General features: G+C 39.0%; 1 protein-coding gene across 1 annotated transcript; it reads right to left on the minus strand.

Annotated features, from left to right (window-relative positions):
* Positions 1–33,480: 33,480 nt before the first annotated feature.
* LOC139816914 (uncharacterized) lies at positions 33,481–34,281 on the minus strand. The gene is made up of 2 exons (XM_071784743.1): positions 34,225–34,281; positions 33,481–34,173 (listed from the first exon to the last, which is right to left on the minus strand). Exons 1-2 carry the CDS (start codon positions 34,279–34,281, stop codon positions 33,481–33,483), a joined length of 750 nt encoding a protein of 249 aa, XP_071640844.1.
* Between the last annotated feature and the right edge of the window lie 37,808 nt (positions 34,282–72,089).

The raw sequence follows: 72,089 nt of genomic DNA on the forward strand, positions 1-72,089 counted from the left end.
TCTTCAATATGCAATTGTTTAACTTACGTTCTCGATGCAAATGTTTGACGAATCGAATCTTCACGTATAATTGCTATTATCTTAACGAATATTGCGATTTATCCTGTGGCTATTTACCAATTATTAAAGTGTACGAAGCACTATATTACTTATGAAAAGTTACTTATCGTTTAATTTAGTTCGTTCTTCAATTATTAACATATCTATATATTATTACTCGAAATACTTATAACCTGAATTACCATATAAGTTATTGTGTCAATTGATAGCAAGAAAGAACAATATATTGCATTTACCGAATCTCACTCAATATTTATAAGAGCCTAAACCTTCTCTCGAATGCTTTACTTTGCATATGTTCATTTGCTTATACTTTAAGTGAGATATATAGATACGAATTATGATCGACGACTTCTCAATTGACACAGTACTTCAATTTATATATGTTTTGTATAATATTGCTATAATTATGTAACATGCGTTTTGAATCATATGTTTGACTTACATGATCCTTTCTTGAAACAGAAGCACAGATTGAAATCATTTGATTGTTTTCTCTGATTGAGATGCAAAAATAACAGACTTTTGTGTTCTTAAACTTAATCTTTATGAGAGATTAAATTCTTGTCGTGACATATGAGAAAGGATTATGCAAGAATAATTCAACAATATCTGATTTTGTGTTTATGCTATATGTTCTTGGTAAAACATTTATTCCGATAAATTTGCTGATTATAATCTAACTGCTACGAAAATACACAATCTCTTTACCGACATAACCACGAGAAAAGTATCGTTCCCTTTTTTATAATTTCTAGAGCTCAGGTTCCTGCGCGAACTTGTACATTTCAAACAAACGGTGTTGGAGACATACAAACGCGGATCGCCCGCAAAACACATATCGGACAAATCAATTGGTGCGTCCGGTAACGCGCCAATCGATCGATCTCGAGAGCCCGCGAGATGCAATGCGGGCTACATCTCACGGGCCTCTCATCGATCTGCATCGCGAATGTGTTTGCAAGGCGAACCGCAAAACAGGTCATCATTCCGACCTGTAACACACAAGGACGGATCATCGGTCCGATCCGAAAACATCCGAAACGGCATCCCCGAGACTCACACCATGCGAAGCATGGGAGTCCTGACTACGCCATGCTCGAAGAGCATCCAAATACACCGTAGAAAGATCCCTAGGCGTCGTCCTCCGATGCAGCGTCCTCCAGCAGGACTTGGGAGGCAAGATTTCGTACCTCCGCTTCCTCGGCTTTCCGGCGCCTCTCAGCATCCTTCTTCTGGAGCATAACTCGGACTAATCCGGAACAAGTAAGATCCAAAACATCCATGACCCGTAAGCAACTGGGTCATGTGAAATGTGAGGCCGCCATGCACGCGGTCGATCCACAGGTCCAAGTGGGGCCAGATCGCCAAACGTATTCTCTTGCCAAAGACGCCTACATCCCTGAGCCGACGCCTCCAACGGCGTCGCAGACGTATACCTTCGTCGCTCCTGTTGTCGTTGACATTCTTCAAGGTCCATGCAAGTTGCCGCTTTAAAGCGCGTATCCTCTCGAAAGTCTTTATAGGACGCAGCTAGCAGGTCGAGCGGTGGGACTCGAGCCAGCAATATAGCCGCATCCATAGACACGGTTCTATATGCCGTGATTACGCGTAATGCCGTTTTCTGCGCTTGTAAAAGAGGGCGCTTCTCTCGAAAGACCGAGAACTCGTCGGTCGCTCCAAACCGGAGCCTCGTAAGTCATAACGGAGAGTAACACACTATAATAAAGTCGACGCTTGTTTTCGACTGGGTCCCGCAAGTTGGGCAGCAAGCAACCAAGCGCACGCGAAACCTTGCCCACCTTGTCAGCCACGTACCGAAAATGATACCTGAATAACCATTGATTGCACAGGCACACAAAAAATAAAAAGTGTCTTGGCCGAGACACTACACTAGTGTATTCCCATGTATTTTGACCCGCTGAATCCGAATCCGAAGTCAGAATTGTCAGATTGGCTCTCAGTTCCGAGCAAACTTAAAAAAAAAGTGTTCGTTTCGTGGACCCGCGAAAACGATCTAATATGAATCTAACTAAAATCATATTAAATCATATTTAATTTGGGTAAAATTCAAATTAAATCCAGATTTTATATTAAAATTATATTTGTTTAAATACAGTTTTAATTTGCACTTATTAAAATCAGTTATGTAGATTAAATATGATCCACAATAAAATAGGGCTTTAATTAAAATTTAATTAGATCACTTATGTGGATCATATAACACTTCGAATCAAATATGGTTTTAATTTGTATTTAATAAGATAACTTATGTGGATTATAATGATCCAGAACCATACATGATGCAGAATATTTATATATAAGACTTTAATAAAAAGTTAATGTGTTCTGTATGCGACTTTTACTCGATTCAATTGCGGCTTTAACCCAAATTTGGTTTTAATTTGATTCTTATTAAAACGTATTTTTGTTTAAATAATGTTTAAATAATATTTGCGGAACTTGTCGAACTTAACATGTAAAATATTTGATTCAAAGTAAAAAAAAATAATATAGTCATATAAGATTATATATATGATCAGATCAGAATATCGCATCTCAAAGTATCCGATAGATGGCATTCGATGTGATCTGTTTCTCGTAATTAAAATTTGACAAAGAGTGTTATAAGATAACGGTATCAAGAAGACACGACACTGTCTCGCGTTATTCTCGCGCGATGCTGTCTCGGAACGACACAATTTTTGTATCAGTTATATCGTGAAGTCCACTCTTATAATAAAGTAGCACGCTTAAAAAATAAAATTTTATATAATCTTGTTTAAATTTAAATTGGTATAAATTTAAATTTAAAACAAAATTATATAAAATTCTAATAAGATCAAATAACATTTATATATGAAAAATTTGACTTATATGATTATATTTGACTTATATGATTATATTTGACTTATTTGATTTATATTTAACAAATTAATTTTGAATTTATTACCATATTTAATCCACATTTGGCAAATTAAAGCCATATTAACTCTGCATTTCCTTAGGTCTGTGCGGCTGATTTTGCATATTTTAACAAAGCAAGGTCCAGTTTAATCCATATATAGATTAAATAAGATGGGGTACTTTAATTTGATTTAAATATGACATATTTAAATTATAATTGATTTGCATATTCGATTCTAATAAGATTCTTAATAAATTCATATAAGCTTTTAATACGGTTTTAATACAATCGTCTTTCGCGGGCGAGTTTTGAACTTTTTTTGAGGTTTGCTCGGAATTGAGAGCCAATCTGACAATTCTGACTTCGGGTTCGGATTCAGCGGGTCAAAATACATAGGAATATATTAGTCTGGTATACAGGCCAACCCACTTTTTTTTAAAGCCTGTATACCTAACCTGTATACCAGACTAGTATATTCCTATGTATTTTGACCCGCTGAATCCAAATCCGAAGTCAGAATTGTCAGTTTGGTTCTCAGTTCCGAGCAAACCTCAAAAAACATGTTCGTTTCGTTGAGTTTTGAGGTTTGCTCGGAACTAAGAGCCAATCTGACAATTCTGACTTCGGATTCGGATTCAGCGGGTCAAAATACATGGAAATACATTAGTGTAGTGTCTCGGCCAAGACATTTTTTATTTTTTGTGTGCCTGTGTTGTCAATAATGACACCCAAACACTTCATACGGTCCTTCGGAGCAATGTCCGACCGACCCACTCTGACAGTGCGGCCAAGTTCACCACCGGCACCAGCACCAAAAAGTACTACCTCCGTCTTGGATTCGGATATCTTCAAACCCAAAGCGCGAATTCGCTCGACAACCCGCCGCACAAACTTACTGGCCTTCTCAAAGACCCGGACTACACCGTTGGCCGTGACGATGATCATAGTATTGTCCGCGTAGCAAATAATTGTGCATCCCTCGAGAACGAGAATACGAAAGATGCTGTCAAACGCTAGGTTCCACAATAGTGGGCCTCATTCGGAACCCTGAGGAACCCCAGAGGTCACCCTACGGCTCTTAAACTTGCCGTCCTTCGTAACATATTCGATCCTACGATCCAAAAGATAGGCCTTAAGGTCTGACAATATCTGGCCATGTTTAACTATAATAAATTAAATGTTTGATTAAATGTTTGATTAAATATTCGTTTAATATAATATTTAAATATATAAATATAAATTTATTTATACATAGCAATTTACAGATATTTAATTAAAAATCTTTGATATAATTATATAAAAATAATTTATGATAAAGATATAATTTGCAGAAAACAAGTATTTTTTATAAATAAAATAATGTTAGTTAAATTTGTTATAAAAGTATTTTCATCAATTTGCCTTATATCTAAAATACAAAAGACAATCACAGAAAACAAATAAGGAAACCTTTTCTTCGCCAGTAAATATGATAAAAAGGAGTAGTAATAATTGACACTGACTGGCAATATAGAAATTCTTTAATTATCTCACGACGTTTCGACCGTCACTTTCGGTCCTTATCAAGTGTTCAAATTACATCGCTTGCAAACAATTCAGTCCTGGCCTTGTGCCAACAATCCAAAAGTCAAGAACTAAAATGATAAAAAAATATAACAAGAAAAATATAAAATAAAAATTGACAGAACTAAAATGATGAAACAATATAAAAAGAAAAAAATAAAATTTAAATTGACAAGTTTAAGTAACTTACAAGTTTGCGCGTCATATGTAAAAACTGTGGTAAACGTGGGAAAAGCATGTCAGCAGTCCACGGGTGACAAAGGCACACTGATCACGATCGGCGTTAAATGTTTTTTATTATTACATCATATGCCCCGGTCAAATTATCCTTGTCTTTCTGTAGGTTGATTGTGTTGTTATTTTGTTTTTTGAAAAACATTTTTGCGATCTCGCGTTTTCTAATTTGTTTTTCGCAATGTAATATCTTTGTTTTATGCCATTCGAATTCGTGATCAAAAGAGGTACGATGATTACTGACAACGGAATGGTTGCTGACATGCTTCTTGATATCCGCTCTATGCTCTTTAATGCGTGTTTCGAGATGTCTTTTGGTTTGGCCAATGTACGTGGCATCGCAATTTCCGCAGTTAATTTTATAAATTAAGTTAGTCTGCTTGAAACAATCAAGTCTATCTTTCCCCCTCCTTATGACGCAATCAAGGGACTTAGGAACTGTATAAAGTTTACGATGTAGACGGTATGATGTCCTGCCTCAACATATCTTTAACATGCGTTTTAACATCCGCTTCCACAGCAACAACGTGAACAGCAGCTTTAGTAAATCTAAGAGACGGTAGGGTCAGTGCACCATTAGTGGCCACTTTAAGGATTTTTGACGAAATAAATGCGTTTTAATTAAATTCTTTTTATTATGTAACGCTTTTAACTACTTTAAGATATTCTTAAGAATCTTTTAGATAAGAAACTTAAGATCGGCAAACAAATAAACTTAAATAAATGTTTCAAAAATAAAAATTATATTATAAGTTCCGATTTCACCGTTTTTGGCCACCAAAACACCAGTTTTCGCCACAATAAGTACTAGTTTCGGCCACATAATGAAACTACGGTTAATTTCTAATTAAACAATTAATAAATAGATATATATTGGGACGTGACAAATGTCACGTCCCTCACCCCAGATGGGAGCTCGGCCGAGGGAGGCGTCAGGGATGGTGCCTCCGCCCGGGGCGGGCGGAGAGCGAGCGTTTTAGGTTAGGATTAAGATCTTTTGGCGAGAATTACAGGTATCGAGGGAGCGCGGAGCAGATGGCCAGGGTCACGGAGCTTTGTAACGGCGTATGCCGCACCGAGGAACTTGCAGGTGGACAGCCGGAAGCTTCCGAGGGCGGACGGTCGACGGGCGGGTCACGCTGGAGCCCACAGCCAACATCAGCTGGCCTGTCAAGGCACATCATCAGCCACACTAGAGCACTGCAGCCCGAATACGGAGGACCCGAAAAGGGGGACGCCCCGATGAAGGTCCCCGTCAAGAAATGGGGCCACCACCGGTATACCGCCACCGGTCGACGAGCCATGGCCCGGCCAGCCTGGCCGTCGAGAAACCGGGCGATGAGTCGCGGCCTGGACAGCCGGTCTCACGTAGGCGGGTTTTGAATCTACCGCCGGCGGATGGGAGCAGCGACAAGGGGCGCCCTAGTAAGGCGCGACGATCGCCTAGGAGGATCGGTAGCGTGCCAGGTCGCAGCACCTGATAGGGCTAGGGACACCGGCGCGCGCGCGCGCGGGCTCAGCGTGGTCCCGCCGGGCCGAAGGAACGCCACTGTCGTGCGAGCCGCCATCGAGGTACCATCCAGCCCTGCGAGCCGAACGACGAACTGCCAGAACAAGCGCTAAATTGTAAGGCCACTGCTCAGCCTCCCCCAAAGTAAAGTCGTTGTAATACTAAGGCCTTCCCGGGAGTCGCGCTGTGCCGCGAAAATAGATGAAATCCGCCGTAGCTGAAATAATACCGAGTACCATACCGCGGGAGGGCCTGTACGGGAAAGTGATTGCGAGTGCCCGTCTCGGGGATTCGAACGTGCGGTCGCCGACAGTCAGCGTGCGTGTAAGTTCGTTGCGTGTAATCTCGTTGCGTGTAATTTTGTTGCGTGTAATTTCGTAATCGTCGTTTGTTTAACCGTGCCATATTGTAGCGAATCGCGTGAGGAAAACGGGTTGATGATGGTGCGTGGTGAGGTGAGCTCTTCGTGAGCATCACGTGATCGCACCGTGGCGCCGGGCGCCTCCGAGTTTTGCGCCTTTTGGGACTCGCGTAACCAGGAGATTCGTTGGTCATCTCGGGGGGTTGCTCTCGCGCGTGCGAGAGTCTCGTGATTGCCGTTTCTGGTTAAGTTCGCATGTATGTTGCATGTATTAGCTATGTTTTGCATGTATTAGCTCTAGAATTACCACAGTTATCCAAGTAAATGTGGGTACAATCTAATGAACCATAACTGATTTAATGAGCCAATCGCGGTTTCACCTTAATTCGGCATGCACTGAGACATGCATGGCTTAATCTTTGAGACAAGCATATGACTACTGGCAGGATCAACCAGGGACCGCCTGGTCTTGGTTAATTGTAAGTGGATGTTATCGTTTCTGGTTAAGTTTGCGCTAATTATAAGTGGATGTTCATGCGTTTCATCGGGATTAATGGCTCACGGTTGTGCCGCGTTTACGGGTGAGTCCATAGACTTAGGATAAGATAGACGGAGCGTAAGCTTGCGGGGTAGGTGATAGCGCGGGAGGGGAAATAGACCCAAATTTCGGCAAAGTTCGGTTAGACTCGGAAACATTCGGACGCTCGACCGACTCGACAGCACACGGATGTGCCTTTGCGCTTTGGTGTGCGTTGGCAGCATGTGGAGGGGATGCGCTGGCATGCGCTGTTTGTTCGATTACACATTTGACACATTTCTCCGGACGGTGGATACCATAACCTAGAATACAGAAGCGTATCATGGAAATGAAGTGCTTAATTGGCATTTAGTGTACAGATTTCGTATTAATTACGACGGATATGAATAACTATACACAATCTACTATAGTTATGAAAAGCGGTAAGATGTTTATTTGCACGTTTTACATTACCACGAAACCCTCATCATTGGAGTTGCCGTCGTAACAATTAATTAATAATCACAATAATTCTGACAAATTATGCAGATATAGAATTATTTATTATGCAAATAATTACGAATTATTATATTATTAAAGTGAAACTTCTTTAGGCACGGTAGTGAGTTCGATTCGCGACACGAAAAAGTGTAACGGAAGTGAAACTTCTTTGGTACGGTAGTAAGTTCGATTGTGCGACACAAAAAGTGTAACGAAAATTTGACCAATAGGCATACGGCTTTGGCGAGACAGTTCTTCTTCTGGCATGGTAGTAAGTTCAATTATGCGACACAAAAAGTGTAACGAAAATTCGACCAATAGGCGTACGAAATGAAACTTCTTTGGTACGGTAGTAAGTTCGATTGTGCAACACAAAAAGTGTAACGAAAATTCGACCAATAGGCGTACGAAATGAAACTTCTTTGGTACGGTAGTAAGTTCGATTGTGCAACACAAAAAGTGTAACGAAAATTTGACCAATAGGCGTACGGCGTTGGCGAGACGGTTCTTCTTCTGGCACGGTAGTAAGTTCGATTATGCGACACGAAAAGTGTAACGAAATTAAACTTCTTTGGTACGGTAGTAAGTTCGATTGTGCGACACGGAAAGTGTAACGAAAATTCGACCAATAGGCGTACAAAATGAAACTTCTTTAAATAAATATTTTAATTACCATTTTTGCAACTCTGGTTTCAACACAACAGTTGTTATTAACCCTGAGCGTCTATATGTTTTCTTTTCTTCTTTTGGCACGGTAGTAAGTTCGATTTTGCGACACAAAAAAACGTCACGAATTTTGCGACATGAATTTTGCGACACGAATTTTACGACACAAAAAGTTATGGCAAAGCCCTTGCCTTCAGAAGTTTCACTTTTAACGCGCGTGGCGACCACGCGTTCATTTTTTGAAGTGAAACTTCTTTAGGCACGGTAGTGAATTCGATTCGCGACACGAAAAAGTGTAACGGAAGTGAAATTTCTTTGGTAAGCATGGGATTAAAGATAAGCAGCCAATTACAGCTAAAAACTTTGTTGTGGAAAGTGTTGCTAAAGAATAAAAGAAACATTTACTTTATATCTTTTTGTAGGAAAAATATTTCCATCATAGGAATAAATGATCTAATTGTAATTTGATAATAAAAATATCAGTGATTATAATTGCATGGTTGTAATTACGGTAAATATGCAGAATTTGCATATTTATTTTTTATTTGCAGAATTTGACGTTCGCGATCGTCATATGCGACAACTTCAATTCACGCGCGCGTAACGTGGTCCGAACGTCCCCGAGTCTAACCGAACTTTGCCGAGACTTGGGTCTATTTCCCCTCCCACTCTATCCTTACCCTTGTCCATAGTAGCACATTACGCTCCGTCTATCTTATCCTAGGTCTATGGGTGAGTCCATTCGTGCGTCTCGTGGGGAATGATGATCCATAGTTCTGTCGCGGTAAATTATAAGGAAATTGCGTTAGTTGTAAAAGCGGGACTTCGTGCGTTTGTTGGAAGTAAATGTTTTTGAGTATCTCGCGTTTGACCGTCCGGGTAGAATTCGCTGCAATTTATGTCGGGGAATAGTCTTGTACGAATTCGACCGGGATTGCTGTGCAGTTCAGCGACGGAATGAGTATCGCGCTCGTGGGGTGACACGTGGCGCGTACTCGGATTCTGCTTGTTCGCCGTAGAACACGCCTATCTTCTTCCACTTGTTATCTGCATTAATTAAAATATATTTTTATGTTTCTTGTTACTCGGATGTGTTGATTGCGCTACGCTCCCTCTCCTCTTCCAACCGCGATTAATCGGAGAAGCTCACGCCTGAGAAAACTGCGATCTCGTATATCGTGGTGTGAGGAATCGCACCTGGCGCCCAACAAATTAAGAAACTATTCAGTCGAGCTACCATCTGGGTTTCGGAGAGAATTATCGCGATTTAGGGAGAGAATTATAGACAACTTTAGAGATCTTTAGTGAATAAAAGCGACGGCGCGCTCCTTCACGGCCGGCGAGACCGTGAGGACATCGTCGTTGTCGTCACAATACAATAAAAATTATGATTTATTTTCACTGTTAATATTTATTTTTAATAAAATATTATATATATAGCATATCGTACATAACTTCTATCAACTAATATCAAGAATTAAAAAAAATTATGTATTTTATGAAGGTTCATACGCGTCATCAATAGTAACTTAACTTTTTTTAATTAGAATTGTAAATCAGATATCAAATAAAATTGTAAAATAAAAATATCAAAAAATTAACATTGTTTAAAATAATTCATCTATTAGAATACTTCTCAGACTTTCTTGTTTTATTAGCAATTTGTAATTTTTTAATAATTATTTCATTTTTTTTTCTTTCTCTTGTTTTTTCTTTTTTTTTATTGCCTTTTTCTCTTTTCTTTCTGCTTTTATTTTTAAATTTTTTTCTCGTTTTATCGCTAATTCTGTTTTTTCTGTCTTTAACTGTCTCTAACAATAATCGCTTTTTATCCTCTTCTTGTTTTTTTAACTGTAACCAGCAATCACTTGTAATTACTGAAGGTATTTTATTTATATTTTTCTTTTTTGATGACTTTTTACTTCAGGATAAACTAAAATGTTTTTCAATGTTTCTTCTCTGCTGTTTGAGATTACTGATATTTGTGTTGTACAAATTTCCTGAACATTAGTTAAATCATTGTTTAAACAATTCTCATGCGGTTCATGGACATTTTAGTTACAAATTATAAACGATAAAAATATAATATGTGGTGTTCAAGATCGTGCAATTCGGTACGGAAAATCGCGTCATTTCAGCAATTCAAGGCATAAGGCAAGATATTCTAAATTGCTCGCGCAACACGTATGCATGCAGGGAGGGCGGTCGACGAGATTCAATTTCCATTGTGTCGTCTTAACCGCATTGCAAATCGCCTCTTCAATATTAAATTCGTCAGTATAGCATGGATCTTTCTTTCGCTCATATTCCAGAAAGTTCGCTAATCGCCAGCAAAACATTGCCACAGCTGACCGAGTGAACAAACAAAGTCAAGCTACACAATAGAAAGGTCCATGCTGTAAACAAAAGCGAGCGCAAATAAGTAACGATCCGCGGATCGTCTCGTGCAAACAGTGACGTCAGCGCGATGACGTAGGGCTCCGACGGCCAATATCACCCTCCCGAAATTCGGAGAAATCTGTCTGGAGGGAGTATCGCCTCGGAGGTGATAAAACGACCGCCGCCTCGGCGCGGGATCGATTCTCGCTCGTAGATCACCGCTAGTACACCGCTTTATACCGCTTAAACCGCTTTTCACTTTGCCATCCGCATTTTCGCATTCGCTTAACCGTTCGCCGCTTTTGCCGTGCTCAAGTCTAATGCGCGCTCACGGCTCTTCACCTGAAAAGGACTGTAAATGACTTGTATATATCTGATTTTTTTGAACATTATATACTTTATTGTTTTCTGTACTTGCTGTCTCTCTCCTTGCTTTTGTGGTCGTCCTATTACCTCGCGCAATCTCGCGCAACCGCGTGCTCTCGAACATGTGGCATATTTAACTTTTACCTAATTTGTCCTCCAGACATGATACACAACAACCTCGGTCAATAAAAAACATCACTGTATAAGTATTTCATATACTTATAGGTACGTCGTATAGGCATTAGATATACCTACACAAATAATAACGATACTGGATGATTATTTGGCCACAACTGGAACACTGTAATAACCAGTTCTGGCCATCCCATGGCCAAAAATGGAGAATTATATTAATACATGATCTAGTTTTCGACACCCATTATTATTTTTTAAATAGAAGTCAAATACGTGATTATGAATTTGAGGTCAATTTTTAGACTTTCCGCAAGCTAATTACACAAACATTACTCACAATTATGTCTTTTACACAATTATTATAACGTTTAACTTAGCTCGTATCCTTAACATTTTTCACAAGAAAATGCAACAGTTCACACACTTCGGTTATAAACTGTAGTTTTGTCATAAAACAAGTTCTGTACTCTGCATTGGCGGGTAGCTTTATCAACACATATACCGTAAAAACAAAATCCTCCAATTTACATAGCGCGAACATGAATTTATTAACTAATTAATTCGAAAGATTCGTCGAAGTGGCCACAAATGGAGCAGTGGCCAAAAATGGTGCACTGACCCTATTCCAAAGCCTTGTTAAACCTCGAAATTCGCGACATTAACTGCCATTTACAATACTTACGATCTCATGTCATTAATATTGAGAATCAAATTCACATACATCTTCCGTCGAGGTTAGTCACTAACTTTTTCGAATCAAACACGAGAAAAATCGATAGATTTAACAGACGGGAAAAAATAAGGCTAATGAACAAATTTCATCGTATCATCGATAAACAAAATAAAGGCTTCAAGTCCTTTGAGAATATAGATTGATCGAAATGGATTGTCAACGTCAGCAGCAAACAAATTCCAGAGTCGGTACTGAAAATTCTCAGCCTCGGCGAAGTTCGGTATCCCCATAGACCGCAACAATAAAAAAAATTGCATGCGTTCAACCTTAGATGTTATTAAAAATTTCGAGTTTGATTGTTGCAAAATTGATGGCGATGCCATTGATGAAACACGTGGTTTGATTGCTAATACTTTACATAAATTTTTAAGCAAGGATAGACATTTAAATTATTTAGACAGTCACATCTTACGTGAGTTCATAAAATGTAAAAAATATTTACGTGACAATGACGATATTTTTGTTACGAAAGCTGACAAGGGCCAAACAACGGATGTTATAAATAAGAAAACGTACATTGACCAAATGAATTTGTTACTTGACGATCAAATGACTTATAAAAAATTAAAAAAGGACCCAATTAAACGCATTACAACTAAACTTAACGAGCTTATCAAATCATGGCACACCAATGGCATCGTCGATGACCGTACTTATAAATTCCTTAACTGCACTAACGGTAATCTCCCGAGATGCTACGGATTACCTAAAATACATAAACACGGTTTTTCCTTGCGAATCATCGTTTCCGCTGTAGGTAGTCCACTTTACAATGTAGCTCGTTTCATCCACAACATATTACATGAATCCATACCGAAACCTAAGTCATACATTAAAGATAGTTGGACCTTTGTGTCTGATATTAACAATTTTAAAATTAATCCGGACGAATTGATGGTCTCTCTTGACGTCACTGCACTATTCACTAATATACCTAAAGATTTAGTTATGGAAGGTATAAAGAATAGATGGAAATATATTTCCCGTAAGACTGATTTCAATTTAGAACAATTTTTATACGCGATTCTTATCTTATCTTCAACAAGTTTTCAGTTTGACGGACAATTTTATGCACAGGTTTTCGGTAGCCCTATGGGTTCCCCTCTCTCTTCCATCCTTGCGGACATTGTTATGGATGATCTTGAGACTTCCTGCTTGAAACAGTTAGGTTTTGCGATCCGATTTTTTTGTCGTTATGTTGACGATGTCTTCGCGATAATTCCGAAGTCTAATATTGATGAAATTTTAACGGTTTTCAATAATAATCATCCTCGATTGAAATTTATTTACGAAATTGAGGAAAATAATTCAATCAATTTCTTGAATACGCCCAAGCAGCATTTTGACGTCCGCCCGACGTTAAGATAAACACACTTAACGTTGGTATCCAACGTTTTCGCTACGTCGTTTCAACCCTCTTTTGCACTAATTTGGGCGAGTTCCGTTTCTCGTATTTAAAATATGACAAACGATAGTATAAGAATGGTATGTACGGTACAACTTGAAACAACCTAGCTTCCGAAGCGCGGATCTAGCTCGCGGCTGGTCAGGGTTCGGAATAGGCGCGGAGGAAGACACAAGACTCGGTTAACAGGTGAAACGTAACAAAGATTTATTCCAGAATAAGTGCTCGCGGTATTTACAACGGGTTAATATATACAATCACAATTGTTCGCGACATTTGCAGCGAGTAAATCTGGGCTTGGTGACAAGTGTTCGCGAGATCTACGATGGTTGGGCGTGCGCAAGATACAATAAGTGGTGTGTCGCGGGCGGCGCGCGGTAACACGCGGTACGTGCGGGGCGGAGCCGGTACTTTCGGCGGTCTCGCGGGCCGAATCGTGTTACAATGGGTATCGGTACGAGCCGGTTTTCCCGGGCGGTGCGAATCGGATCGCGGGAAAATAGTGCGAGGCGTGGAGCGCGAAGCGCGGGCAAGATCGCGGCAATTTGGCGCGGTAGGCGGCAGGATCGAGCTTAGTGCGAGGTCGACCACCGAGAAGCGTTTGGCGGTGGCTACGAGCGGCTAGCTCGAGAAAAAACGGCGCGAGTCCGGCCACCGAGAAGCGTTCGGTGGAGGCCGACTGCAAGCGTCGAGAGGTGGAGCGGTATCCGATCGAGAAGCGCTGGGTGGAGGCAGAGAAGCGCTCTGCCCCCGTTTGGATATCCTCGGGGAGGAAGCCGATCGTTTGTCGAGACACGCTCGACGAAGACAGAGAATGCCGAAGGCGCTCTACCCTCTTTGCGGACTGGCTTCGGATAAGCAGATGATCAAGGAAGCTGGTCGTCTGCCGAGACACGCTCGGCGAAGACAGAGAATGCTGGAGGCGCTCTACCTTCTGTCGGACTGGCTTGATGTGGGAACTCAGGATCGGTGCGGTCGGTGAGACGGATGATCAGGAATCGCCAATTGTGCCAGCGACGCCTGGCTTATATACGCGTCACGGCGTGGCAAGGGTAGCGACGGCAATCGCGAGCGCCGGGACGGTACGGCGGAACGATCGGTGATTACGACGTCCCGACGCGACGCCGCGATTGCGTTTGGCGGTCTTCTAGTCCAGTCAAATTAGACATTTGAGCTCGGAAGTGAAGCGGTATTTATGAAACCTTTTTAGGGTTGTTGGGGGGATGTAGAAGAGCTTATTTCTGAGTTGTCGGGTTAATCGGACCGATGGGTTTTTAAGGGGGGGAGGAGGAATGAAAAATTTCGTTTTTTTCGCAATAACTCGGCGAATTTTGACCGTACATGATTGATTAACCTCTCATTTTGTAGCTCTTTTAAAGCCCTACAATTCATTTCGTGAAGACCCTAACTTAAAATCAATATTTGTCGAGTTCTAGCCGGTGAAAGTGGGAAAAAATGTATTTTGTCGCGGTTTTTTTACGTTTATCTCGTTTCCATTAATAGATAGGAATGTGCCGCCACTGACAAAGTTGTAGGGCTTGAAGAGACCTACAAAACGAGAGGTCAGTCGTTCAGATTCGTTAAAAATTGAGCCCAGGAAAGCCTCTGGAAGTCGCGCTTTTAACATTTTTTGTCGAGCGCACTCGACTCGACACGCACCGTCGCGTGGCCGATCGTCGCCGCGGCGCGGCGGCGCGCCGCCGCCGGCGACGATCGGCCACGCGTTAAAAGCACGACTTCCAGAGGCTTTCCTGGGCTCAATTTTTAACGAATCTGAACGACTGACCTCTCGTTTTGTAGGTCTCTTCAAGCCCTACAACTTTGTCAGTGGCGGCACATTTCTATCTATTAATGGAAACGAGATAAACGCAAAAAAACCGCGACAAAATACATTTTTTCCCACTTTCACCGGCTAGAACTCGACAAATATTGATTTTAAGTTAGGGTCTTCACAAAATGAATTGTAGGGCTTTAAAAGAGCTACAAAATGAGAGATTAATCAATCATGTACGGTCAAAATTCGCCGAGTTATTGCGAAAAAAACGAAATTTTTCATTCTCCCTCCCCCCCTTAAAAACCCATCGGTCCGATTAACCCGACAACTCAGAAATAAGCTCTTCTACATCCCCCCAACAACCCTAAAAAGGTTTCATAAATACCGCTTCACTTCCGAGCAAAAGCCTTTTTTTTGTCTAATTTGACTGGACTATTCGGCCGCTTTCGGCACCGCTTGGCGCGGTGAGGCGGTCGCCGCGGTAAGCGGTAAGTCCGTTCGCGGACTTCCTACTGTTACATGGCGTAATTAAAAAAATACGTTGGGCACACCGTGCCCGTTCTCCACCCCGCGGGTGGTCGGCTGGGTGGTCTCGGCGTGGTGTTCCTGCCGGAACGATGCATATTTGGGGGTGCATCGTTACAAACTTATATCATCAGTTGTATCGCACGCTAATAACAAAATGGCACACAATTTCAAATTAAATCGATATATTTATGGTTTTATAACATTTTACATCTCTTCGTAATTTTTAATTATATCTCGGCAGATCAAATTATATTTGGTCAGATCTGATTATATCTGTTCAGATCTGGCCAGATAGAGACAATTTGTAGATCAAATTATATCTGGCCAGATCTGATGAACCAGATCTGGTCATATCTCGGTAGATCTAATTCTTTTTTTCCGGGATGGGAGAGGATAAAAGGGTCAAAATATAATAGATGGTATAAAGAGGTAAATGAAAAAGGGATACCAGAGTATTTAAAAAAAGACTGGAGGAGAGTGGCAAGGTTTAGGTTGGGGAACAAAATGATGATAACTTTGTGATATATTTGTGAATAATACAGCGATACACTCGCGAAGAGAATAAAGGAACGTGTGTATCTCTATCCGCGTAATGAACGTTAGTTAGAAAAAACAAGTCTGCATTGCCCGGCAACCTAACAACAGCAAGCGCCGCTTACACAAAACTAAGAACTAAAGAATATATATATATACACAGGGTGATCAGATTGCACACTACTTAAGAGGATTTTAAAGCCGTCTGTATTACCGACCAAATTCTATATCTGTCCTTGTATAGACAATGATGATAGACAAGGATAGACATGGTTATAGGTTATATTGCATTTATTACAATTAATGTTTTTTTGTAGGCTTTTATTCTTAGTTCCAATTGCACGATATTGTTCTTACATGTTGTCCCTTGGTCATGCCGGTCTAATTTTGTGGATATTTATTGTGAAATTTTTGTACAAAGCAAATATTGTCGTCACGTATAACAAAAAATATTAATTTTTTTTGTTTTTGATATAAATTCGACCACCATGATCTAGATTTTGATGCGTACTTAAACTTTAAAAAAGGATTTTTAAATCCATAAAGCCAATAAAAAGATATACGTTAAGAAAAAAACCGGTATTACAGACGACTTTAGGATCCCCTTAACACCCCCTCTCAATCTGCTATTCCTAATGCACTTCTTAGTTTTTCAAATGATGCAACTGGCAATGATTTTGTCATAATGTCCGCCAGTTGATTAGATGAAGACAAATATTTAACCTGAATAAGACCATCGGCAATCACTTCACGAATAAAGTTATATTTTACGCTGATATGCTTCATTTGTTTGTGTTCTCTAGGTTCTTCTGAGATTTTTATGCACGCTTGATTGTCTTCAAAGATGACAGTAGCCTCTTCTTGTTTGCATCCGAGCTCCGCAGCAAGTTTCGCAGCCAAATTGCCTCACAAGCTGCGTGATTCAGTGCAACATATTCCGCCTCAGTCGATGACAGACTAACAGTTGACTGTTTTCTTGAGAGCTTTGATACGATGCACCTATGCAGCTTGAACACGTAGCCACTTGTAGACTTTCGATCAGTAGAATCGCTTGCCCAATCAGCATCTGCATATCCAATTAAACCGATTGAATTTTCCTGTGATGAGTACTTCAGCCCAAGAGTAGTGGTCCCACGAATATAACGTAGCATGCGCTTAGCATATAGAAAATGCTCATCCGTAAAATTGCTCTGAAATCTGCTGAAATAGTCCGCTGCTGCACATAAATCTGGTCTCGTTGTTAGTGTTACATACATCAAACATCCTATCAGTTGTTTGTACGGCTTCTTTGATACGTTGCTTCCACCTGGTTCAGTTTCAATTTCACCTCCATGGAAGTGGGTTATGGTTTACAGTTTGACATTTCAAATTTTGTTAACACTCTTTCCAGATATTGTCACTGATTTATCTTTATTATCTTCTTTTCAATGTCCTGCTCTAGCCACATTCCGAGAAAATACTTTAAATCTCCGAGATCGGTAATTTCAAATTCTTGCGATAGTTTGTCCTTCATCAATTGAATTTGTGGTAATTATGCAGTTTAGGGGAAGCACCTCCGATGACCTTGACCTTGACATATGTTGTCAAGGTCACCCTCCTGAGTGACCTTCAGAAGGTTTTAGCCGTCGCTTGTTTTTTATTAAAAAGTTATAAACAAAAAAGTTTCGAAAATATAGCAGTTATTTTAAGTACTGAGAGGCATAAACGACTAATATTACGTTTTTCTTTGAAGCAGAGAATACTTTATTTTGCGAGAAAGTCACTGCTTTACCAAAACACAACATTTAAAGCAGTAAATTGTTGATAAATTGAAGTTTTTTTGTTAAAGCAGAGAATACTTTATTTTGCGAAAAAGTCGCTGCTTTACCAAAACACAACATTTAAACCAGTAAATTGTTGATAAATTGAAGTCTTTTTGTTAAAGCAGAGAATACTTTATTTTGCGAAAAAGTCGCTGCTTTACCAAAACACAACATTTAAAGCAGTAAATCGTTGATCACTAACCTACATAGGTTAGTTGACGCGCTTTAAAAGTATTTAAGTGTTTAAAGCGCGTCAACTAACCTATATATGCACCTATATATGCTATATTTTCCAAACTTTTTTTGTTAATAACTTTTTAACGAATAGCGAGCGACGGCTAAAACCTTCTGAAGGTCACTCGGGGTCATGACCTTGACAACATATATCAAGGTCATTGAAATCGGTGAGGTCACCAAACTTTTTTTTGTTAATAACTTTTTAATAAAAAACGAGCGACGGCTAAAACCTTCTGAAGGTCACTCAGGAGGGTGACCTTGACAACATATGTTAAGGTCAAGGTCATCGGAGGTGCTTCCCCTAAACTGCATAATTACCGAATTTGTTTTAGATCGTTTATGATCTGATTATGATTATGTCATCAACATACACTAGAAGAAATGACCTCAATAATCCTTCAATTTTGATTGATAAACCATAGTCAGTTTAACATCTTTTCATGCCGAGTCTAGTATACGTCTTTATTTCAGCTATACGCCAAGAAAGGACTTGGTTTACAATTCTTACTTAAAATACACATCTATCTACACATCATCCATCTTTCTTTTTTACATACCCGCCGCTATACATTGTTATTTACAACCGCTCTAAAGCTGTTTCTATTACTATCCCTACTCACGCTCTTTCCTAACTTATCTCTTCCTCTTTTTTTCCCTTTATCCTATCTTTTTTTATAGCATTCCTTTTTCCTTTTCCATAATCTATTTAACACCTTTCCTTTTTATGCCGAGTCTAATAATAAATTCATGAAACCGTTCATTCCACTTTTTTGGTGATTGTTTCAAATCATATAAAGCTCTAAGTAATTTGCAAACTTTATTATTTATTTCGAAACCTTCAGGCTGCGTCATGTAGACATCTTCTTCAATCGTTCCGTTCAGAAACGCTGTCTTGACGTCCATCTGATGAATGTATAGCTTCTCATGGTTAGCAAGAGCTAGTAATACTCGAAAGGTAATTACTTTGGCAACAGGCGCATACTTCTCATTATAGTCAAAACCTTTTGTTTGGGAAAAACCTTTCGCTACCAGACGCGCCTTGAATTTTTCTATCTCACCTTCTGAATCAAATTTTACACGAAAGATCCATTTATTTTGCACAGGTTTTTGTCCTTCGAAAAGTTGGGTCAACTTCCAGGTTGAGTTCTTCTTCAAAGATTTCAATTTATCCAAAATTGCTTCTTTTCATTTTAGCCAATCGGGTGAGGCCTTTGCTTCAGCCAAATTCATCGGCGTTCCTTCAGCATATTGTTCTGCATTTAATGCACAGACTGCATCTGCTTCCATAGTGAATAATAATCTCCATCCGAGATGACGGTTTCCTTTCTTGTTCACTTCTTCTGGGTTTGTCTTTCTGTTATTCCTCACCGTTTCACCCGATTCTGCCTTCGATGAATCCGTTGTGTCCTCCTTCGAGTTATCGCCCCCTCTTACTTCAGCATCCTCTTTATATGTGTCAATAAATGTTGACGTCTTTGGAAAACACTCTTGTCGAATGTTACATCATGTCCAATGAAGATCTGTCGCTTCTCAACATCCAGAGAATTCATTAAAACTGCTTTAGTTGCTTTTGCATCGAACTTCTTACGTTTTTTCTTTGAAATGTGACAATAAGAAACACTGCCAAAAATGCGAATGTTCTTTACATTAGGTTTCTTACTATACCAAAGTTCAGCAGGAGTCTTTGTAGTCTCAGATCCCCTTTTAATGCACTTGTTGGACTTCAATTTACCAAATAATTTGCAGTCTGGACAGCCGCATTCCAAAAATATTTCTTAAGTCCCGCTAAAAATATCAGTGTCCTTGCTCGTTCAATTATTGTATGATTGTATTGCTCCGCAACGCCATTTTGCTCTGGTGAATACGGAACAGTGCAATTTAATTGTATTCCTTTCTTAGCACAGTAAGCCTTTGTAACGATGCACCCCGTGCGCTAAGCATCGTTCCCGGCTAACGACCGCCGGATGCCGCCCGACCGACGACCAGTCGGGCGAAGACCAGGGCGCGGTGCGCCCACATTTTAAACGTACTTCAAAACGCACCGTGTGCGCGGGCCAAGCGCGGCACCGGTGCCTCCCGACGAGCGACGACGGGAGCCGAGCCGCCCCGAGGACGAGCGCGGCGCCGCGCCGCCCCACCACAGCGCGACGATCGGCGCTCCTAGCGAACCCGCCGCGCCGGGCGGGTATATAAACCGCCGTTCCGGCGAGAAAAAGACACTTCGTCTAAAGATCCGCTTCCAAGACGAAACCTATTCCCGACTCCTAGGGAACACGCCAACGAGGTCCGGTGCTCCGAGCCTCGACTGAGAGCTCTCAGGTGTTCCCGCACTCCCTCAGAACTCACCCCGAAGGCACGGTTACGCGGGGTCGAGCGCGCTCGGCCTCGCAACGAGGGCTCTCGCTGCCGCCGCCCCGGGGCTCCGAAATCTTCCATCCTACGTTACGCGTCCCGCACGCATATTACCGCGGCATCCGCGAGCGTACAGATGTTATGTACTGTAATACGTCTATGTAATATACCGAGCTATGTAATATACCGAGCCCGTCGAGTAACGATACCGCGTTCGTTAGTAAAGACCGCGTCGTCATCGAGTGCACATGCACTACCTGTAAGCTACCGCGTCCGCCTGTGTACTGTAATACGTCTATGTAATATACCGAGCTACGTAATATACCGAGCCCGTCGAGTAACGATACCGCGCTCGTTATCAAGTGCACCCGCACTACTTCTTCGTTGTATATACCGCGTTCTGTCCATCCCTGCGCTACATCAAATACTACCGAGTCCGTCGAATAGCGTGTTACCGCGTCCGTTATCGAGTGCACCCGCACTGCCCCTTCGCTGTATATATCGCGTTCCACCCGTCCCTGCGCTATATATAATACCACTTTGTGTATGTAATAAGCTAAGCCGAATAAACTACCGCATGTACCACCTAAATCGATTATTGTCTCTGGGCCTTTCATTGGACTCCTGATCCCGCACACCAGTCCGCGTTCGATAAAGTCAGGCCGTTACACCTTGAACTGGTCCAAAGTGTACTCACCACCGTTATCTGCCTTAAGAACAGAAATTTTAGTATTAAATTTTGCCGTACTTAGTGGCACGTATTCCTTAAATTTTTCGAACACTTTGTTTTTCTTAGTTACAAAAGTTTAATTACAAAAAGAACTGAGAAATGCGTGTAATCGTCGACAGTACAAAATTACCTTTTTTAAAAAAAGGTAAAAAAAGGCGCCAAGTACACGCGCAATGTATCTTGCAAGTCCAAAAATCTTAAATGATAGTAGATTTATTTCTCCCTAACAAAATAATTCACAAAATTGCGTTACCTAACTCAACCCAAGTGATATGTATTTCAAAAAAAGATGTGAAATCTTTAAATTGCGCCAATTGCAAAGAAAATATATATGTTACGGGAAATATGATAAACTGGGAATTATGCATAATGGCCGGGCAATATGCATAATTCCCAATTTGTTCGGTCAAAATGATTAATAAAGAACAATTATTCAAATTTTCCGGTTATTATACATATTTCCCAAAGCTAAATGGTCATTTTGATAAATCACCTTATTTGAGTTGATTTTCCCGACAATCTTAAGCTTTTTGCACAATAGGCGATAGCGAGGTGCTACATGGGTTTACAACTTTCCACGCGTGGAAAGCCCACGCATGTACTTTGAAGGCACATTATGTGTCTAGTTTAATAATAGTGGAGCCCCCCGCAGGGGGCGAAACCTACTGCCTCCACGCATACACTTTCCACGCGAAACGAAGTGCCACATGGGTTTACAACTTTCCACACGTGGAAAGCTCACGCATGTACTTTGAAGGCACGCTATGTGTCTAGTTTAATAATAGTGAAGCCCCCCGCAGCAGGGCGGAACCTACTGCCTCCACGCATACACTTTTCACGCTTGAAAAGTTGTAAACCCATGTGACAACTCGTCTCGCGTGAAAAGTGTATGCGTAGAGACAGTAGGTTCCGCCCCCCTGCGGGGGGCTCTACTATTATTAAACTAGACACATAATGTGCTTTCAAAATACATGCGTGGACTTTCCACGCGTGGAAAGTTGTAAACCCATGTGGCATCTCGTTTCGCGTGGAAAGTGTATGCGTGGAGGCAGTAGGTTCCGCCCCCCTGCGGGGGCTGCACTATTATTAAACTAGAAACACAGTGTGTCTTCAAAGTACATGCGTGGGCTTTCCACGCGTGGAAAGTTGTAAACCCATGTAGCACTTCGCATCGCTATCGCCTATTGTGCAAGGGGCTTAAGATTGCCGTGAAAATCAACTCAAATAAGGTGATTTATCAAAATAACCATTTAGCATTGGGAAATATGCATAATGACCGGGAAATTTAATTGTTACGTCCAGTCCCGGGATTAGGATAAGAAAATCTGGGAGCAAAGGAAAGGCTAACCAGAGGGGTCGGGGTAAGGAAGGACGCAACTAGACGCTTAAGAATATCGCCCGCAGGTACACGCTCTGAGGCGCGTGGCGCGAGCCGAACGCACTTTCGATGGCTCAGGAAAGGTCAACGTCCGTAGAGACGGTAGGACGCCTTCCGTGAGCGGTGCGATTGTCGGTCCTCTTTCGAGTCAGGGAATTCAATCCCTTTAATTCAGGATCGGACCTCGTGCGATTTCGAGAGGGGGAAGTAATTTGAGGGAAAGGTCTTATTTAAAATGAAAAAACATTTAATTTAGCCTTACTAACAACTAAACATTTATTACAATAAAAATAATATTTGTTGATAACATCGAACAAACTAAACATTAATTACATTAAAATAGTACTTGGCAGTGACATCGAGACTGTGAGGCAATTGAGATAAATGAACGGAAGCGGAATGAATGTCATTTGTGTGTGTGAGTATGTAGTTATCGCGGGTGTTACATAGGTGCGGAGGTGGTCGGGCAAGATCTTCCAGAGAAAACTTACTTGAAAATGAACGTCCTGCCCGCTATTATTACAATTGAAATCAGAATGCGATTACATGAATTTAGTTAGGTGTTGTATGTGTGTATTTGAAAACTAAATTAAGTTGGACTTAAAAATGAAGTGTCTTGTATGCATGTAAATTAATGAAGTTAAGACATATGAGAATTAAAATAAATGAAGTTTATTTCTATAGTTATTAATCTAAGGTTATGGTCTCGGGATCGGCTACTTCCTCAAAATCGACAGTCGAGGCGGTCGAGGAGGTCGGGGACGGACTTCGGAAAGAGGAGGGGGAACCGGGAGGTTCTAGGAAGGAGGCGGGATCGAGGTTGACGGGGACCACGCGAAAAGGGGCCACGCGACAAACAGGGCGAAAAGGTGCGGCAACGGCGAGAAGGTAGGACAACAGGGTGAGAAGGTGCGACAACGGGGCGATTCTCTTGTGACGAACAGGGTTCCTCCGTAAAAGCTGGTAGAGGTGGTGGAGTGGGTAGTCGCGGAGGACCTGCGTTGGCCGATTCTTGAGGGAAGTCAAGCTTCCTTCGCGCCCGCCTGTTCCGACGATTCCGTATATGTCTCGCGGCGGTTCGCGACCTCTTGGGGGTGGGACTACCCGAATCCACTACAAATTAGTGGATTGTTAATACTTAAGCCCACTAATTGCGGGGAAGTCAGCTCGGGTTTTGGAGATTAGAGAGATAAAACAATACCTCGAGTCCACCGACGAGTCAGGTAGCTCGAAACAATAGATTATTCCGAATCTGCCGATGAATCGAGTAATCCGTGAATAATAGAAAAGATTATTCCGAATCTGCCGATGAATCGACTAATCCGTGAATAATAGAAGAGACTATATTCCGAATCTGCCGATGAATCGACTAATCCGTAAATAGTAGAAGAAATTATTCCGAATCTGCCGATGAATCGACTAATCCGTGAATAATAGTAGAGACTATTCCGAATCTGCCGATGAATCGACTAATCCGTGAATAATAGAAGAGACTATATTCCGAATCTGCCGATGAATCGACTAATCCGTGAATAGTAGAAGAGATTATTCCGAATCTGCCGATGAATCTACTAATCCGTGAATAATAGTAGAGACTATTCCAAATCTGCCGATGAATCGACTAATCCGTGAATAATAGAAGAGACTATATTCCGAATCTGCCGATGAATCGACTAATCCGTGAATAATAGAAGAGACTATATTCCGAATCTGCCGATGAATCGACTAATCCGTGAATAATAGAAAAGATTATTCCGAATCTGCCAATGAATCGACTAATCCGTGAATAATAGTGAAGAAGATTACTCCGAATCTACCGATAATTCGGCTAATTTAGAGTAGTAGAGAAATAATAAAGGGCTAGAGGATTTGAGGGACATGGACCCGAGAGACTTCCCGAATACAAGAAAATAAGGGTAATAGAAAGGAGTGTATATCCGACTTACTACTTGGCGCTGATCAAGTTGAAGTAAAAATGAGAAGTAGCTGAAGTAGCTGGATCTGATGATTCCCGGCTCCTTGGTGTGCACTCGTAACTTTAGCGCGCACAACTTGATAGTTTACAACTTAAGCGATAGAAAACTGTTGAGGTTGACTGAAGCTTAAGTTTCTCGAGAGACTAAAGTCCAAGAAGAAGAGAGCGAGTCCCGCAATGTCAGGATTTATATAGGAAAATGTAAGGAATGGAAGGGGTGGATTTCATGTAGGGTGTGTCTGGTTTTTATTTTTGGGACTTTTGGTTGGTGGAGATTCTTCTAATTATTGTTTAAGGGATTTCTTATTGGGCGAGATGTTTCTCGCCCAAGAGGTACATTCTTAAGTCTTTGCCTATCCTGGAAAGCTAGAGACGGTTATCGATTTTTCCGGTTTTCCATTGTGAGCCCCCTCATAAGGACTTCACTGTCTTATTGGGGGTGTAACCCATCGGTTTTTCCAGTGACGCATTTGTTTTTCGCCTATCGCTGATTTCTCTTTTATTAGGGTTCCTCATTTATCTCGCGACCCTGTTTTTATGTCGACAGACGATGCATACTTCTCAATCTTCAAAGTAGGTACAAGGCAAGCAGAACTTCCGCCACGTGTATTTACAGGCACGTCCTAGGCTTTGTCTCTGTTTGTCGGAACCCTTGTACAAGCAATTTTAGAAAGCTCGCTCGATGCAATAAAGATCTTCATCAACTCTGTCTGGGATTCAGCCCTTTTTGGCGCGTCGTGTCGCCGGGTTTATAGTTATGGGCCAGACAAGGTTGATAGACAAAATCCGATCACGTATGCCCCGTCTGTCAATACTTTACTCTGGAGGGTCGCTTCGTCGCCTAGGCAAATAGTTATTATAGTGTATAGAAAAAAAAGGAATGTGAGGAGATCTAAGCTCGCCGATCGATAACCGTCCGTGCTCAGTTTATTATCCTATCTTAAGGGATATCTTAAGTGGTTAAGAATTCCCGCGAAAAAGGGAAATCGTGAAATCCGCAGGACGTAACATAATTAATTTGAACATTTTTGCTTTTATTATTCAAATGTCCCAAAAGAAGCGGGAATTATGCATATTGCCCGGCCATTATGCATAATTCCCGAATTAATCAAATTTCTTGTAACATATAATATATTATATATATATATATATATATTGCTTTGAAAAATAATTGTTGCGCAACTACTTTCAAAAAATAAAACTCAAGTGGTACGTATCTTTGTATTCCCATTCAAGAGTCTTCTCATTTCAACCAAAGCTTTAATTCTTTTTAACAAAATTATAATATTACAAAGAATCATTTTAATCACAAAAAAATAAAGAGATAATAGTACAAAATAAAAATATTTAATTAAATTAAACAACTCCTTTGCTTCGACCGAACTGGCAATATTTATTAATTTAATAAGCACAACGCGTTTCAACCGAGATTCCGGTCCTTTTCAAGTGCGTACAATACAATTGACCGCTTGCAAAACACTTCATTATACAACAATGTGGCAGTAATGAGTCTACGAACTAAAATACAAAGAAAGTATAATAATTATTAAACAAAGTAAAATACAAAAAATAGTATAATAAGGAGAACATGCAGTAATAAAAAAGAGCACAGCTTACATGTTTTGTGAGTCAAATGGTGATAAAAGATAAACGAGTCATATTAACAAGTGTGATGTTCAATGGTGCGTTCACATTAGATGACAACGGACGACTGAGTGAGAAACAAAGGCAGAGGCAACCGAAAGCGCTTACATTAAATTTATTATTTTGTCGTATATAACGGGAAGGTTATCGGTGTCCTTTTGTAAATTAATAATGTTATTGTTTTTCTTGATAAACACCATTTCGGCTATCTCTCTCTTTTTGAAGTGTTTCTCGCTGAGTAGAACTTTGGGACTAGACCAATTCCCGTTATATACGACAAAATAATAAATTTAATGTAAGCGCTTTCGGTTGCCTCTGCCTTTGTTTCTCACTCAGTCGTCCGTTGTCATCTAATGTGAACGCACCATCGAATATCACATTTGTTAATATGACTCGTTTATCTTTTATTACCATTTGACTCACAAAACATGTAAGCTGTGCTCTTTTTTATTACTGTTCTCCTTATTATACTTTTTTTTTTTTACTTTGTTTAGTAATTATTATACTTTCTTTGTATTTTAGTTCGTAGACTCATTACTGCCACATTGTTGTATAATAAAGTGTTTTGCAAGCGGTCAATTATATTGTACGCACTTGAAAGGGACCGGAATCTCGGTTGAAACGCGTTGTGCTTATTAAATTAATAAATATTGTCAGTTCGGTCGAAGCAAAGGAGTTGTTTAATTGTATTACTCACTGGCGAAGAAAAAGTACTATATTTAATTAAAATAAAATAAATAAATTTTTTTGTAAAAAAAACTTGGCGTTGCTTTTTTATTCAAACTCCCGCTGCATACTTCCCTACATTATGTTTATTGCTTTTTTATTCGATCAAAAGTTTTGTGCTTTATTAAATTCAATCAAAATTTTAGTATTTTATTAAAGAATGAGAACAAGTGTTCATAGGCAAATGGCCTCATTTTTTTGCATTCAATTTTGATTACAAAGTAGATATCAAACGAAAGGTCTCGTCAAGCTAATTACAGATATGTCAATCTCAGAGTGTACCTGTGTACCTTTCCAGAGATATCGGGCTCCAAAAATTTCAAAACCAATAGATGGCGCCTGTTATGAACGTTCTCAGTAATGTCAATCTTGGGGTAGGATATACGACTCGGGTCAGTACAAAGAGAATAATCTTTATTGTCTTTTCAAGGAGACCGATAGCTTTCGTGGTCTCTGCGCTACTGGGTTTCGCCGGGCGAAATGGAATTTTTGGAGCCCGATATCTCTGGAACGGTAAATAGGTACACTCTGAAACTGACATATCTGTAATCAGTTTGACGAGACCTTTCGTTTGGTACCTACTTTATGACCAAAATCGAATGCGAAAAAAATGGGGCCGATCTTGTTCTCACTCCATGGTCTAGCAGCGCCAAGTTTTTTTACAAGAAAAATTTTTTTATTTTAATTAAATATTTTTATTTTGTACTGTTATTTTTTTAATTCTTTATGATTAAAATAATTCTTTGTAATATTATAATTTTGTTAATGTATAGAATGTAATCAGAAAAAGAAAGAGATTGTGTATTGGTCGACATCTGTGGCCGTGGTTGACATATTCATGGTGGTACGGTAGAGCTGCCAAGATGGCGGCGGCGGTACCGTTACCAACTTCATATGCGATATTATGTATTTTTGCGCGCTCTGCGTCGACCGCGTTGCGCCCCAGAGACGGATCACGCCGCGGCGGAGTGATACTGCGGATGCGTGAGCGTGCCGGTACGTGCGTGCACCGCGCCGAGCGGGCATTCAGCGTTCGTTTGTCGTAGCGGAAAGTCGTGTTTGATTACTTCTTGCTTTCTTTCGAGAAGATTCGTTAAACTAAGTTGAGCGTTGATACGCGATTGTAATCGTTACGATATTCGAGCCATCGGTATCGTGCAAGAACCGAGAATTGTTAATATTATCGAGCGAGGCTGTTGCGGTAAAGCTAAGAAGAAAGATACCCAGATATCCAAAGATCCTCGGACCAAGCAGCGTGAAGAAAGGACGAACGTCGCCATTACGACGTAGTCACACGAACGAAGGACGAGCGTCGCCATTACGACGTAGTCACACGAACGAAGAACGAGCGTCGCCATTACGACGTAGTCACACTAACGAAGGATGAGTCAGCCATATTGACACGATGAGAATGCCCGCAAAGGCAGGGTCAAGGAGACCATTATTTTCCTTACACGAGGAAAGCAGCCGCTTTCAGGTAATATATTCCGATCTCAGGTAAATCATTGATCATCACATGAGTAAACGCTTTTGTCTATCGTGGTATGATGAACTTAATGTTCTATCATAGTGCGATCTTTGATTACAGAGTTCGAGAAAGAACGATGAGAAGAATATTTCCTCCATCACAATAGGCTTGCAATCTTGAGGATTGTAAGCAGAACGGGCCCTCGTTACAATAAGATAGACTGAGCTCAGTACAATTACTTTACGTTAATTTCTTGTGGTTGTAACACGCGTGTAAAGTTATTTATTCTTGCTGAAATAACTTAAACTTACATTATCGAGACACATTACAGAAAGAGAAGCGTGATTCCGATAATCACGAGAATACGACGTTATTTGCGTTTATTGCGATTCATTCTTGTTAATGTGAACAGTTCTTACTTTATTAAGATATAATGCATTGTCTGCGTAAGTTTGATTATTGCTTAATTGAATACTCTATTCATCTTCAACTGAGTTTGATTATTATGGGCGCTTTAGTATGCGGTAATCTACCTTAGTCTGCTACTGCTTATTCTAACTTAGTCAGCTACTGGTGCGTGTGTAGAAGTTGGCCCAAAGGTTTGTGGATCGCAAAGGAGAATAGTTATGTAGGCGACACAATAGTATGTTTTACAATATCTATATTTACATTTTATGTACAGGTTTCGTGTCAGTGTTTTTGCTGCTTTCACTTGTACGCCCCCTCTTTGCTTCGTCTGTACCGCGGCGTCGACTTTAAGCCTAAGGGCATCCGTCTGCGTGCCTATTGTTGAGGAAGACACGGTGGCATCTCGAATAGGCAATTCTGCCTCCGTCTGGGTCCAAGCTTCACGTGTCCGTTTTCCGCTACTGGTCGGACTCGGTTTATATCGCTTCGCAGGGTTAATGCCAGTCGGGACCCCAGTGGTGTAAGAGGTACTCGTTACTGACGTCACCTTAAACGACGTGGAGGCAAGGATCAAATCCTTTCTCTTTACTGTGATGGCCTTAAGAGGTAGCGGCTTGGTCCGCCATCGTTTAGTGGGATCTTTATCCTCTTTTACTGAAACGAACTTCTCCTCGAATAGGCGCGGCGTTGTGCCTTTTGCTGGCTTCTTGTCAGTACTGTGGGACGCCAGGATGGGGCAACCATGCGTAGGAGCTCGTTAGCTGTGACCGTCGCTTGTTGATCTAGAACAGTCTAATCGGCGACTGTGCGCCATGGGTTAGTCTGGCAACTCGCGCCTCGAGATGGGCGACCAAGCGCCGCTATTGGCTGGCGGCTCGCGCCTCGTGCCAGGCGACCGAGTGCCTCCACTTGCTGGCGACTCGCGCCTCGTGCCAAGCGACCAAGCGCCTTATGTTGGCTGGCGACTCGCGCCTCGTGCCAAGCGACCAAGCGCCTTATGTTGGCTGGCGACTCGCGCCTCGTGCCAGGCGACCAAGCGCCGAATGTTGGCTGGCGACTCGCGCCTTGTGCCAGGCGACCAAGCGCCGAATGTTGGCTGGCGATTCGCGCCTCGTGCCAGGCGGCCAAGCGCCGAATGTTGGCTGGCGACTCGCGCCTCGTGCCAGGCGACCAAGCGCCGAATGTAGGCTGGCGACTCGCGCCTCGTGTCAGGCGACCAAGCGCCGAATGTAGGCTGGCGACTCGCGCCTTGTGCCAGGCGGCCAAGCGCCGAGTGAACTTGGAGCTTGCGAACTCCTGCCCTAGGCGACTAGCGCCTGATAAGAATTTTCCGGTCCCGTAAGGGGCCTCCTTATATACCGGTCGGTGCGGAACTTTAAACTCGCGAAAATGCCCCGGCGATGGGACGCCTAGCGTCGTTGCCGCGAACTGCCGGTGTTGCAGGCATCGCGCAGGCATGTATCATTGGTGGCGCGGACCGCCACATCACCCCCTTCGTTGTTTTGAAGTCGGGATTTGAAAACGTACCGTTTTTCGTGACACTCTGCCACTCCGCGTTGTGGTTTCCGAATGTGGAACGTCTGCTGGAGTAACTTGTGATGGCTGAGGTGTCTCACGAGGTTTGTCGCTTGATTCTTGATCTGCCAAAATGTAGTCAAGCTTAAAGCGGTCGATAGTTACGTGGACGGTTCTGCCGTTAATCCGTAACTTAAAAATCTTCTCGCCTTTGCTGAGGACTTCGTAAGGGCCGTCAAAAGTGGGTTGCAGCGCCCGCGTTGGTGCATCGTGCCTGAGGAACACGTGTGTTGTGTTTGTCAGGTCTTTGTGCTGGAAGATAGCAGGCGAACCGTGTTTGGCTGCGGCCGTAGACTTTCCATCGTCTTTCTGAGCCTTAGTAAGAAGTCGCTCGTTTCATTGGTCTGAGTAGTTTTTTGTAGAAAGTCTCCCGGAAGTCTCATGGTTTCTCCGTACACCAGTTCTGCCGGAGTTGCGTGGAGATCTTCCTTAACTGCTGCTCGGATGCCCATCATGACCACGGGTAATACTTCCGTCCAAGCTTCGGTTTCGTGGCATTTGATGGCCGTTTTAATTTGACGGTGCAAACGTTCGACCATGCCGTTGGCTGCGGGATGATAGGCTGTTGTATGTATGTGCGTGGTGCCTGTTAGCCTAGTAAGCTGACGAAACAGGTCGGCCTCAAATTGCCTTCCCTGATCCGTAATGACCCGCGTAGGTGTACCGAATCTTGAGATCCAGTGTGTGAAGAGATTCTAAGCTACTGTCTCTGCGGATATGTCCGCCACCGGTATGGCTTCAGGCCATTTGGTAAACCGGTCAATGATTGTGAGGCAGTATCTAAAACTCTTTGAGATAGGTAGAGGCCCAACTAGGTCCATGTGAATGTGTTCGAACCGTTTGGTAGGGCCGATGAATTGTCCTAAAGGCGATTTGTTGTGCCTGTGGACCTTTGATTTCTGGCACGCGAGACATGCTTTTGCCCATTTTTGGCAGTCGGCCTTAATGCGTGGTCAAACGTACCTTTGTGCGACTAATTTTGCCGTCGCTCTGGTTCCTGGATGCGATAGGCTGTGCAGTGATTGAAACACTTGTCTCCTGTATTCCTTTGTAACAAAGGGACGTGCTATTAGGGTTGACGTGTCGCAATACAATGTTGCACTCGTTCCAGGGATTGATACTTTTGTCAATTTGAGTGAAGAGTTTTCTTTTAAGATGTCTTCCACCTCGGTATCCTCCTCTTGAGCTTGTGACAATTTCTCTTAAGTTGATTGCGGACTGAATCTCCTCTACTCGTGAGAGGGTATCAGCGACTATGTTGTTTTTACCCGCGCTATGACGAATATTGGTAGTGAACTGCCCGATGTATTGTAAATGTCGTGCCTGCCTAGGAGAGCTGTGGAGTGGATCTTGTCGAAAGGCGTATGTGATCGGCTTGTGATCGGTGAACACCGTAAAGATCCTTCCTTCTAGCACGTGCCGGTAGTGCTTGATAGCGGCGTAGATTGCTAGAAGCTCTCTATTGTAGGGGCTATATTTTTGCTGAGTCGGATTCAGCTTTTTACTGAAGAAGGTTAACGGTTGCCATTTTGTTTCGTCCCGTTGTTGAATGACTGCTCCGATGGCTGTCTCGTAAGCGTCGGTTGTAAGTGTGATGTCTGCCTCTGGTTTTTGGTATGCCAGCAGAGTTGCGCGAGACAGACTGTCCTTACATTTCGTGAAAGCTGTTTCCAATTCTGCGTTCCAAGTTATGGGAGCCTTTTTTTTGGTTTTGGGACCGCTGAGTAAGCCGTTTAAGATTGACTGGTTTTTAGCGGTCTTGGGAATAAATCTGCGATAAAAATTGAGAGTCTCCAGGAACCGTCGAAACTGCTGAATGTTCTCAGGTTTGGGAAACTCCTTGATCGCTGCGATTTTTTCTGGCGGAGGTTGAGTGCCGTTCTCTGAAACCTCGTAACCAAGGAAAAGAACCTTTGACTTTCCGAAAACGCATTTAGCGGGGTTGAGTAAAATGTCGTATTTTTGAAGTCGTTCGAAGAGTATGCGTAAATGCTTCTTGTGTTGTTCCTCGTTCTCTGATGCAATGAGGATGTCGTCAATATACGCATAGCAAAAATCCAAGTCGCTTGTGATTTCGTGAATAAAGCGTTGGAAAGTTTGTGCGGCATTGCGTAACCCGAACGGCATGTAAAGGTACTCGAAGAGTCCGAAAGGAGTTGTTATAGCAGTTTTTGGAATATCCTCAGAATTGACGGGTATCTGGTTGTATGCCCACACTAAATCAATTGTCGAGAAAATCTTCTTTGCGTGCAAATTCTGCGAGAAGTCTTCAATATGCGGGATCGGGTATTGCTCCACTTCTGTTCTAGCGTTAACTCCCCTGTAATCTCCACAAGATCTCCAGGAGTCGCCTTTTTTGTACCATATGTAATGGTGATGACCATGGGCTTTTCGATACTCGAATGATCCCTTCTTGAAGCAAGAGATCGAATTCAGCCTTGGCCGCCTTGAGTTTGTCAGGAGCTAACCGGCGGGGACGGCTTGCAACTGGTGGGCCATCCGTGGTTTTGATGTGATGGAGCGTGCTATGTCTTACCGTATGTCTCTTAGCAGTAGCCTTTAAGATATCAGGAAATTCTGCCAAAATTCTGTGGTATTCATCTTCGATAGCCAACACTCTGATAGATTCCACCACCCCTCTTTCTGACGTGCCTCTCTTGCGCAAGTATGTTTTACCATCAAGCAGAGTACCTTCTGTAGGTCTGGAAGGATATGGTAATAGGCAAGGAAGTGGGCTCCGATGATGGGCTGCGTGACGCTGGCGATAATGAAACGCCATGGAAATGCGCATCGTAACCCGAGTTCCGGCTGCAGTGTAATTGTGCCGTACGTAGCGATTGTTGAGCCATTTGCTGCATAGAGTTCGTAAGATGTTGGCGTGGTGTGTCCCGCTACCATAGAGCGAGGGTATACACTCACATCCGATCCTGTGTTTATTAGGAATCGTCTTTTAGTATCTTGGCACGTGACGATTAGGCGGCGGGGGCTTGGAGCGGGTCGACTGGCCGCCATCAGTGACTGCCCTGGTCTTTTTCCGATTTATATGTACATGGTTGTGTGCACTTCCTTGCTTTCTCTCCAAATCGATTGTGGTAGTAGTAGTGCTTGTCATTTTTATCGTCTTTAACTTCATTGGTTTTACCGCGGTTGCGGCTTTGACTACGGCTTCGACTTCGATTCCGGCCCTTCTCATTGTTGCGTCGCCTCGACTGATCTCTCGAGAGGCGTGTAGTGAGTGTGGCCACTTGTTTGGTCAGAGCCTGGATTTTTGCCTCCAAGAACTCTTTATTCGCAAGCGTAGCTGTTGCAGCTACTACGGCCTTGCTAGTCATCTCGTGGATGCAATTGGCCTGTTCGGCTACGCTGTTGAGCGGATCTTCCGTCCGGGTAGCGAGAACCATCTGCATTTGAGTAGGAAGTCGTCCTAGCCAAAGTGTCCGTAGAAGGGAGTCGGGTACATTCTCACCCGCTAACGTTCGGAGGTGTCGTAAGAATTGAGATGGCTTGCGATCTCGTAATTCCTCGAGCTCCAAGAGATGTCGTGTCCGCTGCTGCTGCAAGACGGACATACGCTGTATGAGTGCTGGGGGCTGTGTGACTACGTCTTTAATCACTTTAATTTGACGAGAGTCTAACTGAGACAGAGCATAGGAGTACTTCGTCGAATCTTGGGTGATGCCATTGATGGTGAACTGTGTTTTCAGCTGTACGAACCATAGTTCAGGCTCATCTCCCTAAAATGGAGGTATGCGTACAGCAAGTCTGCTGACGCTTTCATCGATGATCTGTACTAATCCATTGGGATCGTCCATTTTGCTACCGCTCCTTGCGATCACATCGGGGTCACCAATTTATGGGCGCTTTAGTATGCGGTAATCTACCTTAGTCTGCTACTGCTTATTCTAACTTAGTCAGCTACTGGTGCGTGTGTAGGAGTTGGCCCAAAGGTTTGTGGATCGCAAAGGAGAATAGTTATGTAGGCGACACAATAGTATATGTTTTACAATATTATATATATTTACATCTTATGTACAGGTGTTTTTCGTGTCAGTGTTTTTGCTGCTTTCACTTGTACGCCCTGCCAGGCGGCCAAGCGCCGAATGTAGGCTGGCGACTCGCGCCTCGTGCCAGGCGGCCAAGCGCCGAATGTTGGCTGGCGACTCGCACCTCGTGCCAGGCGACCAAGCGCCGAATGTAGGCTGGCGACTCGTGCCTCGTGCCAGGCGACCAAGCGCCGAATGTAGGCTGGCGACTTGCGCCTCGTGCCAGGCGGCCAAGCGCCGAGTGAGCTTGGAGCTTGGGAACTCCTGCCCTAGGCGACTAGCGCCTGATAAGAATTCTCCGGTCCCGTAGGGAGCCTCCTTATATACCGGTCGGTGCGGAACTTTGAACTCGCGAAAATGCGCCGGCGATGCGACGCCTAGCGGCGTTGCCGCGGACTGCCGGTACAGCAAGCATCGCGCAGGCATGTATCATTGGTGGCGCGGACCGCCACAATTATAAACTGATATATTACATATTGGATAATGTGCTTCATTGCATGAATTAATGGGTCTATTAATATTTGAAGGGTTTCAAAGTTAATGTGCATAGATTATGCAATATACGTTAATTTATTTGGATTATTTCCTTCTTTACGAGATTACTTATTTGTTTGCAAGCAAGGTCTTTGCAAGCAAATCTTTGTTTTATTCAGCAGTTGCACTGACTTATATTCCTTCGGGATTATAGTAGAATTGGCACATTATTTCATTGTCTCATTATTTCTTGTACTTATTTTATGATTATTACTTGCATACTGATATTTACTTGTACTTTAAGCTTTGCAAATGTGTCAAACATGAATGATCCTTTCTCTGAGATAGTTTAATTCTGAAATATCCTTGATTATCTCAACATTTTACGGAAAATAAGCATAACTGTTATCTACTTTCTTCAGAGAAGTTTTATCATTCAAGACGAGATTACAATATTGAGTTCTCTACAAGAAAGGATTATTCTCTAGTGATTATTCTTTTATTGTATTTTATGCAGCTGATTATTCATTACTAATCAACCTTTTCTCCATTGTATTTAAAACAGCATATACTTCTGTAAGAAACTGAATGTTTTATGTTAATTGTAATACGATAAACCGTTTGTCAATCGACTCATAAAATTACACAATTTCTTTGCCTTAAAATAAACGAGTAAGAGTGTCGTTTTCTATTTGATAAATCTAGAGCCTAAGCTCCTGCGCGAGCTTGTACTAAACAGTCAAAAAGAATTAAAGCTTGGGTTGGAATAAGAAGACCCTTGAATGGAAATACAAAGATACGTACCACTTGAGTTTTATATTTTAAAAGTAGTTGCGCAACAATTATTTTTTAAAACAATATATATATATATATATATGCTCTTTGCAATTGGCGCAATTCAAAGATTTCACTTTTTTTTTTTAAATACATATTACTTGGGTTGAGTTAGGTAACGCAATTTTATGAATTATTTTGTTAGGGAGAAATAAAGCTACTACCATTTAAGTATTTTGGATTTACAAGATACATTGCGCGTGTACTTGGCGCCTTTTTTTACCTTTTTTTGAAAAAGGTAATTGTGTACTAATATCATGTATTTTGTAGTGACTAGAACATTACAAGCGCGCGCTATGCGCGCGCCATTTAGCTTTTTTTCTATATTATTACACAAAACAACATTTGCTCTTTATTAATACTAACTATTGCTTTTTAATAATAACATATTAAGAAAAATTTAACGGTATATACATAACAACATGACTTTCAAATGACTTTGTACAGACAAATCTTTATTTAATTTAATTTCATGTTTTTTGCAACGATATAAATACACTTTTAATAATTAATTAAAAACCTCGACAAAAATACATACAATTTTTATATACAAAATTTTTAACATGCTTCTTATCTCTTTGATTACGAAAGTAAATTCTTAACTCTCCGGCCCCGCCTCCCTCTCTCTCTCTCTCTCTCTCTCTCTCTCTTTCTCTTTCTTGTTCTCTCTGTTTCTTTCTTTTTCTTTCTCTCTGTCTCTCTCGACTTTTCTTCTTTTTCTTTTAGTTGTCATCTTTAACTTTGTCATATCCAATCATGGAGAACGAAGAAATTACGAACACACACGCTATCACCATCTTCATCATCGACGAATTACGCACAATATAAGTTTAATTATTATTTTAAGGCTTACTCGTCTCTTCCTTCTCCTTCTTTCTCTCTCTCTCTCTCTCTCTCTCTCTCTCTCTCTCTCTCTCTCTCTCTCTCTCTCTTTCTGTCTCCTGCTTTACCTCTTGTTCGTCATCTTTAACTTTATCATTACATCTAATCGCGGAGAAAAATCATTACGAAGAATCATGTTATCACCAACTTAGGGCCAGTTCCACAAACGTCGGTTAACTCTTAATCTTAGGTTAACTCTTCGTCTCTTTCTAAAGGGGACGTTAGAAAAAAACAAAGGATAAGTTAACCTGAGGTTAAGAGTTAACCGACGTTTGTAGAACTGGCCCTTAATCATCGACGAGTTACACACAATATAAGTATTAATTATTATTTTAAGGCTTACCTGCCTCTCTTTCTATTTTTCTCTCTTTTTCTCTTTTTTCGCTGTCTCTTTCTTTTCCTCTTGTTCATTATCTTTAATTATATATGCAATATCTAATCGCAAAGAATAACAAAATCACGAACAAACACGCTATCATCATCTTCATCGTAGACAAGTTGCACACAATATAAGTTTAATTATTTATTATTTTAAGGCTTACCTCCCTCTCATTCTCTCTCCCCCTCTTTCTACCCCTCTCTCTCTCTCTCTTTCTCTTTGTTTCCTTTTTTTCTTTTTCTTTGTCTCTCTCAACTCTTCTTTTTTTCCTTTCGTTTGTCATCTTTATCTTTGTCATATCTAATCACAAAGAACAAAAAAAAATTACGAACCCACACGCTATCACCTGTGTCATCGTCGACGAGTTACGCACAATATATGTTTAATTATTATTTTAAGGCTTACTCGTCTCTTCCTTCTCCCTCTCTCTCTTTTTTTCTCCCTCCTTTTCTCTTTTTCTCTCATTATCTCTCTCTTTCTCTATCTCCTTTTTTTCCTCTGGTTCATCATCTTTAACTTTGTAATATCTAATCAGAAAGAGTAAAAAATTACGAACAAACACGCTATCATCATCTTTATCGTAAACGAGTTATGCACAATATAAGTTTAATTATAATTAATTATAATTATAATTATAATTATTTTAAGGCTTACCTCTCTCTTTTTATCTCTCACTTTTTCTATCCGTCCTCATCTTCCTAATCTCATCTCTTATCATTTCTCTCTCTTCCTTGCTTTCTACCCCTTGCTTTTTCTGTTCTTTCCTTAATTCTCGTATTTCCTCCATCATTTTATTCATTATTACCATTTGTTCTTTCCCCTCTGGCAATCTCACCATTTTCCTACTCCTTTTAAACGCCTCTTCCTCCTCTCCTCTTCCCCTTACCTCTCTTTTTCTTTTAAAATAATCATCTATACTCCCCTCACTACATAAACTTGCACTTCTCTCTCTTCCTGTGCTAGCTACTTTACCTATTCTACCTGTCATCTTTTTGACCCTTAACAATGGCCACATTCAGGAAACACAACTGTTGAGTGAGCGGTCAGTGATTCTTTAATATGATTGGTTTTTACCTTTGATTCGTCTCCGGATCTAAGTGTAAGAACCAATCATAATGAGCGTACACTGAGCGCATAATGAGAACACACTCTGTATACATATATCGATATTGATTTTATTCGATATACATTACATTTTTCTTTTTCTGGGCATTATCTAATTTAATTTCAATCAAAACTCATTTTTGAATTTAATTTTATTTCTCATTTTGTTTCAATCTAATAATCTAAATAAAAATGTAAAGAAAAAAACACCAAGTATACATTTATTAAAGTAAGTAATTTTATTCTGTCTTTGTTACTCATTAATTGCTAAAAAAAGATAAAACGACGTTAGAAATGAACATTATCTAAGTTTTGATGAAAATAGAAAGCATCTAATATTACACACAATATAATATACATACATTATTTTTATTCGTGATTGTTATCTATTTTTTCCTTCTCTATCTTCTTCACATGCGCGGAAAGCGTTAGTTGGAGTTGACTTTTCACACCAATCACCTATAGAAGCATTTCAATATTAATCTCGAAAATGTGCATGATAAAAAATTGTGCATAAAACTTTGCTTACTTGTATATTGATAATCGCATGGCACCGAATAAACATACTTACAAACAGTTTACGGAAGATGTTTTTAAAGTGTCTGCCTCACTTAATTGTATTCTGTAACGCAAAATGCAATTAAATTCAGGATAGACACTTTAAACATCTTCTATAAACTGTCTGCAAATATACTTAAAATAATAAATAAATAATTTATTTTACAATTGTAATACATGTCACCTAAGACTTGTCTGTGCCATCGTGTAGCTCCCAAACAATACGTCAGAAAACATAGGTTTCTTCACAGAATATGGTTCTTTCTACGAGATTTATCGTTCCTCAGAGTTTGTCGCAGAGATCTTGAATCATCCTAATATATGTATATTAAATTGTATACATTAGACTACCTAATATATATAATATATTAATATTATTATGAGACTTTACCTCTTTTTCTCTATCTCTTTTTTCTTCTTCTTCTCTTTCTCTTTCCCTCCCTCCCTTCCCTTCCTCCCTTCTTCTCTTCTTCTTCTTTCTTTCTTATTTATCTTCTTTGACTTTAAATAAACTTAAGAGCCTCCACACACAAGACTCTTGTATAGTAACGTAGCATAACGTAAAGTGAGTCAGTGCACAAGAAACGTATCGGTTACGGCGTTATACATTTCTTGTGCGTTGATCTACATTACGTTACGTTACGTTACGACACGAGAGTCCTGTACGTTGATTCACGTTACGTTATGCTACGCTACCATACAAGAGTTTTATGCGGAAGTTCTAATCATAAAGAATAAAAAAATTACGGACAAACACGCTGTCGCTGGTTTCACGTCGATAAATTACGTATACAATATAAATTTAAATGTTACTTTAGAACTTACCTACCTCTCTCTCTCTCTCTCTCTCTCTCTCTCTCTCTCTCTCTCTCGTCTCCTCTTCCTCGTCTTTTTCCTTTTTTATTCGTCCTCTTTAACTTTATTATGACTTATTACCTTAATCACAAAGAATTAAAAAAATATTATTGACACGTTCGTTATCACCGTCTTCATCATCATCGACGAGTTACGCACAATATATAATATAAAAATTCATATTATAATATTATATTATTATTTTAAGACTTACCTTTTCTTCCTCCGCTTCCTTTCTTATTCATCTTCTTTAGCTTTGCGACGCCTTGATTATATATTTTGGCAAAAAATGAAAGTATATAGGGACGACCTCGTTATTACCACTATAACCCCAAACGATGCAAGCTGTTATTATCCCGTCAAATTTGCCGCGGACTCTATATGACAAACCAACAAAATTATTTAAACATATAAATAATTAAAATTATCTAGAAATAAAGAGAAATAATAAATATTCACAATATAAAAATTAAATAAACAATTAACCCCATTAACCTCGCGACACGACACACACGAGCTGTCACGTCGGTCACATCACACGACACACACGCACGAAACTCGCAGAACTCGTTATATAAGATACTCACACGACAATACGCTAACGTTCAAACTGTCAAAACACACTCCGTGATGACAGTCCCTCACGGGATGAAGCAAGCTACGGCGCGGCAATCAATCGAGATAACCAATCAGCATCGCGGTAAAAAGGCAACAATAAATTCGACTATCGACTTAACACGCCATTTTTAAGAGTGGATCAGCAAGTATCGGCTAAAAATTTCCATTTTTCATTTTTTAATTATTCACAAATTAGCAGTAACAACAAATTAAATTTTTATTGAATTTATATATATATATATATATATATATATATATATATATATATATACACACACACACATACACATATAATACATATAGAGTGTCCCATTTTAATCAATCACCCCAAAAACTCTTTTATTTGTAATTCTAGAAAAAATGCCTTAGGCGAAAGTTGTTTGGTTTGAAGGAGGACATATGATTTCAATATAAGTTGTGTCATACACTACCCTCCATAAGTTTGGAAACACTCTATGACAGATGCCGTACGTGCGACTATTTACAGATAAATAGTCGCACGGCAACGATCTGTGCAGATTTTTGGTATGAATATATCGTAAGACGTTTAAATAATCATATATATTTCCACCTGGGACACTTGCAACACTTGTACATGCCGAAAATATGTCGAATGATTATTTCGCGACACCGAAGTGCTCGGAGTTCAATTTGTTGAACAGCGAATCACAAGTCACAGGTGCACCTTTGGGAAGTTCTCCAGCAAGAATGAAAACGTATCCCGACTGAACTCCAAAAGTTGATCCACCGTATGCCGAGAATATGCAAGGCAGTCATTAAAGCAAAAGGTGTGGTTACTTTGAGGAATGTAAAAATTAATGGAAATTCTTTATTTTAAAAGCCTGTTGGATAACATATGTACTATTATGTACTATTTTCTGTATATTGCATTTTATAGAGTGTTTCCAAACTTATGGAGGGTAGTGTACATGTCATCATTTTCAAGAAATTTTAAAGGAGACTTATTTCTTAAATGGAACTTGATTTTTTTCTTGAGATAAAAGTTGTAGATCTCGTCGAGATCTCAAAACACTATAATAAAGCTCTCTTTCGTTAAGGATTTCCTGAGATATTTTAAATTTTGTTATATTTTTAATATAAAATATGAAATATCTCGATTAAAGGGAAAGAGGCAGTAAGAGCCGGCGCGGTAAATAGGGCGCAAGTTATATATATTTCTTATCGTCAATACATAAAAAAATTCGCGAACGTTTCGACCATTTTTGTGGTCATCTTCAGCGCAATGTGTAAATTAGAAACTCTATTGTAACGCGGTCATTAGGCTATTGTATACTTGCACGTCGCACGTTCCTTTTTCCATGCGGTCATTCCGGTGTGTGTGCGCTACTCCATAGGCAAGCAACCTTGAATCCGTCCCAAGTTAAGGCCTTGGCACATAAAAAAACTTAAGCAGTAAAACTCAACCAGTAAGCAAATCAGCCAATCACAGTCAAGAACTTAAGGCACGGCCCTAAGCGGTAGCGAATCCATACTGTTGATTTCTTACTGCTTAAGTTTTACTGCTTAAGTTTTTCTATGTGCCAAGGCCCTTAGAAGGCCAGGAGGACCATGCTGCATTTGGTACTTTATTATATGTTACACGATACCTGCGTACATACGGAGCGACAACCTGATTTACGGTTCACATCGATATAAAATTGAACACTGTGAGTTACTTACAATGAAATCGTAAACGTAAATGAAATATCTCGTAAAGTAAATTCACTTTTTGATGACTTTACGTTGATACTTTTATACGTAGAATAATAAAAAAAACTGATTGTTGTAAAAAAAAAAACAGAAACAATTATTTTAAAAAACTTGATTGCATTTTGTAGACGCATTCAATTTTGCAAAATTGCAAATGTAAAAATTAATATTATTCGAATTCTTTCATTATTCTACGTACAAAAGTATGAAACTAAAAGTCATCGAAACAAGAATACTTTACGAAATATTTCATATTTTATATTAAAAATATTTTAAAATACGACAAAATTTAAAATATCTCAGGAAATTCTAATAACAAAAGAGAGCTTTATTATAATGTTTTGAAGACGTCTCGAGATCTACAACTTTTATCTCAAGGAAAAAATCAAGTTTTATTTAAGAAATCATATATCGATATATCGACTCGAATGGATTTACTCGCTGGGTTGATAATATACCTGCTAGGTCGATAAAAATGTCGCCGCACACGCGAAGAAGAAGTAACAAAAAAGTACATATATCGATTAGCCTGATTTACCTGCTAGGTTGATAATAACGCGCGCACGGTTTATCATTAAAAGCGATATTAGTGCCGCATAATGTCGAAAAAGTGAAAGTGACACGGCGACGACGATAACAACGTATCTTAATCGAAAATATTTACATTTTGGACTTTGCATCGTAATATCTCCGTTCGTAGGGCACGTAGAAAAAAAAAACACTTATTATATAAATCGACCCTAAGCTATCTATTGAGCCTACTCAGAACTCGATCCGTTCAGTCATTATCAAGATTTCAAAATCTCGGGTACTTACAACTCGTCGCGTCGCGTAAAAGAGTCACGGTGCGTCTCGCTTCGCGTGTACTTGACGCGAGACACTACCGTGTCTCTTGATAAAGAACACAAAGTATCTACCACCGTTCCACGCTACCGAGTTAATTGTCAACACACGTCGCGGTGAATGAGCTCTAACGGTTGTTTAGAACGACACTCATTCACTTTTGGAAACGGTTTCCGAGTCTGTTTACCAAAGATACACGGTTCACAAACTTTTCCCGGACTTGCACTTAATTTTGATAGACCGACCACCAGTTCTTCACGTATGAGTTTTTCCATGTTTTGATTATTTAAATGACCCATACGACGATGCCATACCTCTGCGTCACTTTGATTTTCTGCTGCACCCGCGAATGCACACTTTTTGATTGATACTTCTAGTTCGTATAGCTTACCCGTACAGCTGTTGCAATGTTTATATTGTTTTGCACTATTACCGCCATACTTTTTTTGAAAGTTATTTTGAAACCGGCATCTTCAAGACGTCTAATTGAAAGTAAATTACACTTTAAGTCTTTTTAGTCCAGTCGGCAAGTACATTTGAAAATCGACTAATTAGGACAAAGCTGCAAAAAATTTTAATCTCTTTGTTTTGGTGTCAATAATGACATACTAAGTTTCCGACCTCCCCCGTGGTGTGCTTTGGCCGCCATCTTGGAAGAAAGGGGTGAAAAATCGGTTTTTCGCGAATATCTCGGTTTCCATTAGACTTAGGCTAAAATAGTTTAATGCAATATTGCAGGGAATTAAATTCTCTACAAAAAAGGAAGTATAGGTTTTTTTCCTACAACCAATAGTTTTGGCGCTAGAGCCGGGAAAAGTAGGATACTTTTTGTAACAAACGGTTTCAGCGACTTTATCTCACCGTATCTCACTTCTCAGAGTCTGTAGTGTACTTTTAAACTCGTTTTCTCACTACTTTGCGGTAGAGTTAATGGCGCGTTTTTTTTTTATGTGGTGTTCCCTGTAGGCCTAATCCACTCAGGGTGCGTTCGGGGAGACGCTATTAGCGCTACCTAGCGCTACTGGCTGTTCGCGGAGTTCTATGATAGCGCTACCAAACGCTGTCGTGACGTCACTACTGGTAGTGTTATACGTCATAACTGCTCGCTACCAACGCTCTTCCTTCCGAGGTAGTGCATTAATAGCGTTAGCGTTTACAGGCTCTATGAACAGCGCAATAGTGAATGGTAGTGAATTGTTGTGATTGTTTATTTGAAGAAAAAGCTTTGCGTGTGCACACGTATTGTAAATATCGTATTAATTACGAAGTTACAAATATGGATTATATAGAAACAGATATATATATAAAAAAATCATGCGTGTGGTCGCCACGCGCGTTAGAAGTGAAACTTCTGAAGGCAAGGCTTTGCCATAACTTTTCTGAAATTAATACAAAAACAATGCAACGGAATTAGTCACTCCAAGCCGCCCGCAACTCGAAAATATAGTGTTATACGCAGTTCTCACCATGGTGTAAATAGACAGGTGAAGCATTCCCGATGCTGCGCACTCGTTCAGTTTTTGAACCAATCAGCGCGCGACCTTTTTTGCGAAAAAAGCAATATGGCTGCTTCCATCAATTCGTCGTCGGTTACGTCCGTTATCCGTCGCGTGCGTCTGTTGTGCGGGAAATATTTTGTGTTTAACTTTTGCGACTTTAATAAAACATACGCAGTAAGTAGTAAATATAATTAATGTTGAGAGGCATTTATATTGGTTGATATTTGTTAAATAACCCAAGTAGCAAAAAAATATTTTTCAACGTTTTTAAAAACATTTTTAGTAATAAAAAAAATATTTAAAAAACGTTTAAATTAATAAAACAAATCCTTTTTTTCTCATTAAAAAAGTATTTATTTTATTGATTTTTTCATTATTCACTAGCGATTTATTTTTGCTGTATTTATTTTAACATTGTAAAAAAAACGTTTTTCTTAACATTAAAAAAATGTGCTTTTAATTATTTTAAAAAATTAAAAAATTTATTGCGAAAAATATTACCTCAGACGCTCTTCACGAAATGAGGGAGGTTCCAGGTTCGAATCCTGGCTGAGGTAATATTTTTCGCAATAAATTCTTTACAGTTTTTTAAAATAATTAATTCGCGTTGTATTATGTATTATGTATTATGTATTATGTATTATGTATTATGTATTATGTATTATGTATTATGTATTATGTATTATGCGTCGTATTATGTGCGTTGTATTATGATCATCTAGGAATCATGCCGATTTGTTGCGTGAGAAATTGCAAAAGTCGTTCCAGTGGAGCTACAAAAACGAAAGACATCAAGTTCTTTCCATTTCCGCAAAATCGCGATTAAAAGAAAAATGGCTCGAAGCTTGCCACCGAGAAGAAAATTTAAACATAAACAGCGGTAAATTTCAAGAATCATTTGAATTCGTATACAGTATATAATTTGTGTGATTCTGAAAACTCATGTGTAATTTTTAGCAAGAATATGTGAGCGACATTTCTCTTCGGACTGCATGAAAAATAAATGGACAAAGCCACGTACACTGAATACCGAGGCTCGATTAATGCATCGACTGAAGCCCGGTTCGATTCCAACTCAATTGCTCGATTTACCAAATCAAGGTGTAAATAGAGTTAAGGTGGTCCTTTCGTGAGAACAAGTATTAGATAGGTACCTAAATTTGATATATGTTAAATATACAGTAATAAGGGGCATGTGTACGAAAAATCAAGTAAGGTTACCGACACTTTACAAGAAATAAGTCATTCTAAATGTGCGTTCGCGGAGCGTGCCATTGTTATTCTATCCTTGTTTACATCTAATGAACGAGAAAGATAGAATGATGCAAATCGCCACGTCCGAGGTTTTCAACGAATAATACATGTACTTAGCGATCAGATGAATACATTATTCATGTCTTAAAATATTCCCTGAAGTTTCCGGATTTCGTACATACCTTGAAAATAAGGGCTTGCCGAATGTTTTGCTCTGATATATGAGGTTAAATAAGTAGTGGTCCAATCGCATATTGCTTTACTCGTACTGTCATGCCTGACCTTGAAGCCGTGCACTAAGACGGTGCGCGGCCAGCTCCTTGGCCAACCACGTGTCGTGGTCACGCGACTGACGCCGGAGCAGATCAGCCGAGCGGAGCGACGGGCGACGCCGCAGCCGCGGCCAGTAGCAGAGGGGAGCCGGCGAAGCACGCCGTCGCTAACAGTAAGTCGCCAGGTTGCACGGCACTCTGTGCCATCGGCGGGAGACGCGCGCCTATGGGGCTCTCCTGCCGAAATCGAGGCGATAAGACGCGCTGCCGAAGCTTTCGACAGCGCGTATCGCATTGAGATGACTCGTGTCACGGTGACCGACACGATCACCGTCACCGCCATGCCGACGCAGCAGCCGCGGGAGCAGCCGGAGGACGAGGCCGAGGGCTTTGCCAGCCCGTCCAGCGGGGAAGGCGAGTCTCAGGACGAGGGGGATATCCCCGTATAAATTTTAGTATCTACACACGTTCCGAGGACGAAATGGGAAAATCTTACCCTTTCTCTTTTGTACATAGTTAATATTAATAAAGTTATTCAGCCCATACGTCCGGCGTTGTAATATATAAGATATGCGGCAGCGGTCGCTGGGCAGCGGCCCATTTAGCAGATAAGTATTTCTTCCTAGCGATCCACAATTAATTTCATTTTCGTTTTGCGGCACTGAGTGTCTGGCCCGACCAGGGAATTAAGTTATTTTGTTTTCATTTGACGGGTGCGTGGATCCGCGAGAGCACCGTAATAACGATTGGTCGAGCCACACACAATCTTCGACGCGCGAACGCGAAGTTCAGGTAAAGCGCGTACCAGGTCAACGGGAGTCGAGATGCCAACTCCTGACATCCTCAGATGGGGACCCTGCAAGAACCAACGCGATCCAACCGCGTAAACATGGGGTTTGCCGGACATCCGGCAAAACATGGTAAGGAAGCGCCGTAGCGCCAAACGGCATTAACTGCCGCTAGAGGGAGGCCTCTCCGACCTCTAGAAACTATCGCGAGAAAGATCCGATCGCGCAAACCCCAGGTTTGCCGGACACGTCACGAGACGACGAATGCGGCGACGCAGCGACAAGAGATTAAAACTGCCGCCAGAGGAAGGCTTCACCGACCTCTGGAGACTATCGCGAATGCGATCCGCCCGCGCAAACACCCGGTTTGCCGGACAGGGGTCATTATTGCGAACGAGGAGTCGTAACGTCACGATACGGTATATGCATGCTTAGGGGATGTAAACAAACCCCAGGGATCAATCGCGAACGCGATCTGACCGTGCAAACACCCGGTTTGCCGGACAGACACAAGATATTGAACCGAGCGTCGGACCGAACTGAGACTCGATATGCGTACTCAGGGGAGGTCGATTAAACGTAAGAATCAATCGCGAGCGCGATCTGACCGCGCAAACACCCGGTTTGCCGGACAGATATTAAAGACTAGTGTTGCGTCACCAGGGACACCTGGTACACCCGATAGTCGAAGCGCGAGCAAAATCCGACCGTCCTAACAGGGGGACAGTCCGGACAACTGGTCGTTCTAGACGTCGGCTGCGGGAAGTCAGGCCGAAATACGACCGACACGGGCCTAGAGAGTGGGCAGACAGGTCGTCGCCATTGGCGGACGTTTTAAACGCGACCTGGACGTCTTCTCCAGGAAGTCGACGCGGAATCAAGATCAGGAACATCGAATGGACCTTGCGCATAGGTCGGCGTCGTTCAAAAGTCAATATTGTAAAAGCTGAATTGTTGCTACCCGGAAATCGAAAGAGCGAGACGCAAATAGTGTACTAGCGTTGGAAATTTCCATCCCGAACATCTGGCGCACACCTGGTGTGCCGAAGCGCGTAAACACCTATTGTTAAGACGTAGCGTGGAAATTTCCAGAGCGGAGAAAGCGGCCGAGACCCATATGGAAGGGGAAAAACTCGGTGGTAGGGAGCCCGAGAGAGCAACGTTTCTCGTGGCAGTCTCTCGTGGGCGCTCGAAGGTAGCACTCTCGCGCGTATTATACCGGCGTATCGTTGAAGAATATTCGCGAACGCGAAACGGAATACGATAATTAAGACAACCTCAGCGTCTATTAACAAACGGGAACGCCCGCCAACAGCGTTACGTGACGTCGATACGAAAGACGTACGGGTCTCGCGTACCTGAATCGCGAAATCGCACTTTGCGAGACGTGCGACCGCCATCTTATGTGGCAATCGTTAATTGTGAACCACCAACATTGTGCAACTATAGTTAACAATAAAAGCAATCGTTATTTGCAAAAATCCAGACGAAAATATCTTTACTTACCCGGAAACTTACCTGAACAAGCGGCTGTCCGGCCATCTTGGTGATAGCGTGGTCCGATCTTCAAGGTCATCACAGATTCTACTTCGGAGGAGGCCATTGATGAGGAAACCGTGGCGGAAACCTGAAAAAAGTTGATATTAGTTGTAGTTACGCGGACAGTTCTCGTACTTACCTGGTTGTCCGGCTATCTCCTAGACGCGTTGATCCTAGACATCGGTGAGCAGCGGTGATCTACGACATCGGCGATGGTGATGAAGCAGCTGTCGACGAAACCTGAAAATAAGTAAAAAGAGAATTAGTAGCGTTTTACTTATATTAATGTCGGGACTTAGCCGATCAAGCGGTTGTCCGGCTATCATGGTTCCATGGATGAGGTAGATGAATGGTTGATAGTGGAAACGATTGGCAGAGCATCCCAGAGGAGGCAACCGTGGCGGGAATCTGAAAAGTCAAAGGGTTAAGGAGATATTACCTGATCAAGCAGCTGTCCGGCTAACAGGTATCCCTGGCTGGCCGATTGAGGTCATACCTAGCGGTATCCAGAGCTCAGGCGATGCTTATCGAGCAGTTGTGGCGGGATTGAAAAAATAAAATTGTTTAAACAAATTGTTCACATTTTGGCTGATTTTCATTACGAATACCTACCTTCTCGGTATATAAAGGTTAAACCGAGTGGCGACCGATGACTAATAGGACAAAATAGCGTACCCCGTGGCCCGATTATGCATCGTTCGGTCACAACCTAACCTAAATCGAGTCCAACCGCACTACTATTGTGATATTTTTTTAATTAGTAAATAATTAAATACGATTAAATCGTGCGTGTAAAATCATATTATATTATTATAATTATTGGGATGTTGTGTAATGTTTGTCAATATGTTTGTTTTCAATTACCTCATGACGGACTGTTACTTGACTAGCTGGGTCCGCGAGAGGACCACCTTAACAGGCGCTGTACATTGGAAGGTGAAACAGAGCCCATGACAAAAAACACCTGGTAAGTTTGAAAAAGTGATCTACACTGCATATTTTTCAAAATACTGCTTGTATTGCTTTCTCTTTCTCTCTTATATCTCTTTCTCTTTCTGTTCTCTTGCTAAACGGTACTTTGCATGTTACAGTCGTACTGGAGTCCCAACGTACGAAGAACTTGTAGCTTGTGTGAGAAATGAAACAATCATCAATACTGTCAAGGAGCATGCCACATCTGCCGAAACTTCCACAGATATGGAATGTAGCACAGAAAACCCACCATTAAGATGTAACCATGTGTACGTATTTTTATAATTATAAATACATTTTAAACGATTTTTGACACTTCGACCACTTCGCAATAGGTGTTCGTATAAGCCGAAGTCAAAATGATTTCTGTGTTTAACTCGTAAATTTTATATTTTACAGAGATGAGTGTGAACCGGAAAGTGAGATTGAAAAGCTCCAACGGCACTTGAAGGAAGCTGAAGAAAATAACAAGCTACTGTTATTGGAAAATAAGCAGCTCAGAAAAGCATTAGAAATGAAATCTAATGATTGTGAAGCCAAGAAGAAAAATGAACAAAGAGCTGGCCAGGATACAGCTGCTGGTATATTACATGCTGTATTTACACCCGGCCAAGTAAAAAAATTGATGGCGCCGAGCACTAAGAGAATTAAATGGTCAGCAGATGACATTTCTTCCGCCATTGCTCTTCGATCATTGAGTGGTAAAACGTATAAATATTTACGTGAAGTCAAGCAGTTACCTCTACCTTGCGAGTCCAGCCTGCGGAACTGGGCAGCATCATTTAATACGAAACCAGGAGTCTTGAAGGATGTTTTGAAAATAATGCAATCAAAAGGAGAAGATTTATCTGCCGCAGACAAAATTACTGTTCTGACCTTCGATGAAGTCTACATTTCAAACAAATTGGATCTAGAACGCAGGGAACAGAAAATTTACGGTCCACATAAATCCTGTCAATTTGTGATGGCCAGAGGTCTCTTTTCGAAGTGGAAACAGCCAATTTACTACCAATATTCTCAGCCAATGACGAAAGACATTTTATTAAACATTATAACAGCTCTTCACAAAATCAATTATACAGTTGTGGTAGTAACTAGTGATTTAGGACCTACAAACATAGCTTTGTGGAATGAACTAAACATTGGTGTTGGAATGTCAAAGTCACAGCAAGGCAAAGAATCCCGAGAGAAACAATATTTTTTCGAACACCCGGCAGATAAGTCTTTAAAGATTTTTGTATTCGCAGATGCTCCTCATTTGATCAAGTTATTAAGAAATAACTTCATTGACCATGGTTTTCTTGTTGATGGGAAAATGTTGCATAAGCGGATTTTGGAAAAACTTGTCGCACTAAATTCTATAGACTTGAAAATTGCTTTCAATTTAAGTGAAAAGCATCTCGACGCTAAGGGACATCAACGCCAAACGGTAAAATTAGCGACACAAGTTTTTTCTCGCCGGAACGCATTGGCCATTAAATACTGCGGAAGAAACGGATTTTTCTCGCAAAACAATAATTGGCAAGAACTATCGGGTGTTTTACTACTGATTAATGACTGGTTTGATGTATTGAACAGCCAATCAAAATTCGAATCCCACAACGGCTCGCGTGCTTACGGAGTGGAATTAGAACAACAAAACGACATTTTGGAAAAAATGAGCCAGTTCATTTCCAACATGAGAGTTGGCCGAAAATCGACTCTCTTACCATTCCAGAAAGGCATATCACTGACAAATGCTTCGTTAAAAGAATTGCTGCCATATATAAAAGAAAAATATTCCTCCGATGTATTCATACCCGAATACATAATGACAAGGCGGTTATGTCAGGATGTGCTCGAAAACTTCTATTCGTATTTAAAAGCAATGGGAGCAGCAAGCGACCATCCGTCACCTGTAGAAGTACAGCACAGATTAAAATGGTACATTCTTGGCAAGCATTCTGCACAGTGCATATCGGTACGAGAGAACACCGAAGGTGACTCAAGCACAGTTTCTTTTATGGCAATAAAAGATTTACATTGCACTGATACGTGCAAATTAGACTATATCGAAGACTTTAATGATGAAGATGATGACGTGGAGGCTGCATTGCTCATTCACAATGAGAAATTACACACCTCCGAAGTAGAAGATATTAATAATCGTACACAAGAAAAAAAAGATGAGGAAAATGAAGGTGATTTAGTTCATTTAACGGTCAGTGTTTTAAGACCCGGATTAGTACGGGTCTACAATAGAAAACACCTATTGTAGGCTCGGACTTAAAGTTGATACGTTTACAGAAATTTAATACTGTAAGTGATTATTTGGTTAGTGATTAATTACTTATTTTTAGTATTAAAAACACTGTTAATAGTATCAAAGTAAATAATTAATCACTAGCCAAATAATCACTTAGAGCCGATTTCACAGTCTCCGATTAACTTGATCCTCCGATTAAACTTACTCTTTACCTCTTTCTGTCCTCCTTATTAAAAAGAGCCGAAGAGTGAGTTTAATCGGAGGATCATGTTAATCGGAGACTGTGAAATCGGCCCTTACAGTATTAAATTTTGATAAGGGTACTATTAAATGCATACTAATAATTAGCAAATTGTACTATTATATCAAGAGACACGGTATAGTGTCTCGCGCCAAGTACACGCGGAGCGAGACGCACCGTGACTCTTTTACGCGGACGCACGAGTTGCTACCCGACTACCCGAGATTTTTAGATCTCAATAACGAGTGAACGGATCAAGTTCTAAGTAAGCTTGATCGATAGCTTGGGGTCGATTTATATTAAGAGTGTTTTTATTTTTCCGCTACGTGCCTTACGAGCGGAGATATTACGATGCAAAGTCCGAAATGGTCAATTTTACAATTAATACTATTTTACATTGCAGCACTGGAGTGATTACTTGTAATAATAATAATTTGCATATAAATAAAACATCAATACTTATTATACATTGCTTATCTATTTTATTTTATGCCTTCCTTTTATCTAGCAGTCCTGATCCGCGACTTCCGTGTAACGAGTGAAGAATTGCAATTACTTGAACAATTCGAAAAAGATGTTGCTAAACAAACTGTAGAAGAGGAAGCGCTTATATATATTACAGGTTACGTTGCTCATCGTTTCCGACATAAGTATCCACACTTAGACCCAGTTTCACAAGTGTCGGTTAACTTTTAATCTTAGATTAACTCACTCTTCGCCTCCTTCTAACGTCCCCCTTAGAAAAAGACGAAGAGTGAGTTAATCTACATTAATTCCGTCGGGTGACTGGCTGTCCTGCATTTCAAGAGGAAATTGTATTCAACCTTCAAAAGATTTTGAAAATGTAGGAAAAATTATGAATGCTGAATTCTTAGCATTCCATGGTAATGGACTCTCGAGGGAATCTTTTATTTTCGACAGAGTAACGGACCTCGTGTCGGAAAAAATTAATAATTCTGTGCCAAGGAATGTATTAGCATGCTTGGTTCGAACAAGAACATACATTCAATTAAGGCACCTTAATTTAGAAATAAAAAAAAATAATACTGTTAAAAAAGTCGGGAAAAAACAAAACATATATGCAATAAGGTTTATATTTAAATTGTTAGTTTATTCAAGTCTACATTTTATTAAAAATTATTAGATGTTATTAAATGTGTATTTTAATAATTATAAAAAACGTTACCTAATTTTATTCTGTTTGAATAAAATATTTATTTTTTTCGTTACATATGTCTTTTTATTATTATTTAAGTAAATTGCGTTTCAACCGAGGTTTCAACCCTTCTTCCTCACACTATAATTCAGAATCTACACTGTGGACGTGCGGTTAATTGACTCTAATCAAATTACGTAACCAAACTAGAACAGAATTAAAACAGAAGTTTAATAAATAAACTAATAAATGTAAGTTTAATTGTCATTAGTTTATTTATTTATTTAAGGTTTTATCTAAAATTTTGCATGATTCACACATTTTTATTTCTTATAAGCGAACTTCACCTTAAAGTGAGCGCAACAAAATGGGTCGCCTCCTGATAGGTTCAACCGCCAAAGCTGCCGCCATTATGCGTAATGCTTCACCTTGTTTTTTACACCATGCGTATCATATGCTTTTTGCAGACGATGTTCAAGCTTATCTTTCATGCGCACCGGTTGACATAAATCGTGGTCTTGAAATGATTGCAAGGGATGCCAAGGCCATATTCGATTATGCTGAGTCAAACAGTCTTAAGCTCAACCCGAGCAAATCCAAGATTATTGTGTTTGGTAGTCGAGCACATATTGGAAACATTAATCTGAATTTCCTACAGCCAGTAGTGATCAATAACACGCCAATACCTTTTGTGAGTGAAGTTAAGAACCTTGGTTTTATCCTTACGTCCGATCTTTCTTGGAAGAAGCATGTCATCCATGTTTCTCAAAAGGTTCATCGAGCACTTTACAGTCTCAAATTCAACAGAAATTCTCTCTCAATAGCGCTGAAGACAAAACTGGTTGTTACCCTCATAATACCTCACACTGATTATTGCTGTCTAGTTTATCACAGTATGACGGATGAATTAAACACTAAATTACCGAGGCTAGTAAATTGCTGTATCAGATTTATATTCAATCTCAGGCGCGATGAGCATATAACACCGTACAAGCGAAGACTGCGATGGCTCCGTGTCGAAAATAGGAGGCTTTACTTCATGAGCTGCCAGATGTATCGTATCCTCCATATGCGATCTCCTTCTTATCTTTGTGAGCTTTTTACTGAACCTGATCCTCTGCTGAGGAGATCCGAACGTCTGGCTGCTTCCACTCAGGCCTTCCACATTCCTGCCCACAAAACGGTAACATACAGGAACTCTTTCCAAATCTCTGCAATTTATCTCTGGAACTTGTTACCTGACAATATAACCTCTGCATCATCTTTAGCATCATTCAAAAGTCTTCTTCGATCTTTTCTGCTGGCATCCGAATCTGACTAAAAGTATCAACTTGCTGTTTCGGCGTGCTTTAAGTATGTTAGTTTTGTTACGTTAGTCTATAAGTGCGGTAGTTTTAAGTTGTTTAAGTTGTTTATATCTACTGTTTAATATTGTTGAGAGCAATTGTATCTGTTTCAGTATTGTAATTCTATGTTACCTTTTGCTTTTTGCCCTTTAGCCTCTGCTTGGGCATAATAAATTATCTCTCTCTCTCTCTCTCTCTCTCTCTCTCTCTCTCTCTCTCTCTCTCTCTCTCTCTCTCTCTCTCTCTCTCTCTCTCTCTCTCTCTCTCTCTCTCTCTCCCCCCCCCTCTCTCTCTCTTTCTCACTCTCTCTCTATTTCTCACTTGCAAAGTGAAGAAAATCTTCCGTTAAAGAATGAACTCTCTCAAAGAAGATTTGCGCGAGTAAAAATATAATATATGAGCACAAATGAAAATAACTATTTTAAGATAATATTAAAAGAGCTGTTGTTTCTACGCGCTTCTAAAACAGCAAAACATTGCATATCCGCAACCGCATATCAAAGTTGTAAAAAGTATATAGTTAAAGAGAGCGGTACATATATTTAGATATTCTCTTTTATACTTTTCGAATTACCGCATTATTTATTAACTGTAACATGCAAGACGTATGGGGCGTGTTATACAAAAATAACGCTCCCGTTAAGAATAATAAAGCGAATTCCGTTTCCTACGCGTTTCATTCTTATATATAACGCGTCGTACATTTTATATGTTCATACATGCGAGATATATGTGTCTACATTCTTAGCGCAACCGAAGCATCGGATGCAAATACTAGAAAAGTACTTTATTCAACGAACAACATGCACGAATTTCTATTTATCGATGATACACTAAATTGAAGTAATAATAACTAATAAATAAAATGTATTAGAAAAAAAAAACACGTAGAAGAGTGCAAAAAAAAACTACATTATTAGAATATAAGAAATAAAATTATCAATTGAGAATACGCTGATAGTAAAATCTGTTTCGATATAAGAATCTTGCGTATTTCTATATATTTTTGACTTATACTGTTTTATAGCTTGCGGGAAAAATCTCACGTATGGTGACGTATGCATTTCCGATTAAGTCGTTATGGCGCGAATACAATTTGTGTATGTCTCTCGACATAGTGGACATTTCTCATCTTCCAATTGTTTTTGGCAATCATCGCAAATAATAAATATCCACATGGAATAAATATATATTCTGCAGTGGCATTTAAGCATGTGCAGCACATACCACTGGTGCGCGACCTTGATGCATTTGTACCTGTCAGAGCAGCAACAGGGAGAAAAGGTAGATCGGTTTGTTCGCTATCGCTTAAGCCAATAGCGCCAAAATCGTCTTCTGGTGTACGAAAAATATTTTCGAAATCTGTAAAGTACACAGATAAAGTTTAATCAATAATAATATATATTGATCGCACGAATAGAAATACGTATAGAATGTATATACCAACCTTCATTATGCGTCTCATTCTGGTCGGTTTCACTCATATAAACCACTTCCGTTTGTTTTTGTTCATTTTCTTGTTCAGTGCTTGTATGCCCTGGAATAATGACAATACTTATCAACATAATATCCGCATTAATAAATATAATCTATCATAAAAGAATGGTCGCGCGTTTTGCAAAACAACTGCTGAGTTGTCAACCTACCAACATTCTATATATCGATTGTTGGTTTTAAAGTAAGAACCAATCACATTCAAATGCTACTGCGGGTTTGTTCTACACGCCTATTGTTTTATTCCAGATGTCACGTTACATTAAAAACAGACAAAACAATTGCCACCACTAAAAGTCGATTAATACTGTCATATTAATCAAATAATATTCATAAAATCAATTATATCTTTATATATATTTTGTTAATTACTTAAATCAAAAAGATATAATAATAAAAAAAGTCAGCGTAAAGTCTGTTTTAAGTCGTCTAAGATCAAAATTTCAATCGTGATAAAAAATCAGTAAATTTGGTCAATGTGACATCAAAGTGACATTATTTTGACTTTTCTGTTCCCCTTATAAGACTTGGGATGAATATATGTGTGCAATGTGTATGTGCGCAAATAACGTTATATGTGCAATGTGTTAATATAACTTTTTTATTTTATGTGTGCAATACGGCCATGTGTGCAATGTGTGTGTGTGCGCAATAAAGTCATGTGTGCAATCCGTATATGCGTAATAATATTATGTGTGCAATGTGTATGTGCGCAATAATTTCATGTGTGCAAAATGTATGTGCGCAATAATGTTATGTGTGCAAAGCGTATGTGTGTAATAACGTTATGTGTACAATGTGTTAATATGATTTTTTTACTTTATGTGCGGAATAATATTATGTGTGCAATGTGTATGTGCGCAATAATGTCATGTGTGCAAAGTATATGTGCGCAATAATTGTCATGTGTGCAAAGTGTATGTGTGCAATACGTCATGTGTGCAATGTGCTAATATGATTTTCTTATTTTCATGTGCGCAATAATATTATGTGTGCAATGTGTATGTGCGCAATAATATTATGTGTGCAATGTGTATGTGCGCAATAATGTCATGTGTGCAAAGTGTATGTGCGCAATAATCTATTACTTCTTTTTAAATTTTTTAACCATTCTTTTTAATCATCCATTAATATTTTAATATTTTTTAATTAAAGTTCTTTAAATTTAACAATCCTCCCAATTAAATATAAATCATAATATTTATTAAATTTTAAAAACTTCAATATCATTTTATATTAAATTCTATAGGGTCTTCTCGTCCCATAATATCACTTAAGTATTTTTACTTAATTAATAAATTAAACTTTTAAATTTGAAGACAGTATAAATTTCATCAATTCCTTCATCCTAGCTTTCTTTTAAAAAACAATTGATTATGCTACCTTAGTACAGTCAATATACTGCAGCCATTTAATTATATCATAGAGCAGAAAACGATTTTATATTATTATCATAAAACCATGTTTTTATTAAACAGGTGAATTTATATTTTGCCTAATTCCTTAAATTTATATTTAACTAATCTTTTATTATTAAATAATTTTTTAAATTTTTTACTAATATTATCATTATTATTTAATTTACATAATTTAAATTAATATATTTTTTTATTATTAAATTTTATTTTTAAAATTTTAAAACTATTCTAAATTTATAAATTATTAAATTTTTTCTACTAAATTCAAATATTATAAACATTAATATATTAATTTTATTTACGAAAAATTATTTTAAATAATACTTATAATTTATCCCATAAATATTATATTTAATAAAAATATTATTATAACTAATTAAATAATATATTATATTAAATCAAATTAAATTTTTTTAAAAAAAACTAGATATCATTAAAATCGACTAAAATATCTTCTCTAATAAACTATTTAAGATAATTATATTACATTAACAATCATAATTTATTAACTCCTTCAATTTCGAGAAAAATAAAAATCTTTTACTTAAATTTTAATAACCCCTGATACCAAAGGTACAATAAATTAAATTTATTTTCTTAAATTTTTTCCATTTTCATTTACATTACTTCATATATAATTTTTATTAATTAATTCATTCCCTATAATTTAACCCTTTAATTTTTATAAAATTTTAATTACCAATAAATTTTAATTTAAATATAAAACAAATTAATTCTAAAATATACATCTTAACTTTAATCTCTTTTCATATTAATCTAAATACATATTCCTATACATTTACTTTGTTACGACTTCTTTCAATTATTAACTTCATGAAAATGACGGGCAATTTGTACATATAATATTTTATCTTTCAATTAATAAAATTATTATTTATTTACTATTAAATCCAATTTCATTATATTAATTTAAAATACAAATTTATTATTATTATATTAAAATGTAACTCATTTTAATCCTAAAAATTCTACATTTTGATTTAAATTAAAATTAAATTAAATTTATTAATTATATCTTCTTTTAAAATAATTTAAATAACAATACATAAAAAATTTTTAGGTAATTCTTATCGTGGATTATCATTTACTAAACAAGTTCCTTTAATTATTTATTATACCGTCAAATTATTTAAATTTAATGTATTATATCATTTAATTTCTAATTACACTCAATTTTATTAAAATAATAGGGTATCTAATCCTAATTTTAATTATAATTTTTTTAATCCTATAATTTATTTTTAAAAATTATTATAAAATTTACTTATTTCACCAAATAAAACTTATTTTTATTATATACCATCTAAAATTTAAATCATAAATTTATAATTAATTCTAAATTTAATTACAACCATAGTTTAACCGCAATTGCTGGCACTATATTTATTATTATTAATCTAATTAAATTACTATTATTTAAATTATTAAATTTTATTATTATAAATATTATTTATTTAATTTAAAATTATTTAAATTTAAAATTAAATATATTAATTTAAAAATTTATTTATAGATAAGATACTTTATTACCCCAAAGGGTCTAAAAGGGCGTTTTTTAGGGACGTACCCAACCCTGTACATCCAGTTTACAACAATTTACATACAATTAAAATACATATAATTTATTATAAACATATTCCTCTTCGATCCTTTTCGTTGTCTCGTCCTCCTTGATCCTCTTTCGTTGAGTTGTTGGCTTGTCCTTCTTCCTTTCTCATTTTCCTCCCTCCTCCATCTCGTCTCATTTCCTCTATTGCTTTCATCCATTCTTTTCCCTCTCCCTTTTCTCCTAGTAATCTCTCTGCCACATCCTGCCACCTCTCTCCTTCCCATTCCACCCATCTCGTACATTCCTCCCATACATGTTCCCATGTTTCCTCTTCCTTCCCACACATCCTGCATTTTTTGTCCTCCTCATTTTCCCAGTATAGTCCTTCCCTCACTTCGTTACCCAGTCTGAATCTTGCAATCCTGTTCCATCTTGCTTCCTCCCATCTCTTCATTAGATAGTCCGGGATCCCGTCCTTCCTTATGCTCTTATACCATCTATTGTACTTCGATCCTACGATCTTTTCCATCCTTTCTTGTCTCTCCTTATCTCTCTCCTTCTTTTCCAATTCCTCCTCCTCCAACTCCTCTCCTCCTTCCATTTCTACTCCGATCCCTTCCAAGTAATCTTTTCTCTCCTGCTCCCATCTCCCTATTACCTTTCCTCTCTTCCATCTCTCTTTCATTTCTTCCAAACACTTTCTCGCTATCTCTTCCTCCTCTACCTTCTTCCAATTTTCTTTCAAATTTCCATGTTCTCTTGCTTGCTCTACTTCTCATCTTCTCTCTTTCTAGCTCGTCTCTGACCATATATCCCGGCGTCCTCCAATTTACTCCAAGTACCCATCTAAGATATCTCTCGTGAATACCTTCTACCTCCCTCCTCTCCTTCCATCCCCATACTTCTGCCCCGTATCCCATCACTGTCCATATCAGTGTGTCGTATAGCCAGATCCTTCTTTTGCAGTCCTTTTTCCACATCCTCTTCCCTATCCCCCATACTTCCCTCATTACTCTTGCTGCCTTCCTTCTTCTCTCTCTGATATGCGCCTCCTGCCCTCCGTTCTCCTTCATCGTATACCCTAAATACTTGAATTCTTTAACCTCTTCTAATTTTTTTCCCTTCCACCTCCAGTCGTACTTCTTCTTCCTTCCTCCTCCCTTTCTGAATCTCATTACCTTTGACTTCTCTATACTCAGAGTTAACCCTTTTCTGTCTAGATATCCTTCTAACCTGCTTATCATCGATCTCATGTCCTGCTCCTCCTCTGCCAGCAGTGCAATATCATCTGCATACATTAGCGTGTATATTTTCTCGCCTCTTAATTTCACTCCTCCCCATCCGTTTTTTTTTATATGATCCTCTATGTCTGCGATTAATAGGTCGAATAATATTGGGCTTAGTGGGCATCCCTGTCTCAGGCCTTTCGCCGTCCAAAATTGACCACCACTCTCTCCTCCTTTCCCTACTCTGCTCTTTGTTTCCCTCAATACTTCCTCTACTCTGTCTATCAGTCCTTGTCTCACTCCTCTTTCTCTCATTGCCTTGATTAATACTCTTTTGTCCACTGAGTCGAAGGCAGCCTTCAGATCCACAAAAAACACCGTCATCTTTCCTTTCTCTTTTCCTATTTGTCTGTTCACCAGGTAATTCAAAGCGAATATTTGATCCATCGTTCCCATTCCTTTCCTGAATCCCGTTTGATTATCGGGGATGAATTTCTTCGTTTCTACTTCTTCTCTTATTCTTTCCGCCAGTACCGCCGTGTAGATTTTGTACATCGAAGACATGATGATTATTCCTCTATAGTCCTTCACCTCTCGCCCTTCTCCTTTTCTAACTAATAGGATTATCTCCCCTTCCTTCCATTGTTCCGGCCAGCCTTCACCTCTCCAGACACGTTTGCATACCTCCCATTTCACCATTTCTTCTCCTCCGTACTTCCATGCCTCGTTAGGTATCCCGTCATTGCCTATTGCTTTTCCCGTCTTTAGTTTCTTTATTACGTTTCTTATCTCTTCTAATCCTATCTCTTCTTCCTCCTGTCTGCTTCTGTCTCCCTCTCCCTTTACCACTCTGTTCTCCATTCCACCCATCAGATCCATGAAATACTCCTTCCACTCTTCCGGTTTTATCTTTTCATTCACCCTTCTTCTTCTCTTCCTTACTCTGCCTATCAACTCCCGTACCTTTCCCTCCGTTTTCGCTTCTCCAATCTCTCTGATCATTCTTTCTTTCTCCTCCTTCTTCTTTCTATCACACATTTCCCTATATTCTTTCCTTCTTTCTCTGTATCTTTCTGCCTCTCCTTTCCCTTTTCTCCATTTCCTTAGTTCTTTCCTCACTTCCCTCTTGCTCTCCGTACATTCCTCGTCCCACCACCCTCTTTTGTTCTTGATAGTCATTCTTTCATTCTTGTCCTCGTTCTCCTCAATCACCCTTCTTATCTTCCTTGTTCCTTCCTCTATTTCCTCTTGCAGGTCTCTTTTTCCTTCAATCGCGCCTAACTTCTCCCTAAATTGCGTCTTTCCTTCCTCATTCCATACTCCCCTTCTTCTCATTTTTTCAGTTCCTCTCCTCCTTTGCCTTCTCTTTGAGCTTCCCCTCACCCATAGTATTAATGGGTGATGGTCCGAATCTATCCTTTCTCCTACTTCCAGTCTTTCCACCTTTTCTCTAACCTCCTCGTCCCCTATTATGTAATCTATGACTGTCTCACCTCTTCCCCCTGTGTATGTATATTCTCCCTCCTCGTCCCCCTTCGTGCCTCCATTTAATATCATACATCCTCTCTCCTCGATAAACTCCAGTAACTTTCTGCCTTCTTTATTTATCTTCTTATCTTTAGACTTCCTCCCTCTTTCCTCTCTTCGCTCGATTTCCTCTTCCCATCCTCCTTTCTCTCCCGTTCTCGCGTTAAAGTCACCTCCTATTATGGTCCTTACTCCTTTTTCCCCCTCCTCCGTCCTTTCCTTCAGACCTTCTAGTTTCTCGTCTATATTGTTGTTTACATAGATTCCTATTATTCTCCATACTTCCTCTCCTATTCTTATCTTACCTTCGATTTTTCCTTCTTCCTTCGTCTCCCTTCTTTCCTTTATCTCTTCTATGTTTTTCCTTATTCCTAGCAACATGCCTCCGCACGCTCTGCCTTTCTTGTTCCTCCTGGCTGCTATCTGTACTCTCCATCTATATTCTCTCGGTAGCTTCTCCTTCACCTTCTCCCATCCTTTCTCATCAGTCCAAGTCTCCATCATCACAATCACATCCCATTCCTTTATCCCTTCCCAGAAGTCCTTATCCTTGTTTGATAAACCAGCTACGTTCCAAAAGGCCACTTTCCACGTCTCTTCACTCTCCCCGTCGTTTCTTTCCTCTTCTCCTATATATCTTTTCTCTTGTCCCTCGACTTCCCTTATACCGTTTCCTCTAATATTTTCCTCATCTACCTCCTTTATACTTTCTTCGTCCTTTCTGGTTTCTTCTGGTGTGTTCCGCCTTTCTTCTATCTCCTTGGACCTTTCCTGTCTTCTTTCTTGTATCTCTTCCCTCCTTCTCTCGTTTATCATGCTTAACCCTTCTTTATCCTTCTTCTTTTCTTTCTTATCTGCGAAAGTGATCCCTTTCTTCTAGCGCTTCTTTGTTTTTGTTCCATCTCCATTCCTTATTATCCTCCCATATTTTTTGGTAACCGACCGTTACCCATTTTTCTGCCTCCCTTTTTTCCCTTGCTATCTTTCTTAACTCTTTCTGTATCTGCCTTTCTTCTTTAGTAAGGTCGTCATTCAGAAAACAGCCATACTTCTTTCCTAGCTCTTTCTTTCTCATCATTATCTCTCGTTTGTTATCCCAATTTCTGCATCTCAGTACCTTCATCTTAAATTCTCCATGTCCAATTTCTTGTACTTCCTCGACGGCCATTTTCGATCTATTTATTTCTTCTATCAACTTCTCGGTTTTTTCTTTTCTTTCCTTTTCATTTCTTGTTTTCTCTTCTCTTACAATTATGTTTACTCTCCTCCTTCTTCTTTCTGCCATCTCCATATTTCTTTCTATCTCTTTCATTTTCCTTATTATCTCCCCTCCCTCACTCATTGACATGTTTACTTCTATCTTCTCCGCCTTCCCCTCTAAATTCTTAATTCTTCCTTCCAGGGTCTTTCTTTGATTTTCCCATATCTCCTCGCTTCTCCTCAATTCCTCCCTCAGTCCCTTAATTTTGTTTTTTATTTCCTCTTTATCTCTTTTTCTTTCTTTCTCTTGTTCCTCCTTATCTTTCTTTCTTTCTCCCTCTTGTTCCTCCATTTTCTTCAAAATTTCTTTAACCTTCTTCAGTAATTCTTCCGTCGCCATATTTTCTTTTCCCTGCTTTTCTTTTTTGATTTTGGGCGGCGGTGATCTGTTGACCCTTCTTTGTGCGTTAAATTCTTTTAGAATTTCTTCCTCCGCATTCGCTGCTTCCTCCACCTCTTCTTCCCTCTTCCTTTTCTCACTCTTCTGAAAGAATTCCTTGACCGATCCTGTACTGTCCGTTCTTCTTAATTTGGCTAACTCCTCCGCCTTCGTTGGTCTGCCTCTCGCTTTCTTCTCGCCTTCGCCTTCCCCCTTCTTTCCTTTATCTCCCTGTTGTACACTTTCTGATTCTATTTCCTTCTCTTTATCCATCCGCTGTTCTTGATTTGCCTATCCCTCTTTCTTGTTTTGTATCCTATGGCTGCGTGCACGTCCTACTATTCCTTCTATATCCGAGCTTCCCTTCTATGACTGAGCTAGTCTATGCCCGCTTTCGCGCCTCTTTCCTACGTTCTGTCGCCTCTCTATGTTACTTACCGTCTATGCCTCAACTGTCACTTCGTTCCAGCCACTTTCTTCACTTTTTACCTTTTAACCGATCTCGCCCCCGCTTAACTCTTTCTCCTCCGCCGTCTCACACCTCCATCCCTTGCCGTCCCGCTACTCTCACTCTCTCCCACCCTTTCTGTGTCGCACTTTTCTACCACTTTATCTCCGCTATGTTCACACCTGTCACCTTCTATGTTCCGGAACCGGAAGTCCAAAAAATTTATTTATATTTTAATCAAATAATAAATTTTCCAAATAAAAATTAAATTTTATAAATAAAATTTTTATTAATTATAATTATTTATTTAAATTTAAAAAATTTATTAAGTAATTAATAATTTATTTTTATATAAAATAATTACTTAATAATAATATATTTATATTTATATTAAAATATTTTTTATTCAATAAATTTTTGATTTAAATTTTGTTTTATAACTATTCAAACTTAAATTTTCATATCTATTTTAATAATTAGTTTAATTTGAATGATATTTTTAAACTATGATTTTATAAAAAATATAAATTTATTAAATAATTTAGATAATTATATAATTTTTACTTAATGTATAACTTAATTTCTTACCCCATTTTCGGGAAAATTAGTTTATTTTTATTTTTTTTAAAAAAAGGGGTACCAAATTTTATATATAAAATTTTTGATCATTATAATTATTTTATAAATAATAATAATAATATTTATTATATAGTATTCACTTTAAAATTTTTTAAATTTTTTAATTATTTTTAAATTTAAAATCTTTTTAATGTAAATAAAATATTTTTTTTAAACTAAAATTTAATTAAACTTAATTTATTAAATAATAATTAATTATTTTTATTGTATTAATAAAATTACTTATTTATCTTTAACTTTTATTTAAATACATGTTTTATAATCAAATCTAAATTAATTTTTATAAACTATCTCTACTATTATATAAAGGGGAAAAGTTTGTACTGTTGTTCAGGGTAATTTTAGAAACTATTGGACCGATTTTGAAAGTGTTGTATATGAAGTAGGGGTAGAATTTCCCCGGGAGTGCTATAGGGTGTATAGTTTTTCATTACCGATCTTCTGGAAACCGGTTTTTCTAATTTCTTCAATTTTTCAGGAAATAATAGACGGAATCTCAAAGAATTATATATGAAACAGGGGTAGAATTTTCCGGGAAGTGATATAAAGTGTATAATTTTTTGTTACCGATCTTTTTTGGAATCGGTATCCGAAATTTTTCCAATTTTTTGGGAAATAATTGACCGAATCTTAAAGAATTGTATATAAAACAGGGGTAGAATTTCAGGGGGTGCTATAAACTGTATAGTTTTTCGTTACCGATTTTTATTGGAACCGGTATCCGAAGTTTTTCTAATTTTTCGGGAAATAATTGACCGAATCTTAATGAATTGTATATAAAACAGGGGTAGAATTTCCTAATAAAGGGGTTACCGATTTCTGTCTAAAAAAAATCTACGTAATTGTTCTGATTTCTGCAAATTTTAAGATATCGAGCTAATTTTTTTTATGGATAGAATATTATTATATTGAATTTGGCGAGAATTGGTAAAAGGGTTGCCGATTTCTGCTTAAAAAGTGTATAAGTTATACATGTCATATTTGTTATCTTATATAGAGTATTATTAAAGGAAGGTTGTTTCGAATTTGGCGAGGATCGGTAGAGAGGTTACCGATTTCTGCTTAAAAAATGTATAAGTTATTTGATGGATACAGTATTATTTAAGAAAATTGTTATTTAATTTGGCGAGGATCGGTGAAGGGGTTACCAATTTCTGTTTGAAAAGTGTATAAGTTATACATGTAATTTTATATAGAGTATCATTAAAGGATGGTTGGTATTGAATTTGGCAATGATCGGTAAAAGGGTTCTTTCTTTATAAAAATCAAAATAACATATATGTGAAACCAGCAGCTTATAATGACAAGAGAGTGAATTGATAGCAGGTCAGCTTAGTAAACAGGGTAAGCTTAGTAATTCCTTGCCAATTTTATTCCTTGGTTTTTTAAGTGAAAAATCGAGGGTCTGGGTACATAGCGAGCGAGCAATCTTAAAATTCCCCAAAAAACGCCTGGGGCCAAGGGATGATGTCGCTGATCGGTAAGTGAAATATCGGAAAAGCGGAAATGACTCAATAGTGTGAAACTCGAGTAGAAAAAGACCGGTTACGACATGTTTAATCCACGAAAACATTTATGCGGTCCGATTTGAAATTAGAGGCATTTAGTTATGATTCAAATTACAAATATCAATTTCATCCGAGTGTAATAATTGGGAAAATGGATGCAATATGTGATCATTGTCAAGTAAAAAAGTTTAAAACTTAAGCACCTAGAATGTGTTATTCATGCAGAAAAGTTAAACTACCGTCTTTAAATTAACCACCCGACACACTCCTTATGTTTGTCCACAATAAGGATATTGAAACACAAATGAAGTCGTTTCAAGAAAAACGACTCCCGGGCGAAGCCCGGGTAACCAGCTAGTATCTAAATAAGTAAGCTAAGAAAGCTACTAGGTTCATACCCTAATTATAGATTTACTAATCTCTTATTTATTAATTTTACAAATAATATGTCTGACAAAAGGATTATTTTGATAGAATAAATTATGTATAAAATTTTAAATACTTTCATTATTATATATTTAATAGAATTAAACTATTACAAAAAACTTCAAAAACTTTTATGCTTCTTACATCAAAATATAATAAAAATTAATTTAATATTAATATTTTAAATTAATTTTAATTAATTTATTATTTTATTTTTATATATAACTTATTCGCCAAATATTTTATTGTTATAAATTTACTTATTTTTTCTTTATTATCCCTAAGATTCATCGATTTCATCATAATTTGATTCTTTATAGAAATTACCAATTTTCTATTTATTTGTTTAATAAACTTAAATTTAAAAAATAAGAAACTAATTTTTTTTTACTTTATAAATCAAATCCTAGCTTCTTTTCCTATTATTATTTGTATTATTTTAAATAATATTTTTATGTACAACAATTATATTAACATAATAATAATTCTTGCCTTACTTATAAAGCTAAGAATCCCCCCATTCCACCTTTGGCTCCCTATTATCTCTAAGTACCTATCTTGAAATATTTTATTTATTCTATTAACCATTCAAAAAATTATGCCCTTCTATATAATTTCCCTTATAAAAATTCATATTTTATTAATTTACTTAATTTTATTACTATGTTCAATCATCCCCCTCTATATAATATTTAATTTATATAATCTTAAAATACTTCTTAGATATTCTTCAGTAAACCAATCTATATGAATAATTAATTAACCTACTTAAAATCCTTAATTTGACTTAAATATTTTATATTTTATTCAATTATTTTATTTGTTCTATTTATTTTTATATCCTTTTATAAGATTTTATTTAATTTTAAATACTCATTAATTAATCTCAATAAACTTTATAACTTAACAATAATTATCATTATATGCAACATTGCAGGCATTCCTCCCTTTTCATTCTTCTATATAAAATAATATAGAATTTTTATTTTTATGCAAAATTCAAGTCTATTCTTTATTCTTATTATTATAATATTAAGCTCTCTAATTATACTATATATCTATGTAAACATAATACTCAATTCTATATTTTTTTACAAATTTAAATCTAAATTAAAAATATTAAAATTCAATTTTAAAAATAAATTAAGATTAGTGATTCAAGCTAGTCTATTTATATCATTAATTATTATAATTATATAATAATAAGATTTTAAGTTCATAAACTAAACTTTAAACCTTCAAAGTTTAAAAAATAATATTCCATTTATAAATCTTAATAATAGATTCTTGAATAGTATTATTTTTATTTTTATTATTTATATAAATTTTCTTAAAATTTCATTTAAATTAAATAATTATTTTAATATACTTTTTTTATATATTATTTATTTATATATTTAATTATTATTAATAATAATTACTTCACCTACTTATTACCCTTCCACTAATTATTTTTACTATTGTCATTAATTATAACCAGGTAAAAGGACGCAGCAAGAATTACGGAAGACGCGAAAATAAAAACAGGGCAGGTGGAACAGACGCTAAATGTTTTCGATGTAACTATACCGGGCATTTTGCTAAAGATAAAAACTGCCCAGGCCGTACGAGTACTTGCGAAAGACGCGGGAAGGAAGGATATTTCAAAATTGTGTGTAAAACGAAGATAGAAAAGGTGGTTAAGAAAGAGCGGAAAACTGATCGGAAAAAAGTTCGACAAGTGGAAGAGAGTAGGAAGATACATCGGACGATCATTACGCATTCAGCATTCGGGAAAGGGACAAGATTTTTGGTATTGGAGAAGACGAAAAAATTGACGTGTTGCTAGGAGGAGTAAAAACGAATATGATTATTGATTCGGGAGCAACTTGCAATATTATCGACAAAAAGTGCTGAAAGCGACTGAGAGACAGTAAAATTCGGTGCAGATTGTATCATTCGGAAAAAAGGCTGTATCTGTATGGAAGCCGTCAACCGCTGAAGATAGTGGGAGCATTTAGGACGGAGGTCAACAAGCCGATAAGAGATTAGCAGTGGAAGCGGAGATAATCGTCTTGGACGGAAAAGGTGGAGCAGTGCTAGGGAAGAAAACTGCGATGGATTTAGGAATACTCAACATAGGACCAGGAGCCGTCAGAACTGTTGAACAACAAGATGTTATTAAAGAATTCGGTAACATGTTTAAAGGAATTGGTAAGCTTAAGAATTTTCAACTCAAAATACCAATTGATAAGTCTGTTACTCCGGTTGCGCAACTAGTTCGCAGGCAGCCATACAACTTGAAGGAGGTGCAACGGAAATTAATTGCAGAATTACTGGATGCAGACATCATTGAAAGGGTGGAAGGCCCTACGCCATGAGTTTCACCAGTTTGCATAGTACCAAAGGGGGAAAGCGGATGGAGGCTGTGCATAGATATGAGGAAAGCAAACCGAGCGGTCCTTAGAGAACGTGCTCCAATTCCGAACGGAAGAGCTCCTGCAAGAAGTAAACGGAGCTACCGTATTTTCTAAACTACAACGTTCGCCACCGAGGTAGGATTATTCCGTTATAAGAGACTAATGTTTGGAATAAGCTGTGCGCCAGAAGTATACCACCGGATTATGACACAAACTTTGCAGGGATTAGAAGGCGTGTTAGTTTTTCTGGACGACGTTTTGGTATACGGGAAGAATAAGGAGGAACACGATGCGAGACTCAGGGAGGTACTACAGAGACTACGTGAAAAGGGACTCACATTGAATAAAGAAAAATGTAAATTTCGGAGATCAGACGTGGTATTCTTAGGACATCACATTTCGAAGAAAGGTATTAAACCGTCAGAAAACAGTAAAAACACAATTCAGCAGTTCCGCCGGCCAAAGTCAGCCGAGGAAGTAAGGAGTTTCTTGGGACTCATAAATTTCTCGGGGCGGTTTATTCCAGATCTAGCAACAAGAAGCGAGCCGCTGCACAAACTCACTAGGAAAAATGCCGTGTTTAAATGGGGTCAGCAGCAGGAAAAATCATTTCAAGATTTAAAGGAATGCATAGTACAACCAGGAATCTTAGGGTTCTACGACAAAGATCCTGAAACCAAAATAATCGCAGATGCCAGTCCTGTGGGGCTTGGAGCCGTGCTTATCCAAATACAGGAAGGAGGGCCACGCGCAATTTGTTACGCAAACAGGACCTTGAGTGACGTAGAAAGGAGGTATTCGCAAACTGAAAAGGAAGCGTTAGCTCTAGTTTGGGCATGCGAAAAATTTCATTGGTACTTGTACGGAAAGGATTTTGAACTATATACGGATCACAAACCGCTCGAAACAATATTTAGCCCGAGATCGAAGCCATGTGCGAGAATTGAAAGATGGGTTTTGAGACTTCAGCCATATAAATTTCGAGTGGTGTACAAAAATGGGAAATCGAACATCGCCGACCCACTGTCTCGACTACTGGACACGCGACAAGTGACCCAAGAACGCGAATTCGAAGAACACCCAGCAAACGAAGAAAGATTGAAAAGAATTAAAACGGGATTGCCAGGAATTCAATTAAGGACTTTCCGAATTCCATTTTGTCCAAAAAAGGGATTGAAATAGTTTCAATATCATGGAATTCCTTATTTTGGAAAGAATTTGTCTTTTTTGAATCCCATCCAATTCCGACACAAAAACGTAACGAAATGAATACCACTGAATGCCAAGTTAGGGATTGGAAAGTTTCGTCATGAATTCCATTGAATACCATTGATTCCGTTAACGAAATGAATACCATTGAATGCCAAACTAGGAATTAAAAATTTCCGTATTGAATTCAATGGAATTCAATGGAAACTATTTCAATCCCTTTTTTGGACAAAATGGAATTCCTGGCAATCCCGTTTTAATTCTTTTCAATCTTTTTTCGTTTGCTGGGCAGATACGACGAATTATCGAGGCTTCAGTACCGAGGAGGTGCTCGATGAAAGAAATAGAGGAGCGACAGGTAAGGACATAGAGCTGCAAGAACTTCGGAAATGCATCGAGACGGCTTTTTGGACACCTGAAATGAAGAAATACGAGTTGATAAAGGAGGAGCTTAGTAACATTAATGGGGTTATCGTGAGGGGAACCCGGATCGTCATACCAAAAGTGTTACAGCGAAGGATGCTGGAGTTAGCACATGAGGGACACTTGGGCATCGTCGGCACGAAACAACGATTACGATCGAAAGTCTGGTGGAAAACGATGGATAAGGATGCCGAACGGTGGGTGAAAACGTGTCACGGTTGCCAGATCACTGCGCTACCAGAGCCTCCGGAGCCTATGAAGAGGAGCGACTTGCCAGAGAAACCGTGGGAACAGGTTTCAATAGATTATTTAGGTCCGCTGCCGTCAGGGCACTTGCTGGTGATCGTAGACTATTACAGTCGCTACTACGAAGTGGAGATCACACGGACCATGGGCGCAAAAGATCTCATGTTTCGACTGCAGGTAATTTTTGCTCGTTTTGGGATTCCTAAGGTTTTGATTAGTGATAATGGCGGGTCGTTCCGGGATAAGAACTTCAAGAGGTTCCTTCGTGAATATGGAATACACCATCGGTTCACGACACCACTTTGGCCACAGGCAAACGGTGAAGTGGAACGCCAAAACAGATCCATTCTGAAGAGACTTCGCATCGCGCAAGCGGAAGGGCAACCTTGGAAGAACGAGTTGTATAAGTATTTATTGGCATATCGAGAAACACCGCATGCGACTACGGGAGTAGCACCAGCTCAGCTCATGTTCGGGCGTAATATTCGGTCGAAATTACCTGAAATCAGCAGTGTGGAGAAGCAATACCTCGATGAAGAAATACGCGATAGAGACCGAGAGAAGAAGGAAGAGGGGAAGAGGTACGCGGATGCGCGCCGACGGGCAAGAACAAGCACAATCGAGCGGGGCGATTTAGTGCTGGTAACGCAACCAAAGCGAAATAAACTGTCAACACCGTTCAATCCTGTTCCTATACGAGTCATCGAGAGATCTGGGAAGGCAGTAGTATTTGAGACACCGGAAGGGAACCAGTACGAACGGAATACTTCGTTTGTTAAACAGTTCGCCCAAAGGCGGAACCACAACAGGCAAATACAGGCAGAGTCAAAGTAGAGCCAGTCTCGGAGGCGCCAGTGGCAGGAAGTAGTAACTGCAGGGGAAATTCTACACCGAGAAAGATCTCGGAGATGGGCAGCTCATCAGAGCAAGGGGATCGATCGATGAGAGAACGTCGGGTTACAACGAAACCTGCGTGGATGAAAGACTATATGTATGTTCATGATGATTGTGTTGTCAAGAAGGAAGTAGAGGTAACATTTGGTTACTATTCAATTCTGTTGTGGTACTGTCGATGTGACAAATAATAGTTAAGCGATAGTTATTTAAAATATAGAATCAATACATGTTATTAATTTAGATGGAGAACAAATTTATGTTTCGTGTAGGTACGACCAGGCTCAACATTTAAAGGATTTAATTCGGCTCAGAGCAAATATGAAATAATTGCAATATTGTTTTCTAAGTAAAGAAGGAAGAGAGTGTAGTATTCTAAGGTTGGCACTTGTAGTATTCTAAGGTTGGCGCTGTGTGATGTAGAGGTTGGCAGAGGTGGCAGAATAAAGATGGCGAGTAGCAATACAGAAGTACTAGCGTGAAGTTATTAAATCCTCGATTACGACGTTAAATATAAAGATTACAATGTGCAACACTCATTTTTCGCTAGTTTATCGCTATTTTACGATTGAACATGTGTATATGGAAAAAAAAAAAAGAATCGCAACAATTCAATTTACTGTAACACTTGCGACATTCCTTATCATTTGAAATGTGTCGACATGCAAGGTCGCAACTATTTTACTTGTGACAACTGCGATTCAGATGATGAAAAATAAAGTTTTTTGCATTTTTCCTTTCATTATTCGATTAATTTGTATTTAAGAAACTTTAACATTTAAGTCGATTGATGTCGATATTCATGCATTTTTTGCACCCCAAGAAAATTTGAAAATGCTAAAACAGACGTTTTTTTGAAAACTCGAAAAATTTTTAGAAAAAATTTAAAATTTTGAAAATCTAATTACGCAGAATTGTAGTATTTTCCTTCCTCTACATTAT

The sequence above is a fragment of the Temnothorax longispinosus genome, chromosome 7 (genome assembly GCF_030848805.1).
Source record: "Temnothorax longispinosus isolate EJ_2023e chromosome 7, Tlon_JGU_v1, whole genome shotgun sequence".
NCBI lineage: Eukaryota > Metazoa > Arthropoda > Insecta > Hymenoptera > Formicidae > Temnothorax > Temnothorax longispinosus.

Coding starts and splice junctions, on each gene's coding strand:
- LOC139816914 (XM_071784743.1), bottom strand. CDS start 34,281: ATGGACGATCCCAATGGATTAGTACAGATCATCGATGAAAGCGTCAGC. Junction 34,174..34,224: donor AAAGCGTCAGCAGACTTGCT/GTACGCATACCT, acceptor TGGTTCGTACAG/CTGAAAACACAGTTCACCAT.